This window comes from Anastrepha obliqua, chromosome 1 (genome assembly GCF_027943255.1).
Source record: "Anastrepha obliqua isolate idAnaObli1 chromosome 1, idAnaObli1_1.0, whole genome shotgun sequence".
NCBI classification, from domain to species: domain Eukaryota; kingdom Metazoa; phylum Arthropoda; class Insecta; order Diptera; family Tephritidae; genus Anastrepha; species Anastrepha obliqua.
In genome coordinates, this window is record NC_072892.1 from 28,425,868 (window position 1) to 28,497,956 (window position 72,089).

General features: G+C 35.4%; 2 protein-coding genes across 7 annotated transcripts; both read right to left on the bottom strand.

The window, feature by feature from the left end:
• Positions 1-6,572: 6,572 nt before the first annotated feature.
• On the bottom strand, positions 6,573-35,118 carry LOC129252976 (uncharacterized). Of its 6 annotated transcripts, none has more exons than XM_054891185.1 (3): positions 35,010-35,118; positions 32,911-33,825; positions 6,573-8,397 (listed from the first exon to the last, which is right to left on the bottom strand). In XM_054891185.1, the coding sequence occupies exons 2-3, from the start codon at positions 33,713-33,715 to the stop codon at positions 7,226-7,228; spliced, it is 1,977 nt and encodes a 658-aa protein (XP_054747160.1). In that variant the 5' UTR covers positions 33,716-33,825; positions 35,010-35,118; the 3' UTR covers positions 6,573-7,225. The 6 variants fall into 6 exon arrangements, with proteins under 6 accessions (XP_054747160.1, XP_054747161.1, XP_054747159.1 ...); XM_054891186.1 differs by having other exon boundaries at positions 32,911-33,762; positions 34,247-35,118; XM_054891184.1 differs by having other exon boundaries at positions 32,911-33,762; positions 34,126-35,118.
• A 13,751-nt stretch (positions 35,119-48,869) lies between these two features.
• Positions 48,870-49,486, bottom strand: LOC129253249 (drosulfakinins). The gene has a single exon (XM_054891546.1). It carries the CDS (start codon positions 49,461-49,463, stop codon positions 49,041-49,043), a length of 423 nt encoding a protein of 140 aa, XP_054747521.1. The 5' UTR covers positions 49,464-49,486; the 3' UTR covers positions 48,870-49,040.
• Positions 49,487-72,089: the final 22,603 nt, after the last annotated feature.

The following is a 72,089-nucleotide window of genomic DNA, read 5'->3' on the forward strand; positions in this document are numbered from 1 at the left end:
AATCGAAGAAGGTGCTGATGGCTATACCGGAAATGGACTATTTGGCATGTTTCGGGGACTGGAAAAATCGTTGGCATAAGTGTATTTCATCGAGAGGGGATTGTTTTGAAGGGGATGAAGTTGATTTAGAAGAATAAATAAAGATTTTTCATTTTACAACCAAATTCACCTTACTTTTTGCCCACAGGTAAAAAAAGAAAATATTAATCCTGGCAATCCTAATAAGGATAATGGAAAACTTTTGTCAAATTATTGCATTGTCATCGGTCCTTGATAGGTGTGCAAAATTCCAAGTCGATCAGATTTTTAGAAGCCAGTGAAAATTAAGCTCAAAGATTCCGTTACATACATACATACATACATGCATACATACACACATACATACATACATACATACATACATACATACATACATACATACATACAACCCGACCTAATAAAAGTGTGTTAAAAAAGAAACAAATACCAAACTTAAACATTTTCGCATTTTGGGTATAAAAAAGCACTAAATTTATTGCGAAGAGCAAATGGTTGGCAACACTGCACAACTCAGCTAATGCGACGTCATACACTCTCTGATGGCCGAAATCTTGTGTCTATCATTCTTGCATCGTGACCGGCGAGTGTGAAAGCTTTTCTACTATTCCTTTTAGTTTGCTTGAGCTACTCGGAGATACGAACTAGAATGCACCACGTCATACATTCCATCAAGCAAGCAAGCGTACCTTCGCATAAAAACCTTCGTAAATAAAAACAAAACTATGGAATTTGGTTCACTCATTTTTCTCATCGAAACAATTTCGTAATTTTTTTCTAACCGTTCATGTGTGACAAAAATACTCCATAAACAGTATTCACTCTTCATATTGCTCTATAACTAGTGACTGAAGAAAGAGTAAAAAACGAAAATTTTGCTTTTGCTTTTGGCTTTGCAAAAGTGCTTATATATGTGCTTATATTATATATAGTCATAATTCTGCTAATTGGGAAATTGCGATAACTCAAAATATTTCCGTGGTTCCTTCGATTACGAGTTATTGCGATTCCATACATATTCCATGTACATGTGTATGTACATATATACAAGGTGGCGCAAAATTAATGACCCTGCCGGAAGATTTATAATTTTTGCAAATTTGCTAGTCGTGCGTGAACCATATTTCACATTTGTGAACTAAAGATCAAAATAAAGATTTATTTTTTTTATTTATAATAGTAAAAAAGTAAAATTGGATGATTAATTTTGCACCACCTTGCACATACATAAACATACTTGAACAAAAAATTTACGCATCTTGTGATTAAGGTTCTATAAAAACTTCTTATGACTTTACGGTTAATTTCTTCATGTGCTATTTCGAAAACCCCTTATCTCCAGTACAATAAACGCAGACTCAGAAAGTCCTGAGGACTCCATGCCATTTAATTTCCAAACCCTTAGCCGTGTTTACCGGTCATTGGACGATCGGCACACACACGCGCGGAAAAGCTAGGTTTACCATTTAACCCTCATAGCAGAAGCTGTGGGGACCTTTCAGGGAAGGAGACTATTGATCATTTTTTCTGTAAATGTTCATATTTGGCAGCCAGGCAATTACGGTCACTAGATGCTTTTTCCTTCGACAGCCTTCTCCGTTACACCAGCAGCTCGGGCAGGCTGCAGATATCTGCTTGTTGGTGGTCTCATAATGGTGTCGAAACGGCAGTACTTCAACCATTTCACCTACCTACCTACGATTATATAATCCACTTAACTGCATATCTTGGAGGAAGTGCGTATTTTGTTGTTGTTTGAATGTTTGCAGCTTGGAATAGAAGCAATTTATTTCGGTTTTGAAGCATACCTTATTTATTTTAAATTCTTACTCCTCACCATAATTTTAAATGCCATAAATTTTAAATTAGTTTATGTTATTATTCCAGTGGTGGGCACTGAAGTGGAGAGGGGTTGGGCGCGTTTAACATTTGGTTGACCCCAGATTAAAAGTGTACAAACACATTTTTCTATTGGCGCTCGTCCTTCGATAGGCCAATGTAATTCTCAGTTCATGAAAAAGTTCTATTGTAAAATGCACACCATACTTACGGCCCTAACATTTGTTTAGATTCTGCTAGAATTTCTACGATTTTTTATTTGTGTTTTTTTCGCAATTTCCTTTACATACATTTGGTCTTAAATTAATAATTTGTCATGGAAATTAAGAGTTTTAATAATAACATTCGGCACATGAAAAATTTATTAAAGTATGTGTACATGTATGTAACAGTAAATATTATATAAACCTAATAAGGCACACAATTGTAATTGTTTTAAAAAGGATAAGAAAATAAGTAATAAAAATTATAAACATTTGGGCAATTCACAAGGCGTCTAACGTTGTGTGCGTTCTGAAATCATTTCATTTCACGATATTTGTCGAACACTTTGTTGTTGTTTCGTGAAGAAAATCAAACATGTCGATGCAACTGTGCATATCTATGGTGTTAAAAAATTATACCTCCACAACACCTTGTGAATTGCTCGATTATTTTGCATGTATTTAGGAAAGTACCTAAAAATACATAACGCACATATACATACATATGTATTGAATCTACTCAAATTTTATTGACCAGCATCGTAATTTTCTTAATTCTATTCATATTTTTTATATGCATTCAGAAACTTAACATTAGCTGCATACATTTACAGACCAGTCGCAAAAGAGCATTCGGTATATCGTACATACATATATTGAAGCGCATTGGGTAAGTAATAACATAGAGAGAACCACAATCTCGCGTAAAAATTATTTTGTATGTGGGATGCCTGTACTGGCACTCAAATATGTTGTGCGTCTCCCTTTTTGTAAAGCAGAAGTATGAAAAGAAGAGGATATACGCTATTTTGTTACTTACTCAATGATGCAAAGCAACAAGGCAAATAAGCTGGGGGAATTGATATAAGCGGTGTGAGTTGAGAGCGCTTTAACGACACGCACACTAATTTGTGGTGTTGTTGTAAATAGGTTCTGTTAAAATACTTTGAACATTTCAGTTAAATACCAAATAATTATTTTATATTTCTTGAGTAAATAAATTAATATATTTAGTTAAGATTCCGAAGTAATTCTTTTTTCGTTTGGTTTTTGTTGGTAAATTTCACTAATTAAATCACGCCTTTCAAACTCGGTAGCAAATGATAACGCAGCTATTGAAAAATTTGCAATTTACAAGTACACTTATGTTCATTTTTAGATAGATATGTATAAGAATGCTCGTATAAATATGTACAAACATACATATATATAAATGTCTATTTCCGACGATACCCACATAAATATAAATATATTTTTATTTATAAGCATATCGGCATTTTCGATTAAAAATTCATTTGAAGTTTAGCTTAAAATATTGAATTTACACATAAATACGATTACATGTCTATTTAAATATATTCCTTTGCGCTTATATGAAGTTTCTGCTTGCACAAATTATTTATACAAATTGTTAGAAATTTTTTTATATAATTTCCCAAAACAAATTAATTATAGTAACAGTTTGGACCGGCTTCATTGCATTAATTTCGAACAACGTATTGAACACAGGTAGTGACAGTAGAGCAGTTGACTGGATTTCTTTCAGATAATTTGGTCTCTAAATAGCAAAAATAGTCAATCGATAAATTTGAAAATCAAGAGACCGAACGCTACAACAAAGTATACTCATTCGTTGTTTTGCTAGAGATTTGTGTAAAACTTAAAACCTTAAAATTCTGCAAAGTAAATCGGCACACTTTTTCCAACGACATTCCAAGAGGCCAAGCTCCGTAGTAGGCTAGGTAGACGGTGCCATTGATTCGGCTTAACGACTTAATCCGGAATTATCTCAGGAATTAACGGATTGACAACTCGACTTAATTCTCATAATTTAAGTAGATTAGGGGATTAGCGATGACAAAACTGCCGAAACATGACAGTTAACATTAACATTGCGAATATTTTTCATTCTTTTTCATTCTTAAACCTTTAAAGAGAAGAACAAGAAAAACTTGCATCCAGGTAGTTTGCACGAACACGTTCGAAATTGCATTAATTGTTTTGATATTTCGGAGCATTTTAAGAAATTGCAATTTAAGTTTTTTTTTAATATCAGGGCAGTTTAGTATAAAGGAATGCCAAACAGATTAATGGCAAACATCGGTGGTCCAAGGCTAATCATGGCGGCCACAAACTCAATTCTCCGAAACGGCAGCGAAGTATGTGGGGATGCACTAAATTGCAAAGTGTAGCGCAAAACACTGGAGGTTGTGCAACAAACAGCGGCACTACAGTCTTTGTGATCAGCGGCGAGATAGGCGCCAACCTCATGGCCCGGGAACGGAGGGCTGCGTGGGACCCCAAGAAAAAACACGTCATCACTAGCATCGCGGAACCGAGCCGATGGGAATCTGAACCGAGTGGTAGATGGGCGGCCAGCTCATTCCATTAATAGGCAAATAGGTCCAAAAAACTTTGTAGTAGTGAATTACTTCTTAACTCAGTTCCTCTTGAGCCATGGATACTTCGAAGATACCTATGTATACTGCATGGACAAGATAAGCGATTCCAAGTGCATATACTGAGAAACGCCGAGCGATGGCGTTTAACACAAGTTTTTTAGCTATAACAGATGACTCGCGGAAAGAGATACATCGAGAAAAAAGATAGACCTCGGCACAGTGCAACAAAGCGAAGCCGCACAAATAGTGACACAAGAAGGTGAGCCTATAGCATGAAAGCTGGTTACAAATACGGTGGACTCAGATGTGGTGAATAGAATTGGTTCTTTATGGATGCCGTTCTTAGCCCTCCCGAAGTAATGCAAAAAGCAGTCCCGGGAAGGGTGTCTCCCCGGAAGGAGAGGAGGAATCGTTTTAGTGGCCACACGATGGCTAAGTAGGCGACGCCTGCTGTTGATTAGATTAGGTTGAAGCGGTTACCCATTGTGGGACACACTCAGGATCATAGCCATTGTGATGCAGCGTAGCGAGCTTATCCTTAGCTCTCCTTAAAACAGTATGTACTTTTTAAAAATTTTTAAAGATCGCTAATTTCCACCGTACTGAGGAAATCTTCCAATTCATTAAAGAATTCTCTATCTAAAATGGTAAATCCACGTCTGGCTATAGACGGGCAATGACATAAAAGATGCGGGATCGTCTCTTTTTCATCAGGACAAACTCTGCAGAAGTCATTTGTTTACACACCCATCCCCTGGGCGTGTCTGCTGATTAGGTCGTGCGCAAGCATTTTGAACCCTACCTCACGCACCAAAAAAAAAAAACGAAGTCTACTGGAACCAGATGAAGACTGCAAGCGGGCTCATCAATCTGGCTTAAGTAAATGCTCACAGGGAGTGAAGCTTGATGCATTCGAGGCTCAGATCCTTCACCACTGAACCTGCTGTGATGTACGGAAGAATTGTGGCCGATACTTTTTATTAAAAAGTCTACCTGTTCAATATGCCTTGCCGTTCACTTTTTATTAATACGTATAAATTTGAAAATATACTTGACTTTGTAAAATTCCACCCTATATACAATACTCTGACTATGTATGTATTATGCTGTAGGAGCTCAGTTAGTCTGGACTTAATTTACGTAACTTAACTTAACATAAATTAAACTTTCGCCCAACCTCTTAGAAATCTGCGTTAACGGTTAGTCGAGGAAGCGGGCTTGCCATATCTTTGATTTTATAATTCTTAAAATAAATGTATGTACAAATTTTGGAAACAATATTTTGGAAAATAATTTTTGCGAATGGAAACAAATGTAATATGTTGTAGTTAGACACAAAAACAAGACATTGACGTGTTGAGTTATATTTGCCAATTTCTTAAGGGGGTAGTATGGTTAATTCGGTGTAAAATATTTTTCGAAATTTTTTTTGTCGAAACAGTTGATTTATTCAAAATTTTAAAATTACTTCATTATAAAGTCATATTTAAAGAATATTGTGTGAAATTTTCATTGATTTTTATGAAGAAATGAGTTGGTGGCAGCGAATCTTCGCGGACGTCTCATAAAAAAGTTTTATTGCGGTGTCCCTCAGAACTCATTACTGGATCAACTAAAATCAAAAAACCAAATTGATTTCATCAGCTAATAAAGTTTCGCAGGTAACAACGTCGAATTTTTTTTTTTTTCAAATTTTTTAAAGCGCTTTGAAGTCAAAACACCGATTTTTCATAAAAAAAACTTGAAAACTTTGTTGTTTTAAAATATGACAAAATTAAAAAAAAAAAAACTCGACCTCATTACCTCGTGAATAAAGTAAAGAAACAAAAAAACCAAATTTGAAAAGAATCGGTGTGAATTCGGTAGATATGAATCTACAGTGGACACCGACCGTAAAAAAGGCAAGTGTGAGAAAAACGCGTTTAAAGATTTTCGGCAGCGTGAAATCCGGTTGGAGAGGTAGATACTTAATCCTTTGTGTCTTTGTCAATTTTACTCTAATGCACTTCAAACTTTCACACAATAATCTTAAGATGTTATAGAATAATTTAAAAAAAAAAAATGAAAAAAAATACCATACTACCCCCTTAAGTTAAGTTAAGTTCAGATAACTTAAGTCAATTCTACACTAACTGAGTTCTAAGGGTTTCAATCCCGTTGAACAACTGCAACCCAGCGGTGGTTTTAGTAAAAATAAATAGTGCATATTTAAGCGGCTCAACTATTTGGGAAATGTTTTATGTGTCCATATGTATATTTTTCTAAAATATTAATATTTTGCTTAATTGATAATCTTTGTTCCTTTAAATAGTTTTACAGCGTTAGAAACTCTTAATTTAAAGGAAAAGCATTGAGAGGCTAATAAGAGAGCAAATTACTAACGCATACAAAAGAAGAACCCGCCGACGTTTTTACTCCGGTATCTCTTTGGTTTTACCTTCTTTATTATTATTATTATTTTTACAGCTGTATGAATAGGCGCATTTGTAATTCAGTATTTGTTGTAGGTCCCAAACCGTGTTCCTCTTTTTTTTCCTTTTTTGCAAATTAATATACAGATCGGATATGTAAATGTCCGCACATAACTTAGCCTAGTAATAATTACATATTTACGCTACAAAATTATATTTGCCATCCTACCGTAATTATTAAAATGATACTACATACACATGCTTTAAAACATATTTATATGACCTCTTTTGAATAGAAATGCACAATAATGCCATTGCATTCCATCAAATTGATTTATCTTCGAGCCTTGCCAAAGTTGCCCGGACCCATGTTGTTGCCGTATACCGCAGTTGTAACTCCGTTTCCGTAAATCGCTTGAGGCGGCTGAATGCCAGCTCCACCGCCATTGTTTGCGTGCATGTGTTTTCGATCCATTTCCCTTTCTTCGCTAGCACTCAAGTCAAGTCCTGCTACCATTTGGGCAATTTCGCGTTCCTTCTTCATGTCAGGTGGATTAAACTGTAGACTAGCTAATGAGCCATGACTACGGCTGCGGTGCTCTTGGCGTATAGAATAACTGAAGGCTCTTTCGTTTAGATGACCTTTTCGTCGGTAGATGCCTGTACCGCCTGGTGATTCTGTGCCCGAATTGAGTGCGTCATCGAGTCCATTGCCCATGGACACTGCCAACTTGCGATTCGACATCGCTAGTGGACGCGGTTCGCCGATTAGGGATTGCGCCATAGCAGGTTGCGATTGCGGCGATGCACCCATGGGCTGATGGAATGCATAAACAGGTGGCACAATGGGTAATCCAACAGGTATGCCACTGCTCTTTTTATCCTTCTTTTTCTTTGTGGTGCGCGTGGATTGCAGCGTTGCATATTGTTGTGGCATTATGACGGGCATTTGCATGGGCATGCCCATATGTGGTGGATGCATCATTTGTGGCGGAGGTGGCATGCCAGGGTAATGATTGTGCGCAGGTGGGCCCAGAGGACCACCATGGAAACCTCGATGACTGATTGTGTGATAGTTTCGTGAGCCTTGTGGCGATGGATATGCTCCAGATCCAACTACTGGACCATAAATGCCATTTCCTGGAACACCAGCATAAACTCCGTGCCGCTGCAATGTTACTGGATGAATGGGCTTCGGACGTATTAGTGTCCCGGAGAGGCTTTGGCTACCAGGCGTTTTTGATGCTCCCTTATCTTTACGTTTTTTATAAGCTTCCTCTCGCATCGGTGGAGGAGGTACATCGATGGGTGTGCTTATTTGACGAGCTCTCACAGGTCGTCCCAAAGTGGATGTGTTGCCCGAAAACACTTCATATGGACTTTCTACTGCTATAGCATCAAGTTGATCTTGCGAACCATTCCAGACTTTGTGGTTCTCATCTCCATTGTATATAGAAGTCTCGCCGTCATCCACGGTTACATTCAAATCGGCGCTACTTCCATAAACTGTTGAATAAATCAAAAAGAGAAGAAAAATCTTGCTTTAGAAAATATAATTTAAAAGGGGTTTATGTGTACATATAAATAAATAAAGAAAAATGCAACTTATTTGATACGAAAAGCTCTATCAATCCTGCACAGCTATCCTTTAAATAAATAATTGGCACCTACACCGTTTCTGGGTGTTTGGCCAAAATCCTCCTATTTGTGGTGTACCTACAGTTTTAAGCCGACTCCGAACGCCAAATGGTTTTTGGTTTTAGGAGCTTTTTCATGACATAAATACACTCGGAGGTTTGCCGTTGCCTGCCGAGGAGCGACCGTTATTAGAAAAAAATGTTTCTATCATTTTGGTGTTTCATGCACGGAGATTCGAAACAACGCACGGATGGTAGTCTCCCACCAACCCAATAAAATGGTAATACAGAGCAGAAACGCTGTTGGAATGCATTCTTTCATTATAATCGGGTAGATAATTTCATCGTATTTATTTTTTGATATCCGCTGCTGCTCTAAGGCAAATTGTGATTTCTTGTTGGAACCAAATGTCGTGTCGATGCTTAGCAGTTTAATTTTTGGAAACAAAAACCTAGTCAGCATGGCTCGATAGCGCTCACCATTCACCGTACCAGCAGCTCCTTTCCCATTTCGAAATAAATAAGGACGGATGTTGCCACCAATGTTAATTTTCCCAATCCGAAAGCGTTGTTAGGCGTTAAATGATTCAAGATGAATTGCCAAATCTAACTAAACAGAAGTGTCAACACCATCTGTCATTCTTAGGTGTGAAACCATAGTTGGGAAAAATTTAGTATAATGTCACCTGCTTTGAAAAAAAAGGTTTAAATGGGGGGAGAGGAGTGTATCCCCATCTTAAAACTGAAAACCGTACCCTCCGGAGGCTTAAAGTGTTTAAGTAACTTAATGTTAAAGTTGTGTAGATTAGCAAAAAGTTGGTGTTGCCATACACCTGAAATAAAAACGAAGTTCGTATGCAGAGATGTTCAGTGGAGGGTTGATTGTAAATCTGCAGTATTTTTTGCTGTAATTTAAAATTGAGAAACATTTTTGAAAATATAAACATACAAAAAAAGTGTTGCAGTAGGAAATTTAAAATAATTGTCTGGATTATATTATGCCCGTATTTAACTTCTATGAGTTAAACAAAACAATGATATTAAAGGTATCGCAAAAAATAATAAAGTAATTAAAAACCGAAAAGTATGGTTTATAAGTATATTGTATTGCTTCGATCAGTTTTATTATACAAACGGGTCCTCATGCTTTTTATAAACAGATTTTCTCCACAAAAATTCCTTTATCATTGGTTGTAGTTGTCTTTGTTAAGAAACTCGTTTCGTTTCAAAAAAATAATCCTCATCAATCCAACTCCGGCTACGCAATACACAGTATTTTTGCGTAGAACTCTTTCCGTGTTAAAAACATTGAACCCAAAATTAAAACGTCATATACGTGTGTGCAGTAAGGAGGCACAATAACCCCCATCCCCGTCATTAATACTAAACTGAAATACTTAATTTTTGTTCATATTTTTGTTTTTATTTGTAGACATCCAGCAACACTATACTGTTGTCATTTCAATCTTCTTTTTATTCGCGCTTAAAATTGGAAATTGATTATATGGATAAATACATTTGCATTAAATTTTAATGAAAATAATTCGAATACAAGTATAAAAATAAGTAAAAACACGCGTGTGAGTGTATACTTAGTGAATTTTAGTGAAGTGTAAAAAAATATATAGTGTAATGTGCCAAACTGAAGTCTCCGAGGGCACTTTGAAAGCAAATAATTACGAAACTATTATTTCCCGAATAAATGGGAGTTATAAAGATTGTTACTTAACATCTCTACCAAATTTCATTAATTAAGACATTATAGTTTACCAAAAATTGCCCAAGTTACATTATTGCGAATCCCAGCCCCATAGCTATCGACATCGATAGTTCTCATGCAGATAAAAAAACCCTCGATATATTCCATGCAAAATTTTCTTTTTAAGGTATTATAGGTTTTCAATAGATTGGTGCCATTCACCCTCTGCTTCTTGTAATTTATATCAATTTTTGTGTTTTTTCAGCTAATTATTTTACATTTATATTCAACATAATTTTGCCGATGCCGGTCCTCGTTGCTCATACGCCCGGGCTGCTCGAAAACACGGGAACAAAGTCTAGAGCTGTGGTGTGTTTGCGTACCTGTTTGTTTAAGTTTAAGAGAATTAAATCTAGATAGATAAGTGCACGACATTATCGGATGATAAATTTGAATTCATCAATCACTTAGGTATGCCAATTTTGGTCTTACTGTGTAAACAAAACAAAGGCCTAGCGCACATTCACACACATTTCAAAGGAAGTCTGCGCACTTGCCTCACCGCACATATACACGCACTTATCTATTTACATGCTGTAGCTGCGCGGTAGATATTTCCTTTTCGTCACCATTCACTTTCGCATCCAAAAATCATAACAAAGAGAGCAAGAATAAAATATAATAACGAATTTATTTATCTCGTTAGAAGAAGAGAGCAAAACAAAACAAATAAGAATTACATATATGTATCAGTATTTGTATGGATATGTAATGGTACGTATGAATATATGTTTGTATATTTGCAGTTTTCGTATATCTTTGATTCTCCACCTTCCCGTTTGAGTAAAGCTTTTACACTTTGCATGCGCAGTGATGCGGTCAATATGAACATTTTAATAACTTCCCACGCAAACATTTCAGGAATGAATAGACTGATTTTTTATTTGTTTATTTGGAGCCAATGTACTTATCGAGCTCACCCATTTAATACTTATATATATTTCACCTCTGTAGCTATTGAAGATGAGGAAGTTTATTCAGGTGAACAGGCAAATAAAGACGTCTTAATTAAAAAGTGAAGAAGGCTAAATTCAGTCCGGACCAAACTTTATATACCCGTGCACATTTTAGTAAAATGCAATTTTTGTTGGCTGTTAATATTTCGAATCAAATAAACTCATAGACAAGGAAAGTTGTAGGTTTTAAGATCACAAAGACAGAGGGAATTTTGGTCTTAACATATAAAAAGTGTACGTGATTTTCATCTGATCCCAGTAATACAGGGTGCATACAATACTTGAGGACAAGCATACTTATATATTATATATATATATAACGGATATAACTTCCCTAAACCATCATTAATAGCGAGTTATCCAATTTTAAACAAAATTAAACACCCTGAAACGCCTGCGATGAATTTTTGACACAGAAATGACAATTGGCTATGTTCCAATTTTACAGAGGTTCTTGTTATGCACACGAAGTTGCAGGCCACTGTTGTGGTTTAAGGTATTGTGTACTGTGTTGTGTATTAGGGTGGAATGGCTTGCCCTTTGTTGCTCACAATACCAATACCTGGTCTCATACTCCACGATAATGACGTCGGGTAATGATATCGATAGCATGTGCTCCAAAGTGAACAACTACCTCACCGACCTTTCTCGCTTTTTCACTGCGAGGTGTCTTCAACTTTCCCCCACTAAGTTCACAGTGACATTCTTTATCACCTGGACAAAGGAGGTCAAACTGCCCCTTAAGGTAAAAGTCGATGGCACACCAATTCCGACAATAAACAATCCCAATATTTTGGGTGGAAGCTTCGACAGTTTGTCAAAGCCCTTCTCTGCGCACACAACCGCAATTACCAGGCATGTCAAAAAACTGCCATTCGGACAGCGACGGGTTGCCTCTTGATGTCCCCAATACAACACCTGCACGGCGAGGCCAGTATGCTACCTGTTAAGGAGCATAAGAAACTGTTCAGCAGACATCTGCTAGAGCCAGAACCGCCTCCCAGGCACGTCAGACACAGACATCTACTGGACCAGACAGTGTTTAGGCAGACATTAAACGACATTCACCGGGAGACTATTACCTCCTTCATAAGCTCCCGTCCAATGAGTGCCGTAATCGGAGTCCAAACCCCCACCCATAGCAGATGAAGAGCTCCAGTTTCTCCGTGAGACCCGCGTAACACTGGCACAATTACGTTCTAGATATTGTAGCAGGTTAAACTCCTACTTATCCAGAATTGACCCCGACATACCAAACGAATGTCCGGCATGTGAAGGCACCCCTCACGATACTAGCCACCTTTTCACATGCTCTTTAAAACCTACTCATCTAACACCCCTCTCCCTCTGGACCCAACCTGTCGAAACAGCTAGTTTCCTGGGCCTACCTTTAGATGAGCCAGACGAAGACGACCGGTAATATACTCTACACTGACGGGGCCTCTATTACTGCTACAACAACAACAACAACCACTCTTATTTTATCGAAGATATCGAGTGAATTTTGCTGCGTATATCGAGGTTCTAGAGACAGTAGTGAAACCCTGGATCGATAGTGTATACGGTGACAGTTCATACATTTTTCAGCAAGACTCTGCTCCTTCACTGGCGACACAAGATTCGATGGCTGAAAATTTCCATGACCACATAACACCGGACTTATAGCCGTCTAACTCCCCAGACCAGGCGACTAGATTACTACTAAAGCGTGAAACAAATAATCACCTTCATAACACCATTTCTTCTCTGAATTATTATCTTGTTGGCCTTTATCTTTCGACTACTACAAATTTTACGCAGGCATCTTGGCTAACGTGCCTATAAAATACAAACAAAAATAAGCCAAATGACCATCATTTGCGTAGCATTTTTGCTGTTTGAGCTCACTTGGATTTATTATAATAATATAGTTAGATTTATTAGGAAAAGTAGTCAAAAACTGGACTCATCGAATGGCTTTGAATTATCATTTAAAGCTCTTCAGTTCTTAAAGGGTTAGGGGTAGTCAGAATTTTCAAAAAATTGGAATTTTGCATTTTATAAAGTATAATCTCTTAAAAATATTGTGTGAAAATTTGAAGTGAATCTGCCAAATACTTTTCGAGTTATTGAACAATTAACAAACGGTGCTCGGGCGCTCCTGAGCATTCGAGAGCAAGTGCCCGGCAGCAGCTGCAGATGCTGCACGTAAGAATGCTACATAGGCAACAGCAAATCCATATTTTGGAAGCTGCTATGATGGCTGAAGAACCACATATTATATGGCCCAGGAATAGATGGCACAGAGTAAGTAATTAAATAATTCGTATAACTCTACATAAATCGATAGCAAAACTTTAAATGCGTTTTTCTCAAAACTATGTACTTTGAACTGGTGATCAATGCAACTTAAAAACCGTTTGGTAGATTTCAATAAAATGTATACTACTTTTGAAAAACGTAAAAAACTCGTGCCTGAACGAAGGGCTTTTTTCAAAATTTCGATTTTTTTTTAACAATTAATTGTCGGTTTTTTTCTAGAAAATCTGAAAATTATTTCCTGAGGCCGCCATATTGATAATTTTGAAAAAAAAAGCTGCGATCAAGCTTAAGATTATCTATTAATAAAACTAATGCAATTGTCTGATTGATTTTAGATGAAACTCCAAGGACTTGTAATGACCATCGCAAGGGACTTCTGGGGAAACGGGCTCCACACAAACAGCGATGACTTTTACAATTATTAATTTTTTTGTTTTTGAAACTTTGCGTAAGTCAAGTCGAAATATAATGTATTAATGCTATGTTTTTATTTTGTAAAATAAACCAATTGACTAGCAAACAAAATTATTGAAAATCATAATTTTTTCGGGCCTCTGACTACCCCTAACCCAAGTTTCATTCAAATATGTACTTACATATATATTAATTTTTGTTCGAGTTATCGTGCGCTCAAGCGGGCGGCCGATCGACAGCCAGACATGGCTCAACCGACTCCGCTCTCATAATTTTTAGCATTTTGGTAAGTTCATACACATAAGTCTCTATCTGTCTCTATTCCTTCATGCTGTTACAAACAACCGTTATTTGCGCAAAAGTATAGTAGTCTGTGCACAAGTGCGCGCAGGTAGGTATAAATATTAGTATGTAGATGCATAAATACCAAATGTGAATACTAAATACGAATGTTAATCAAAATGTATGTATGTAATGTGTGTAGATATGTCCAAACGTACAAAAGAAAGTTGGAATGATTTTAACAATAATTGTCCACATTCAGCATGAGGCCTCGCACATCACAAGTCACACGTTCAAATTTTTTTGCGGAGCCATTAACATACTTTACATACCCGTATACTGGTAGGAAATCGTATAAATTTACTTCTCATTGACACTTATTTCAATATATTCATACATACATATTGTTGGTGGAAGATGGCTACAGTTGATGATGTTGATAAAATTTGTGGATTACTTTCGGATGATTTTGATAATCGAAATAAAAGGCAAAAGAGAAGAAAAATTGAAAATAAATTTATTTCGAAAAAGCAAAATACAGTAGAAAAAGGGTTGAGTCGTTTGAGTCATTGAGGGTTGAATTGAGTCATTGAGTACTCTGTAGAGTGATGAATACATAATTTATTTTGCACATTAATATTTGAATAAAAACATTTTATAACAGCGTCATAATCTGTCACAGCCTTTGACAAAGCGAGGGAATGAGCTCACGTGCACATTATATTTGTTTTTATTATTATATATTAATTAAATACATTTTAAAGCGATAATTTGCATTTGAAATTAAAGAAATTTTGATCTTGGTTTGTTTTGTTTACACCCGTTTGCTCAGTACCCCACTGTTTCTGCGCTTCTGCAGCGTCAAACATCGTTTAAGCCAGCATTGTTTTGCTCTGCTCAATCCAAGCATTTACTAAATGCTGATATTGCCCCCTCCGATCCAATTTTATTCGTATTTAGCGTCACGTCGTTAGTTCCTTCACCGACTGTTTCGTCGTCTTCATTACAGTATTTTAGGTTTAAAGCTGTGGGTTCGAAATGAGGTTCAACAATCCATTGCTCAATTTCAGATTGGGAGACTTGCTGCAATAGTTCTACTTCTCGAAGCAAAGTTGCAATGAATTGAATATTGAATGCATCATCAGTTATCTGTAACCGTAACCTCGAAAGAGGAATGATACAGTCACAATCCCAGTCAGACGCTTTTTCAAAAATTTTTAGAAACGATGACTGAATTGCAATTACAGTGAGAGAGAGCATCCCACGTACGAGCTAAAAAGCATATTGCATTTTTCACGTCGATATTTTGCGGTGACTCATCGATAGGCTCTCCACGAGCAACAATGTGACTTAAGAGGGTTTTTTTGTAGATCAATTTAGTAAGCCTTATAACGTTTTGATCCATGGACTGTATTAGAGCCGTACAGTTGGGATTTGATTTGACCATCTTAGCTCTTTAGCTTGCCTTCTATGGGATGTCATGGATCAGTAAGAAGAAGTGCGAAGGAGTTCTTTAAAAAAAAAATAAATAATTAGCGCGTACACTTCTGTTAGGTGTTTGGCCGAGCTCCTCCTCCTATTTGTGGTGTGCGTCTTGATGTTGTTCCACAAATGGAGGGACCTACAGTTTCAAGCCGATTCCGAACGGCAGATATTTTTATGAGGAGCTTTTTCATGGCAGAAATACACTCGGAGGTTTGCCATTGCCTGCCGAGGGGCGACCGCTATTAGAAAAATGTTTTTATTAATTTTGCTTTCACCGAGATTCGAACTAACGACCTCTCTGTGAATTCCGAATGGTAATCACGCACCAACCCGTTCGGCTACGGCGGCCGGAGTTCTTTTACCTATTTATTTAAGCAATTTCTGATTAAAACAGTATTCTTTGTTTTGAGAAAAAACGAACGTAAGAGTACCTCTGGAACAAATGTTCTGTGAAACCATTTTTCAAACGAAGCTAAGGTCATCCAAGCACTTTTATGTCCTTTGTAGAAACAGGTACAGTGCACTCGCGGTAACTCGAATAGCCGCTAACTCGAACACATTTTTTCCCCTATTGACTTCTTTGTAACTCGAACAATAAAAAAGCGCTATAACTCGAACAAAAAAACAAATTTATTTGTACACACATTCTTTTCAAACATGTACATTTTGTACATAGATACATATGTAATAGTATATGTATATAAATTATATGTATACTAGTGTATTGTCCATATGAATATTTCGGCGTTAATATCCCGTTAGTTTTCTGGGAACAAAATCTTGCATTGACCAAATTGCTTTAAATTTGTCATTTGTAGTGTATCAGTGCACGTGAGTAATGGATCGTAAAAGGTTGAAGTGTTTAACATTAAAAGAGAGGGCTGAAGTCCTTAACAAAATTAAACGTGGACGTAGTGTTACTTCTCTAGCGAAGGAATATGGGGTAGCCAAGTCCACCATAAGTCTTATAAAAAAGAAAGATAAGGCAATTTATGGTTTGCACTAACGCTACCGGCAACCATAAGCTTAAACTTCTCGTTATTGACAAAGTAAGAAATCCTCGTGTTTTCAAAAATTTTAACTGTCCGGTGGAGTACAAAAATTCCAAATCAGCCTGGATGACTTCGGCGATTTTCAAAGACTGGTTTCATAATTCGTTCGTGCCGCAGGTAAAATCCAGATTCATTAAAACAATTTTTTTAACCAAGTTAAATGACTTTAATATTTAGGTAAGAAAATATTTGAAAGATGGGGGACTACCGGAGAAGGCTCTTCTTCTAATTGATAATGCCCAATCACATCCCAACGAAATCGAATTAAAGTCCGAGGATGGTTTAATTTTAACTATGTTTATGCCGCCGAATGCGACACCATTGATCCAGCCAATGGACCAAAATGTAATTCGTATAACGAAACTATACTACAGAAATTTTCTACTGGCTTCCATTTTCAACAATCGATCGAAAAATCGATATCGATGACTGTTTTTTTAACATAGCACACTCAATTGATAAGTCGAACAAATTCGATAAATCGAACAGCGCCTGTTTTAATTAGTTCGAGTTATCGCGAGTGCACTGTATATCAGTAAAATTTTGTAATGAACGCGGATTCGCCGATTTCCCAATAACCATTATTTTTACTTTATGATTTCCAGCAGCAGTTTTACAAGCAAGAACGTTATTCTCTCCTTACTGATTTTATGCCCTGGAGTCAGGCCCGACGAGAGGGGGGAGGATCGGGGACTTTTTACCCCGGGCCCGGAGTTCTCAGAGGGGCCCGGACTCGAGTGTAATTCCGAATTATATGAAGTAGACATAATTGGAAAGGGCCCGCATTTGCAATTTTCCCCCGGGGCCTGGGTATGCTCTCTACGGCCCTGCCTGGAGTCGAGATCTCTTTCCATATATTCATGCATAGAGTTTTATTAGGTAAGAGCTTCCACAAATATATATATCTGCTCTTTTGTAAAACTCCAATCCATAATTGTTTTATAAAATTTATCTAAAAATGGGTTGATGGAGTCACTCTGATTTTTAAATTTTTCTCCGCAAATTTTTAGCCCTCGTATTCTGTGCCTCTTTTTAAAGTTTGCGACCAGCCATTGCTAGCACCTCTAGGCTTTTCCTGATTTTTGGCATGTATTAACTTGGCTTTCTCTTTTAGCATATCACTTGTAATCGGTGGGTTATTGGCCCTTTAATCCGCGAACCAATTGACCAACGCCTTTTCCATTTTTGGACACTCGGAAATCTTAAAAGTTTTCCTTTCAGCTGGACCGGATTCAGATTGCGTAACAGACTTCCTTATAATCTGTTAAATTGTTTTAAGTTTAGTTTTTGTTACTCTATGCACGTGAAAGTTTTAGCTAATGCATTAATGAAAATTCTCGCATTTAATTTGTTCAGAATGTCCGCTTTTTCTTTTCTTGTAAGCAGCGTAAATTTTCTTTTTGTCATAACGAGGCCATACTACGGAAAAATTAGCGCAAGACTGTGATTTCGTCAGCAAATAAATTAGGCGACAGTTCTCCTTAATTCATTCAGCTGATTTAATTAAAAAAATTTCATTACCAGATTGACATCTATGATACTTTCCCGAGCTCTGTTCTAAAAAAAATACAACGTAAAAGTAGCAAAAGAGAAATACAAAAAAATGTCTGCAAATATCGAGTTTCTACTGTAGTAGAATTCAATAAAACTTACCTACAAGGTTATCTGGCATAGAGCTAATAAAAAACTAACCTCAGCAATGAATTTCTACTACCAAAAATTCCTTGTGTAAGCGTTTTCTGGAATAAGTCTTAAAAACTTAACCTAATTAAGCAATAAGTGGCGTACCAGGATTTAATCAAGGGCATCCTCGTTTGAGCTAAATTCGAAAAAATCCTTTAACTCAGTGCCATTATTGGCATCTAAAACCATCACTAGCAACTGGTTTCACTCAATAGCGAGCCAATTGGTTTTATTTTTGCGCATAGTGCAATGAATCGCATTCTTAAAAGTGAAACTTATATGTAGTAGTTGGAATGAATTAAAATTTTACGAAATCTTCAGCTGAAACTTTTGGTTAATGACCATCAAAAAATTAAATATATTTGGGAAGATCTGTACACTTTTATATTTCCCTGAAGGTGCGGTAAAATATGTAAGTGTGTGTGCGTGTTTATGCTCGCACATGTGTATGTAGGTATGTGAAGACATTTGTGAGGGCTTTTGAGTTTAGTTGATTTACATGACAATTAACATACAAACGTTTATATGTTTTTGATTTTCGTTACTACTTTTCTCCTCAGACATAACAACGGCAATGCTTTCATCCAAAAACAAACAAAAAGCGTTGGTATGCACCGTCAATATTTAAATAAGTGGAAAGTGAAGATAAAATGTTGATACTTTTTTACGTTACGTTTGTTTGCATGCACTGCCGCCATGGAGAAAAACCTGAACTAGTGAACAAGTGAAACTACTGGCTTAGAACTACCACTGGCAAGTCGGATGCTGCAATTTTATGATTTTCGTATACAATTAAATTAATTAAATATTAAATTAAATGAAACTTTAATAAATTAGCTAAGTAAATGAAATAATTGAACTTATTAGAATACGCACACACGCACATGCATGCATACACATATTTTGATACTCTTATTTACACTCACCCGTTTCGCATTGCTTACCTTTCGCCTATGTACGCCAGTTCGTTCACTTCGTTTCTACATCTATGTACTTACCTCTCTTGCTACTTCTATTTACCTATTCTATCTGCTTACTTACCTACTCCACCTCACCATTTACTGTTCTTTCGTTTCCCCTAATCTTCTTATTCTTTGAATTAAGCCACTAGTTTTGAGCAGTAATCTAAGAATATGAAATAATAATAAAAATACTTGAATTGTTACCATCATCATGAGCTGGTGACGATTTCTTGAGTTCACAACCCGCGCAAAAACAATAATTTTATTTCGCGGCAAGCAGTGACAAGTTTCCACTACTCTTTCGCCAGTTGCGGACTATTTCTCATTATTTTGTCTTCACAGTGGAATTCTTCATTTCTCATTACGGAATTCATTAAATGTAGAGTTGTGTATAACCATTTGAGTTATAACCTGGTAAACAATCATTTAAAAATATTATATGAATAAAACAGTAAAGCAGGCTAAATTTGGCCCGGATGTGTCTCATTTACCAGCGCACATTTAAAAAAATTTAATTTGGGCTGGCTGTTAATTTTTAAAATCGCACAAACTCATAGCTAATGATTTAACTCTCTTGTAACATCAGAAATCTCAGATGCAGAAGGACTTGTCTTCACTAGGTGTGTCCAACTGGCGCCGTTAGCACGAGAAAGAAACGATGCACTTTTCTAAATTCGGCCAAAAGCGCTAAGCGGTTATCGCGCCAATCAAGAAGAAGAAGAAAACCATTAGAAAGACGGATGGAAATTCAGTCTTAACACATAAAAATCATGAATTATAAAATTATGAATGCCACAAGAACTGGATGTGGGATTTCCTGTGGCCTGCAGAGACGGCTTCAACTACGATATTTGCTACTATCACATACTTTTTCCGACATGGCAATGCAACTGCAATTGGTACAGGAAGCCGCCGCTAAAGTTGGGATGCTTTTCAACATCTCTAAAACCAAAGTGATGTGTACGCCTCGATTCCTGATCGATGGTACCCAGCTGGAAGAAGTGTAATCTTTTTCTCTTAGTGTCAGGTAGCTTGAGCGAAGACATCATAAAACGCATTAGGAAAGCTCTAGAAACATTTGGCTTCCTACACATTTCGCAACGCACAAAGCTGTGGATCTTTGATTACATTGCCAAATCATTTTTACTCTATGACACTGAAACGAGGAATGCAAAAGCGGGCAATATAAATGCACTGCAAGTTTTCACTAATCGATGCACTCGCAAATTCCTGTGGAGAATTACTCAGCAAACCTCTATACTCCTAAAGATTTATAGAAGAAACGGTCACGTCATTCATAGACAATGTGATGACTTCACAAGAGCCCCTTTGAGTGAAATACTCAAGGCAGCCGTAGACAAAGAAGGCCATCAAACAATTGAAGACCATTGTTGGATTTGGAATTAACTTAGAACCGTAAATTTAACCTTGAATGAAGGTAAGAGAACAGATCTGAATGAAAGGAATTTATTGTGGCCCTTTGTTCTTCGTTGGAACCATAAGAAATAATAAGAATAAAAATAAATAAAAATCGGGCATGGCTTTTATCAACGCGGTTTGAGCGCACGGACGAAAATACATGTTTATATCGACTCCTCTCATCATGAGCATTTTGGTATATTCATACACATAAAGCTATATCTATCTCGATTCCTTTATGGTGTTACATACAACCGTTATGTGACCAATGCTTCACCAAGGCAGGCTTTCCCCCACATATAAAATTATTGGAATTTTGTGCAGGTTCGGAACTACCGAGAAAGAGATGCGGAGTGTTCTAGACCCCATTTGTCGAATTTCAAAACATTTCCTTACCAATATTAGCTGTGTTTTATAAGGTGGGGAAAAATTAATCATGCAATTTTGTTTTTGAATAACTTTTTTACATTTTTGAAGTGAAAACTTCTTTAGAATCGTTGGGAGTGATTTGAGAAAAAGTGAAACGAAAAAAGCGACACTCTTGGCTACGAAGCGTTATATTATATGTTGATATAAACGTAGCGACGAACTAAATAACTTTAAGGCCAGCGCCGACAGCATGGCGCGGTAGCTAAGCGACTAGCAATGTGAGCTTCCGATCCAAAATCCTTGGTTCGAATCACAAGAAAAAAATTTTTTTTATACAGTTAATTTATTTTATTTTATGATATGTTTATGAGGAGCTTTTTTTCATGGCAGAAATACACTCGGTGTTTTGCCATTGCCTGCTGAGGGGTGAGCGCTATTAGAAAAATAGTTTTCCTTAATTTTGGTGTTTTCACCGAGATTCGAACTCACGTTCTCTCTGTGAATTCTGAATAGTAGTCACGCACCAACCCATTCGGCTACGGCGTTTGTTTAATTTTACTGATGCAAAAATGAGGAAAAATATATGAATAAAGTTTGCTTACTGTTTACACATTTTCCAAAGGTGACGGAGAACCAAAAAAAAAGTCGATTTTCAAACAAATACGAGTGCATATGTGTAATTGTGTTAGAGTTTCGGTCACGCAGGTTTTGCTGGGGACGCTCATAATAGCAACCGCGTGTGTATTTTTATATTCGTAAATATTTTCATTTTTAAATATTTACCGCAATTATGCCGAAAATAATGCAGAAAAGTGTCGTGAATATCGACAGAAAAAAAAATCAATAAATAGCATCACGGAATTCATTCACGAAAATTTAATAAAGTATACACCAGAAGTATCGCGGATACTTAGAAAAGATTACGATAAAGTTCCAATGATTTTAAGTGGCGATTTTAACGTAAATTTTGCATTGGACACAGCGGTTCCTTCAATTGACTTTCTCAATACAACATTCAATTTAAAAATGTGTAACAATCGCACTGAATCGACAACACGATCAAAAACAACAATTGACGCGGTATTTCAAAGATATGTTGACAACATCGAAACCAAAGCATTTGTATCATATTTTATCTATCATAAACCACTCGTATCATTTGTTGAAATTTAAAACATTGAGGATGAATAATAATAAAATGAAGAAAATAAAATATGAACTTTATAGCAATATTATAATGAACCTATAATTATCCCGCCCCTATTGCTGCTTTCGTCTCATTCTCTCTCAGTTTGTTTTACGGAAGGTTTCACTTCTATCGCGTCTAACCGTTAGACTGGTATTTTTTTTTTTTACTTTCGGAGTGACGGAAATATTTATTTTGACCTTTACGCGCTCCACTTCTTGTCTGTTTGTTTGATTCAAAAGTGCCAAATATAATTGCGACCATTTGCAAAAATTATAAATCTTCCGATCATACTCAGCATCATTCATGGCGTTACAATGGTGGGGTTCGTCAAAGCTTCCTTCACAATTCACCTCAAAAGCGGGCGATCTTGAACATTTGCTTCGTAATTACGAATTCCCAAATCTTTGAGCTCATTTTTCACTGCGACTACCCATCAGTCTGCTTTTGGCTTTCACGCACATTGGCTTCCCTGTTATGGATTTCTTCACGGTACAGTCAGCAGGCGTACGGGTAACGTGGTTTAGCTACTTATCGTTGCGCTTTAACAAATCGCACAGCTGTCTCGTTCTGAGTAAGATCGTTTAATTCCAAGTTATAACGAATTCTATAAGTACAGTAATTCAGTCAATGGAGAAACCATTAGTTATACTTCCGCATAATCAACTGACATATTTGTTTATACTTTGAAATAGTCATTTGTTGCTTAGCAACCGTTAAATATGCTTCAGAAAGTGTGAAATACTTCTTCAACTGTGAATCAAGCCATGATTTGTGAGGTAAGTTAAAAAATAAAATCGAAAGCTTTTGGCGCGTAGTCATAGAGAAATTTAAAAAAAAGTTTTAACGATAAGAATTGTGTTTTATAATAAGGACTATTTTAACTCCGCCATGATCAACTTAAAATGCATTTTATCACAAAACAGAATTTTAATTTTAAATTGAGGAAAATATGACTTTAATATGGTAAAATAAAGCTCTAAGTAGTTGTTTTGTAGTCAAAGTTGTGAAAAATGAAAAGTACTATAATTGGCATGATCTTATTAAACAAAAATAAATACAAATGATTTAAAATGATTCATAATTTAAGTATTTAACGAGTTTTTGCGAAGTGCCTAACAAAAACGACAGCATACAACGAACGCCGCACACACGCATTCACACATACCGACACATACTTCCGCAAATATACACCTGACACAGGGTACACTGATTAAACTACTCAAATTTCTTTATAGTGCCGAGTAAATGTTTGCTTTTCATATGAAGAGCTCTGTTAGCTCTCATTTTAGCTAGAAACTAGTTTTAACAGGTCTATGATTGAATAAATGAATGAGTAAATGAAATTTTAAAAATTTATTTTAAGTTAGAATTCGGTTTTAACTAAAATGTGTTTAAACGTTAGACTTTGAACGCGGCCTTTTATTTTTGTATGGCTTGACAAAATCATGTTTTTGCTCTTCTATAAGAGTGGACAACTTTTGAGCGCTATGTTAGGTGCGATGAAAAGCATAATCCTTTAATGATGGACGCTGTACAATTTATTTCATTCATTCATTTTTAGAACAAAATGAAACATTTTAGTGACAATTTTGCTTTTTTTACTATATCAAAATTAGCTAGGTTTGTTTCAACTCTGCCACATGCTAATGCAGATGCCGAAAGAATTTTTTCTATAGTTACGGATATTCGTACGAAAAATATAAAAAAGCTAAGTCAAGAAAATTTAATTTTGATTTACATAATCTGCTCTGTTTTGCAAGACGAAAATGTAATTTGTTGAATTTTTTAGTACGAAAAAAATTACAGCTACGAAACTCTGCGCCCAGCATTAATTTTCCTTTTTTTAACTATGATGTACAATGTAAATCTTTTTTTTTTGGTGTTATTTCGGTGGTCTTAACGAAATAAACTAATGTAATCTGGAATAGCGACTTTTACTTATGCCAGTCTTTTTTAATACAGAACTGTTGTTATTTATGTATGTAAATTAATTGGAGTTTACTCATCACTTATTTATAAGTACATTTGACAACTGCTTATTCAGCAGGTGCTTTGTCAAGCCAGTAAGCTGCGAAAAATACTTATTACTTCGTACAAACATACAGACTTAATAAAGTCCAATATTAAAGTTAAATGGAATGTATTGCTTTTTTTGTTGTTTATATGTACAAATCTACACATAAAGGGTGTTTTTTTTAGAGGTTAGGTTTTCAAGTTGGCACTACTTTTTTCGTAGATGGTCTTTTTGACAGCTGTCACTTGATTTATGCTCAGTTTGGTTTGCCATTTCATAATGAATAGACTTACACCTGAACAACGTTTGCAAATCGTGCAAATTTATTACGAAAATAATGGTTCGGTTCGCGCGACGCATCGAAGAAAATTTTGTTCAGCGATGAAGCTCACTTTTGGTTGAATGGGTATGTCAATAAGCAAAATTGTCGCATTTGGAGTGAACATAATCCACACGTCATTGCTGAGACGCCGTTACATCCTCAAAAAGTCACTGTTTGGTGTGCTCTATGGGCAGAGGGAATCATTGGTCCATATTTCTTTAAAAATGAAGCCGGCCATAATGTTACAGTCAATGGAGAGCGCTATAGAGCCATGATTAATGACTTTTTCGTGCCTGAATTGGACGATGTTGATGTGGACGACCTTTGGTTCCAACAAGACGGCGCTACATGGCATACAGCCAACGCAACAATCGATTTATTGAAGGAAACTTTTGGTGAGCGCATTATCTCGCGCCGTGGACCTGTGGCGTGGCCTCCAAGATCGTGCGATATAACACCGCTGGACTATTTCTTGTGGGGCTATGTGAAGTCGCTTGTCTACGCAGATAAGACCGAGACGATTGACGTCTTGGAAGAGAATATTCGGCGCGTTATTGCTGACATATGGCCCCAATTGCTGCAAAAAGTGGTCGAAAATTGGGCCTCTCGGCTGGAATTTATTCGAGCCAGTCGCGGCGGCCACTTGCCCGAAATCATTTTTAAAGCATAATGGCAAACCCTTATCTTTATAATAAAGCTAAATTCTTGGCCATAACATTAAATTATATACGTTTTATTTCATTTTGAAAACCTAACCTCTAAAAAAAACACCCTTTACAACACACGGGCACACATGCAGCTAGATCGTCACCTCAGATAAGATATTTGGGTGTAATAATTGACGACTGACTCAGTTTTGGGCCACATACGGAATATATGTATTACCCAGAAAGCATCAAGAATGTACGGCACGCTCTTTAGAACGCTCCGAACGGGCCGACGCGGGCTATTAATTTGCATCATCACATCAACTCTGGTGTATGCGTATTGAAGGTCATTTTTGAGCACTGAGGGTGATAAGCGCTTACAAAATCACCTCGGTCAAAGCTGCATTGGCGATTGCTTCGATATATTGGCGGAAGAACGAGTGAGGGTGTAGGTGCAAAAAGAGTACGATCCCATTGGCATATCAGGGATTATAGATAAAGAGAAGGCTACATCCTCACTAAAATGGCAGGAGCGTTGGAAAAACTCGACAAAAGGAAAGTGGAACTGTACACTAATCCCAAACATTGGAAGATGGTTACGTCGAAGCTATGGGGCTTAACTTCCAGCTAACACAATTCTTGACAGGCCATGGTTGCTACCAGAAATACCTACCGCGCTTCAGGATACGTGAGCCGCCTTTATATAAATTACGAACACCCTATAAAATTCCTTTTAGAATGCATTCAAATCTATTTTGACTCAGATGTTTTAAAACATGTAAAAATTTAGATTCTTTCAGATTTTACTATTCATATTCACAATAAGGCTCTCTTCCGATAGTCAAGCTGCGATTAAGGCTCTGTTGCAGCTTCGGGCAGCTTCGGGCCAACTCCTGTAAGAAGGAGATCAAACATCTCCAATGTGCAGGAAACATTTCTCTTATCTGGGTTCCAGAGCATAAGAACATAGATGAAAATGAAATTGCCGATGAGCTTGCCAGAAAAAGGGTCCGCAGAACCGGTTTCAGTTATGCCCATCTCAGACGTTTGTTAAAGGGAAGCTGCACAACTTCTTAAAAAATCGCAGGACAGGTGAAGTTCTGTTTAATCGCTATCACCCTATCTCAAAAACACTTTGTCCTCAGTACGGCAGAAGCAGAAGCTGAGGATCACACGCCATTCAATTTCCTAACTAATGGCGGTGTGGATTCGGCAGAGAAAGAGACTATTGAATACTTTATTTGCAAATGCCTGGGTCTGACTGCTAGGCGCTAGAGGTTCCTTAGTGTGCCTATCGGGAATAGCCTTTACGAAAATTACGTGAGGGTTTTCTTATCCCCAACAATTTTGTTTGTTGATAAATCCATTCACTCGCTACTGATATCTAGGCGGCATTTTTGAAAGACCCTTTATTTGTTATGAGTTGAAATTTATGTGATTATGAAACTTATGCACCTTTTCCGCTTTCTTATTAGTAAAAATACGGATTTTTAAAAAGTCATTGGTTATTTAGTGCTTTGACCTTTGAAAATGTCAGCTTCGGTTTCGGTTTGGTTTCGGTAGTGTCGAAATTGGGTGAAGTCCGATTCGGTTCAGTCTTAAAAGTCGATGTTCGGTCGTTCTCTAGTTTTCTTCAAAAACTCAAAAGGAAGTGAAAACAATTGGTAATCAACAATAATATGTCGATGTTCAAACATATGTACGAATGTATGTGCATAGTTATGTGCTCCTGCAATTGGCCGCATTGTATAAGTTGAAACATTGTCGTAAGTCAAAACACTGTCACATATTTTGCACTGCTATTATGCGGTGCTAATGGAAGACAATCGAGGCAGATACGAGGTGTGTCAATGTTTGGATGTCGATATGCATATATGGCTTATTTTATAACAACGGAGTATGACGTAAGATCAAGCGAAATTAATATACTCGTACGATCAAATTTTTAGCGAGTTGAATCGTCTCTGAAATCATCACTAGTTGTTTTAATTGTTATTGCCTTAATTTAGTCTTCTGTACTAAAAATTTGGGGAATCGTAGGGATAATGAGAAGAAATATGTCGTAGGACTCCCAGAATTTTTAATATAGAATTTTTCAAGGTAGAATTTCGAAAAAACGTGACTTCAGAATAAAAAAATGTTTCAAGTAGGATTTTACAATACGGAATTTTAACACACAGTATTTGGAATACAGAATATTGTCCCATAAAAATGTTGTACTCAACAAATTAAATTTGTTATATTCGTAGTCAATTTTCTGCACATCGAACCTGCCGTGTTTTATATAATTATAAATAAATTTAAACTTAGAATAAATTCAAAATCAGCACTAATTTGAATTGTTTGTATTTTTTCCATTGTTAGCTCTATTACGCAGGTTTTGGGTAATGAAATAATTTATTGTATTTTTTTTTTCATAGGAGTTCGAAAATAACTTCAAAGCAGTAACATCTCCGGGGGCTATTGTATACTTTTATCAGCAGAACTTAGAGAAGTATAAAGAATATAAATTCATTTTGACAGGAGAAATGTTAGCTAACAAAAATTATAAAAAAAATTATCTGTAAGCATATGACTGAACTTTTTGTAAACAAAACAAACTATCTTTCATGAAACTAGGTATTTTGTGCACTTCTGCTCTTGCGCCAGTTTGAAATTTGCAGTTTATAGACAGAAACGATAAAATGGAAAATTTATCAAAAACAAACCAGAATTTATAATTTATATTTATGGTACTTTTTTCGACAAAACAAACATTTTTAAAAAATCTCTGCTGATATCGCTTCTTGTACCGGTTTTCGATGGTAAATTTTGCGTTCGTTTTTTTCCTTTTTGATGGCAAATTTTTTTTAGTAGAGAATTTTCACTTACGCTCTTGATTTGGATTGATGGCTGGTGATGGCTAATTTTTCTATTAAACTCAACTATTATTAGATACAAATTTTAGTGAATTTTATGGGCAAACATTTTAATAAGCGTAGCGAAAAGTGGAATTTTTTTTTTGTTGAGCGGAGATTTTTCAAAAAGGTTTGTACAATCACTGATTTCAGCAGCCAAACGCTGATGTACACTTACGTTCGCATTTACTAAACGGATAGGCTTTACTAAATCCACGTATGGAAAAAAATGTCAAAAAAATGTAACCGGCTAAAGAATTTATAGCTTGGTTTTATAAATTGTGCAAAGGTGAGAGAAAATATTATGTTATGAGCATTTATTTATTTTTTTTAGTATATTGCACACTACAACAAGAACCATATAAAGCAAACTTTCGAACTTTGTATAAATTTTGTAAAAATTCGTAAAATTTTCATCGAAATTTAAAACTTCTTAGTAAGAATTTTTAGAGAAATTTCAGGTATGCAGTTTTTTAGATCGTTGAGTTTTGGTATAATAAATTGCAAGTCTTAAGTGGTTCAAAAATCACGTTGATTTTTGAAGTTTTTTTCTGCTGACGGCGTTGGATGTTTCCATATAAAAAAAGTGGAATAGGCGTTAAATGGAGAAAATGCACAAGATCGCGTCCGAAAAAAATTCCCAAAAATCAGTGTGATTTTTGATCGACTTGAAACTTGTACTTTATTCACCAAAAGTCAATGATTTATAAAACTGCTTAACCGAAATTCATCTAAAAACTTTGAAATTTTTATAAAAATTTGCCAAATTTTTACAAAGTTTAAAACTTGGATTTATATGTTTATTGCAGTAGTATAAACTAAATTGTTATAAAAAAGTAATTGAAGTTACAAAACAAATAAATAAATAGTCAAAACTTATCAAAATATGGTGCACACTTTATTTTGATGCTGGTTTATATCTTATATTTTTATGCGTGCATGCAGTAAATAATTAAAAATAATTTTAAAAAAATTTATATTTTAATGTTAAAAGAATAGCTCATCGGTATTTTCACATTGCCAACGGTAACACCAATCGATATTAAGCTGACCTACAAGAATTGCTCACTAGCCACACTCAATGGAGGAGCAGATAGATAATTCCAATTTGGCAATTTTTTCCAACAGAAAATGTGGGCTTTGATAAGCGCGAAATAGACTACGAAAACTGCTTGCCAATCAAAATTCACACCTTCTTTTTCATTTCCCCATAAACCACACAAGCGTGACTACTTAGTTTACTTCCGGTAAGCGATGAGTGCAGGCAACGGGTGTGCCAATCGCTGATTTTCTTTCGTAAGATTTTCACTTTAGGCAAACATTTCAAAGGAATTTTCGCTAATTAAAGCCTCTTTGGATGTTATTAACTTTCGGATTGATACAATTTCGATTTGTGGTGCCTGAAGTTGCGAATTTATTAAAATATAAGTAAAAGCTCTTAAATGACTTGCTAAAAGAATTGCAAAATGTTGCCTTCAAGTTACAATTTATCAAACTGCATCATAAGGAGCATTAGTAGAATTAAAGACCTTGGAGTAATTTTCGAAAATAAAGTTTAATGAGCAGTACAATTGTATAATGCCGACGTCCTACTCTGTTTTTGCAAGACGTAATACCTCTAAATTTCTCTTCAGGTCATTTATGAGGCCACACTTTGAATATACTCCTTTTATACGAAGATCGACCAATCAACTTGCCACCAATAGGATTGAACGTGTTCAAAAAATGTGTTTCGCTTTTCGCTCTTTAAATATTAATCATCCTCTACGATTATCTGTTTTTTGATCATTGCTCATAAACCTTAAATCTCTTGAAAGTCGAATTCTAAGCATTTATTTTACTTATAAAATCATCAATAGGGGAACTGATTGTGCGTATTTGTTGGAACCCGCTAGTCGATTCCATATGAAATGGTGCAAGTATCATATTTTGCTCATTAGTGTACATTTTTCTGAAAATTAGTTTACTTGTAGGCTTTAATAATAAAAAGGAGTAAACTGAAAAAAATCTGAAAACAATTTAATAGTTTTTAAATTTATTCCACGTTGAAAGTTTTGGAATAGAGTTCTTTCAAGTGAAATATCTTTGGTGTTTTTTTTTAATTTTAACATTTTTTTTTTAATTTTTTAGAGCAAAACATACCTTTATTATAATAAAAATTTTGCTTTTTAGAAATGACTAAAGCAATTTTTTGCACAAAAATTTTGAACAAAAAATTATAAAATTTCCAGAAAAAAAAATTTTTTAAAATTTTGAACAAAAAAAAAAAATAAAAAAAAATCCAGAAAATTTAGTTTCAAAAGGTATTTTTTATAACAGCGGAAAATATCTCAATTTGATCATTTTTTTTTTTAATTTTTTGGGATAAAATATTCTTTTTAAAGCATCTCTTTTTTATCAGAAATTACTAAAAAAAATTTCATAAAAACAATTTAATGGTATTGAGATTCATTCCACGTTGAAAGTTTTGAAATGGAGTATATTCAAGTGAAATAAATTAGGCTCCTCTTCTCACTTTTATGATTTTTAGTTTTTAGTATAAAATTTTCCTTTTAAAAAATCTCTTGTTTTTCAGAAATTACTAAAAACAAATTTTCATAAAAAACAAAAAAAAAATTCAAAATAAAAAAAAAAATATATTTATAAAAATTTTAAAACGAACCGAAAAAAAATTACCAAAGTGAAATATGGAAATTGTTTTTCTAATTTTTGAGGATAAAATATATTTAAAAAAATTATTTCTATCCCAGAAAATACTAAAAAAAATATTTTACAAAAATTTTGAACAAAAAAAAAATAGCTTTCGGAAATTTTTGTTTCAAATTATTTCTAAGAAATTCTTAAAAATATGTTTCACAAAAATTGTGAACAAAACGGAAATGAAAAATTCAAATTTTTTTTCAAAAAAATTCAAAAACATTTTCTTTTTCAGAAATGATTAAAAAAATGTTTCACAAAACTTTAAAACAAACAATAAAATAAAAATCAAAAAATTTCGTTCCAAAAGGTATATTTATTTGGTCCTAAAAAAGGTAATTTTTTTTTTTTTATGTTAAAACGAACCGACATTATTTCACTTCAATAAACTCTATTCAGAGATTCAATGTTATACCAACGTGATTGACATAATTTGTGTTAAGTATTGAAGGCGGACTTATTTAGTCAAAGCAAATTTGTCAAAAGCTTGTTTACACTAACTTAACCCATAAATGATCTTTGCCACAAGTAAGTAAAAAAAAAAACATAAGTAAAAGTCTTTACAAGCTTTAAATACATAAGTTTTTTTTAGACTTAAGTTTCTTGTTCAAAAGCTTATGCAAATTAATTCTACATTTAAAAAAAAACTTTTTTTTTATTTCCTTCAATAAGATTGGCTTTTCGCTAATAGATATGCCCCATAATTATAAAAGTAGTCTACGCCAAAATTAAAAAATAAAAAAATAGCTTAACAGTTATTTCTCACCACATCATTTTAAACAAAATTTAATCAACGTAACTTCTATGATATCGTCAAAAATTAACCATTAGATGGTGGTTGTGGAATTCATTTGGGGTAAATTTGATAGAGGTCTAAGTAAAAAATTTTAAAAAATTATATAATCAAATAATAACAGAGACGACATCATTATGGATCGATAGAAAAGTGTGGAAGAAGAAGTACATTTTCGATAAAACGAATATGGCAGTCGGATTTTATTTCAACAAAATCACTAGAAGAGTCAACAACAAGAAGAGTTAAAAAATATTGCGGCCGAATCTGTCTCGTGGCTGCAAATACCATGGATGCGATTCGTGAAAAATGAACCTTCAAAAATGTTCCACAAATTTCCTTTAGATGATTCTAAATTCGAAGTTTTTAATCTTTCACCTAAAAAATAAGACCAAAAATATATGGAAGTGATGAAAACTTGATCAAACTGCAAAGTGATCGCCAAAAAATAATAACAAAATAGTTTTGCTTCAAGCGAGCGTCAAACGGCCTATCAAACATGAAAATGCCCCCAAACCACTACTCAAATGATTTCAACAAACAGAAACTGTTGACTGGTTTCACACGCCGCTTGCTTAGGGTAAAAACTAAAAGTTGATACCATTTCATACCATATCGGTAGTCGGTTCTAAGCTACCGGAACGAGCCGGATTTATATTCGGCAAAGGATTGCTACTCCAGCAGTATTCGCCGTACATGTACGGGGCATATTTATGCTGCAACAACCATTTTTGAAGAAGGCAAAAAAATTTTAAGAAAAAATCGGCCAAAGTTCGGCTGTTTTTTGTTTAGGCGAAGGCGAACCGCAAGCGAATTGAAATTTGTGGCTGAACCCATAGACCTAATTTTTCTTCGTTCCCTAATTTTTTCTTGAAAATGTTTGGTTCGGTTCGGCATTTAAAATCGATGCTCAGTCAATTTCAAGAAAAAAACAATCCATTATTTGACTTACAATTTGAAGAAAAAATACTTGCAAATTTGAATAAGTTTGAGCCGCTGCAGGTCTTACGCACACTTGAAGTGTTTCGTTTCATATTCTATTCGAAAGATTTAGGCAACAAACTTCCTCCTGGCACATAACATGCATTACAACAGCAGCAAGTACATAAAATTCTAAATTATCAAAATGTTTATAACTTACAATTCTTCACAGATGTGTACCCTTCAGCGGCACTACTATTGCTTCCTCCACCATTCAGGCTGATGCCACTGGTGCCATTAAAAGTATGACCATTGGATTGCCTGCCAACACTGTTCAGGGTGGTGGTACTACCGGCGCGTGAACGCCACCCACCTTGGCTTGAGGAGGCGCCTATATGATGATGATTGCCATTGGACAAGCCGATGCCAGTTAGGTCTCCATTTGATTTGCTACCAACGGCACTTTTGAGCGTGCCATAGGCACTGCTGCCAGCACCGCCACCAGAACTACCTGTCTCCAATTGACGGGCATACGAATTGTCGGCATATGCGTGAAAACAACATCTGACTAGAGCATTTGCGGCAGCTTCCCGTTTACAAATAAACACGTGACACTCAAGCACTTTGATGCCAGTCGTACGTCGTAGTATAGCGGCAAATATTGGTGGATGGTGCGCGCGGGGCATTCGAGCGAACGGTGAGTCAAGTGGTAGAAATTTCGGTTCGGTCTTAGAATTTCCGCGTTCTGGTATTAGAACTTGACGTACAGCAGCGCAATAGTGCAGTGATTCAATGGGGAAAAATCGCGTAATTTGTTTTAAATTCTCATCAACGTTTTCAAGTAGAATTCCATTTGACCAAACACTTAACCATGAATCAATGCCTTTAGCGCCGATGGCACCTTCCGAAGGATACAGACTGCGTAGTGGCTCTTGAATACCTTGTAGCCCATCCTTGCTCTGGCGCGGCACAGCACTGCCCAAATAAAGTACGCGACACCGACATATAGGCGTAGAGTCACCCATTTTTTTGTGTGCTAAAATATTTGTATGCGCGGAAAAAAGTTAGCTGCCTAATTATTTAGTGGGATTAAATACACTTTTAGTCACAGTTTCAAGCACAGTTTCAAGTGACACTTGACGAAAGGCAATAGGCATAAAAAGAAAGCTTTTATGAGTACGCATGTAAGGCAGAGAGATTAGTGGCAGCAAAATTTATGCATGCACATACACATATGAGACACAAGTGAATTGAGTATACCGAAGTTTTGTCAAGCAAAGCCGTTAACAAAGTTGATTTTCTGGTTTTGATGGGTTTCTAAGTGGTTCTTGAATCCAGCTATAATATTTTACTCCATCTTAAACTTCAATTCGTTTGTTTTACATATTTTCACCAAATTATTTTTAAGCACAATCATAAATATAAAACTACTTACAACAATTGCGATCATGCAAGATATGCATTCTTAATATTTCTTCTCATTTACACACACACACACCTTTGTCAATATGTATGCAAAGATACTTGTGTACGTGTAAAACTGTTAATTTCCGTACTTATTAATAAGCATACCCGCAACACTGAACATTGCAGACACCCTACAGTACTACTTTGTTGTAGATCCAGATTCTTATATTATATTTACACTTTTTCAAAATATACACGCACACGTATACACAAATTGGTTTTATTATTGCTGTTGATCTCTTTATTTTTGGCACTTGAAATTTAAAGGTTAAAAGAATGCAGCTCAAGTATTCTGGCTAATGGAATTTGACGGTAGAATTACTGACTTCCACACTGAAGCGTCGTGCGCCCATTGATTCTTTGCTTAGATATGCCTATGTATGTATGTACATATATTTACAGCTTTGTCATGCTTTCGTGGTGCGGATATGTGGTAAGTGTAATATCTTGTTTTTTATTGTCGTGGCAAAATAAATATGGCGGCGTTCAAGAATTTCCTCTTTTTTGCAAATACCAATGTAGACAAGTACGCACAACAATACATATGTACGTATGTATGTAGGTATATATGTATGTATGTATGCACTACTTGCACGGATACACAAAGAAGCTGCAATCGGTGTTGTAAAACAAAATCGTCGTTTTTTTTTGTTATTTTTTTATGTTTTTAATATTTTAATAACGTCAATTCGGCTGATCGTTAGATGTTTTTTCTTCGATTTTAATCCGCAAAGTGAAAATATGCGAATAGTTTTCAAAAATACGACGATCCGAATGTATGAAAATACTGAATTCAATGGATTAGATCACAACGGAATGCCATGAAATTCGCAGTTTATCCAGACAACATACTAAAGTATACTGTGTGTGTATTTGTGCATGAATGTAATGAAACGAAAAAATCCGACGATTAAACGAAGAAGCGCAAAACCCGTTAATTGCGTAAACGTTGTTCACTCTACGATAGTATACTTGAGAATAATGTAGGTAACCATTGCCGACCATGACCAAAGTACCGACTACGTGGTATTTTTCTCTTCGTTTTCGTCTTCGTCTTCGCCTTCGTTCGTATCTGGAGTCACAGATCAGTACTTGTTTTATTACTACATACCTTTGTTGAGAATATGTGCTGGTATAGAGTTATGTTGTATGTTACAATGAGTGTATTGGTTTTAACTTGTGGTGAGTTTTTCGGTTATACTATTATTGGGATGGCATGGCTACGTATAGTATATGGGGCTATAGGTGTTTGTGAGAGAATGAGAGAATACTTGAAGTGGTTTAGATGTGAAAAATTTCAAATATTTTGGAAGCAGCAATTCACCGCACCTCGTTTTCTTACCTGTTGATTACAAACAGGTATAGGGTACTTGCAAAGGTACACACAAATTTAAGAGCACATATTGTATTAAAGGAAACAATATACTTTTTCACTTAATATGAATAAGATTACTAGACCTTTAGGAATGGGCATTAGCAGGGAGAAATGTGGTACATGTGTGTGTACATATGTATGTATATGCATGCACACACACTTGCTACAAATCGAACATTTTTACACGTTAAACATGCAGAAGGCTGCATACGATTTACCTTAAAGCAAGCAAGGAGATATTAGCAAGGAGAAATGTTATACATGCATATGTACATGCATACATACATACATATACGCATACTTGATGTGGACTGACATGTTAAACATGCAGAAGGTTACATACGATTTACCTTAAAGCAAGCAAAGCACATGGGGCGGAGTTCGTTTTATGTTACATGTCGATTTTGTTTAGCCAACAATTTGGTGTGTATGACATTTGGCAAGTGCTATTTAACATTCGCAGACAGTGGTCAATGGAATGTTATTATGGAGCACCCAACGCCGCAACAACTTGTTGAAACTACTAAAATAATTTCGCCAAAATAAATATAATAAAATAATTGTGCGAAACCTTTAATAAGCGAATTTTTATAATAATAACTGCAAAATATGTGAGAGGTTCTGAGCATTATTTTGGTTATATGTAAGGTCGGCTCTCTAAGCGATTTCGTTGAAAACAACTTGGGGGAGGCAATGGTCTAGAAATTTCAAAAAATCGATTTTTTATTTTTTAGATATTTCAAAAGTGTAGTATCTTGAGAATATACTGAGAAATTTTCTTGTGGAAATTCCCAATATTATAGCTTCTACAGCCCATTAACTAGGCAGAGAGCAGTCCGCGCGCTCCTGTGCGTCAAACTCATTTATCTCGAAACGATTTCGTTTGGCCTGGTGTTGTCAAAAAAAAAAAAAAACTATTCAACCGAATCGTCTGGAATTTTAATAATATCAATGGCTATCGCCCGTGCTAGAATCATATTATTATTTCAACTATTTCGTATTTTTTGATTGAACAACTAAAAACGAACTCGATTTTTAGAGTGTCAAATTCAAAACTGCGCCATTTTGTCAATTTTTTTTATTTCTTTATTCTGGTACGGGTGCGGTATTAGATTAATAATTTTTTTTGGTTTCTCAAATTAACAGTAGAGCCAAAAAAAAAGTTTCAGATAAATAGAAGAGCCAAAATGGTCAACACCGTCTAGGTCCAAAATTAAAATTAAATGTTTTTTCATTTTTGTATATAAAAGAAGTTAAATAAAAAGCCTAAAAAATTTAAACATCGTTTTTCATTTTTTTATTGTAAAAAAAAATCCGGAAAATACCCTAAATGTTCGAATTCTAGACCACCAGGACCCCTTAACTCGTAAGCAACTAGACTCAGTTTTTATGTACTAGTTAACTATGTTCTTCAGTGAAACAAAGTTTCAACGCATAATTCAACTTAAACTCAGATTAAATGATTCAGCAGTTACACTAGCGCCCAAAAATTGGCCCCTAGTTCTTCCACGTACATATACATACGAATTTTACCTTTTGTGGATAGTCTTTATGCACACTCGCAAATAGTTATTTAACCCTTTGGGTATACTTGATGTCTGGGACAAACAAGTCTGCACCAGCTTGTCCTAGGAGAGGATCACGTGTTTTATTTTTATTAATTTATTTTTGTTTTGCAATTCTAATTACCTGAAGTCATCTTAATTCTACATTTGTCACTGATATATTAAAAATAAATGAATATTAATTTTACATACAGTACGGTTCTCTTGATTAAAGGCAATATTTTTTATGGAATAAAATGGAATAATATTTTGATGCAAGTTTATTTCCGAGCAAAGTACAGCCTTCACTTGAATTATCAGTAAGGTTGCTTTTATAAACATTTTCTTCCATAAAAATTATTGCCTCTAATCAAATGAACCGGACTGTACTACTCCAAGCAACCAAAAAATATTTTCTCAAATAAATCCGTACCAAAGCGGCTAACCTGCTTTTTTCTGCATGAATTCGGTTTTGTTTATTTTTTCTTGTACGCACCGAGTTTCTTCACAAACTCTTTTATTTGCCAAATGTCCACGAAATAGTTCAATGATGCCAAATACTTACATACACTTACACTGGTGGGAAAAATAATAGAAATATTGCAGTTTTAGCATTTTCTTTTTATTTCTTATTTTTTTCAAAATTACTTTTAATTATGAAGGCATTCAAGATTAAATATTGAAGAAAAATTAACATAAACAACTTAAAAAGTTAGTATTCATTTATGGTAGTTGGAAAATATAATAGAAATAAACAAATAGTGCAGAATAGTATATACTTCGTCTTGCAGGAAAAGCAAAACAACCGCAAAAATTTATTAATATTCCACTTTTATATTATATTACTTCCAAGCAGCTCCTACGTATGGAATTGACGAACTTAGCAAAAGTTTCACCCTCTCTCTCTCTCTCTCCAAAGTTCTGGCTTGCTTCGCGCTCCAACCTTTCTTTAGTATTCCCTATAGATGCTCTATAGGTTAAGGTCTGGTGACTGTGAAGGCCACTGAAAAACCTTGACGCTATTCTGACTCATCCATGCCTTAACAACCGCTGTCGTGCATAAACTCCCACTTTATAGGCGTCTCCTCCCTAGCAAACGGAAGCATGGCTGTATTTAAAATATTTATATAGCCCGTAGCGCACATGTTGCCATCAATCAAAAAATTGGACCTACACCGAATGCTGAAAAGCAGCCTCATAACATTATTGATCCACCAACATGTTTGACTGTTCGGTGAATTTAGGATCGAACGCTGTTTTTTTTGCCCTGCCGTAACATTTTCCATTGGATCCGAACATATTTATCTTGATTTCATGTGATCGTAGGATATTTAACTAGTGTTCGCGATGCAAATAACGTAACGCAAAGGAAAGTCTTTGGTTGATGCTCTTTTTTTGAAAGTAATGGTACTTCTGTTGGATTTTTCGCCGGCAAAACTTCGCTCTCTTAATCTATATCTGATTGTGCGTGCGGTTTGTCACTTCTAACTGCATATTTCTTTTTATCCCATCTGAAGAGCTGAATGGAACCTTTTTGATTTGTCGTCTGGTCAATTTGTGTTGGCGAACTGTGGTTTTCCGCTTTCTGCCTCACGTTTCTTTTTTTGTTTTTTACATGTGCGAGGACAGCTGGGAACACCTTTTTCTTGGAGCACTTCATGATTACGGCAATTTGGTCCATGGTTTTTCTTTGTATAAGTATTTTATCAATTCCAGCTCCGAATCAGTTGAATGGTACCCTCGGCCCATTTTGATAAGTATTTGCCTGTATGTATTTTTTTATTAATTTAAATGCATAAAATGACTTGCTTGCATATGAAATGAAAATTGCAAAGTTACTTTGATTTGCTCCTATTTTTGTTCATAAAAACACGCGTATGTCATGGTTCAATGTTCAAAAAACAATTAGAAGCTGGAGTGGCAATAAAAGCAATTTGTCAATATAAGCAGCATTAAGGGGTTATATAAAGTTATAAGGGCGAAAAAAGCGAAATTTCCTGAATTTTTTCAGAGAAAACTTTTAAATTTAGTGATCTAAAAATTCGTACACATATTATGTTATCTTTTAACTGTATTTTAAGACTTAGTATTAGTAAAAATATTTATTTGGAAAGGAGCTACAGCTGATCTCCGGGAGCTGTTCTCAAAAAAGACGTTTTGCGGTGACCACTATATCTCTGAACTGCATCCTCTGAATTTAAAAACCCAAATAGATTTCGTTAAAGTAATGTCAAATCTAGTAATTAATCAAAAGAATAAGCAAAATAAATTTTTTTGACAAAATGGCAGTTTTCAAAAAAAAACAATCGATTTTTGACCAAAATTTCGGCCTTAAATTGTTTATAAAAAAAAATATTTAAGAAGCTCGTGTTAAAATTTGAGACTAATCGGTTTAGCCGTTTTCGAATAATGTTGGTCACCGACTTTGAAACCACCTTTTGGAGAAAAATGCGTTTAAAGTTTGCCTTGTACGAGTACTTTCAAGCACTCTGAAACGCCTTTTCAAATTTGCGTGGAACTTCGAAAATATTCACCGGAACGATATTAATTTTTCTGTGTGTATTCTTAAATATTATATATGTACATTAAGAAATAAAAAAATCGATTTTTTTTTGAAAATTCTTAGCGTATATAACTCTTGTTTCTTTTATTTTTTCCACCAGTGTACATTCCTATCTAATAAGTGACTTGTTATTTTACTCGCAAGGTGCTAAGTGGTTGACAAATAGAAGCAGTTAATATTGCGCAATTTAAAAAATAATAAGTTTTATTAACAACTTTTTATTTTTGTTTTCTAAACATAACCGAAGCCATCCATTGCTCAAAACACAATTTTGATATCGGCCAATGAAGTTCTTTTTATATTCCATTTTTTGTGTGAAAAAAACCCGGCACACACTACTTTTAATAATAATAAACCGTAACAAGAAAGAAAATACAGGACTACTTTTTTTCGAGCTTTTTTTTGTATATTTTATAACTATTTGCTCTTCAGCCCATTATTTCGAAAAATGGAAGAGAGCTAAAAGAGACTGGAAAACTCCGTTAACATCAGTACACTGGGGGATTTCCTGCAACGGGTTTGCATTTCTTGCACTTTTTCACCTGTCGTCCAAAGTCGTAAGTTTATAACTAGAGCCACAAACTACCTTGAAATAAATAAATGTGCACGAGCTGATCCAAATGTGAAGGGCTGTATGAGATTCGTTTCAAAAAATATAACCTTAAAATTTCAAGTTCATATAATAGCTATGAAATTTATATGGTATTTGAATATCTATCGCATGACTTGCTCAACTTGTAAGGTTTAACACCCTAAAATCATTCAGTGTGAAGGAAGGCAGGTGCAAAATCAAGAAGTGCGCTCTGAAACGACTCAATGTACTTGCATGCATAACTGCGTACTTGGGTATATGCACATACACAACATACTTATATATTTATATAATTGTAGTCATGAGAGTACTGCATGCTTATGTAACATTGACGTATACTTTTTTAGTAATTGAAAAATATTAATACGCTCAATGGCTGTTTGCTACTGGCATAGAACCAAGAATGATAGACTCCGAGATTGCGGCATCCCTGAGAGTATTTCTGGTTGTGTGTGTGGCAATTGGCAAAAAAGAGAGTGAACTCCGTAGTTCGATAAATTCGCACTTTAATAATCATAAAAATTAAAAACAATCCAACAATAAAATGAAAACAAATACCCAATTATAACGTCAGGAAATTTCTGTATTATATCCATCGTGTGATTTGGTGGTATGTGACTACCGTTCGGAAGTGCATAGGTATGAAACTTCAGTAACGAAACACCAATTGATAGGACGAGTTTTTTTTTAATGGCGGCCGCTCTTTATACAGAACCATCTGCGATTCGGAGTTGGCTTAAAACCGTAGGTCCCCGCATTTGTGGAAAACACCAAGACCCACATCACAAATGTGAGGAGTAGGTCGGCCAACGTAGGTATGTAGTTCATTTTATAATTAATATAATAATTAATATGAATTTCTTTCAAAGATGGGTCGTGCGCAGTATTGTACAGTTGAGGACCGAAGGTTTGCTGTGAATCTTCGAAAGCAAAAAAAACATCAGTGGGTCACTTCGCCGGTCCAACAGGTTTGTTGTAAATGCCCTTAAACACAAAAATTCCTAAGAATGAAGTGGTGGCAAAAAGAAAAATGATTTGTATAGTATCAGCGAGCACTGCACCGGTGCATTTTTATGCCAGATAATGACCCAAAACACTCCTCAATGTTAGTACGGGAATTGTTTTTCAAAATAATAAAGTTATGGAATGGCCAAGACAGTCGCCCGACCTATGTTCCATTGAAAACCTTTGGGGAGGTTTAAAGAAGCGAATCGGGAAACGTTCAAAAATATGAAGGATTTACGGCAAAAAATCAAAGAACTATAGTATTCCATTCCCACAAAAACCTGCCGTAGGATTATAAATTGTATGCGAAATCGAACTTAAAAGTCATCGACAATCAATGGTGGATACAGTGGTTATTGATTCAATTTCGATAATTTAAATTAAATAAATTTTTTAATTTTTTACGTCCATATTTCTTGCAGGGTGTGTGTGCATATGTATGTATGTTGAGTCAGTTTCTAATAATCTGTTAAGCTTCACCGTATTCGACCAAGTTGTTCTGAAGTGATGCCTGTAGAAAATATCGCGACCAGACACATCAGTTTAATAAATAAAAAAAGTCGTCCTCGATGCCCAAGGACAATATTACCCAGTTCAGTTCTGATTAATACAATTATGTGACACGATATCCAAAACTTAACCGTTTTCAAAATATCGATTTTAAAAATTATTGAAACAGTACTTTATTTTGGTTGTACTCGTTCATCCACTTTCCAAATGTTAGTTCAAGGGGTCGATTTTATTATGTCTTTAGTTAAAGAGTAAACCAATTAATATTCAATTAATAAAATTTGAACCAAACGTTAACATTTAAAAACGGCTGCTTGACAAAGCTTTGAATTTATGGGTATTCACCGTTTCCTACTCTCCATCATTAAAAAAATGTTTGTATGAAAACTATTCTGATTGGAGCCAATAATGGTCCTAAGGCATCTAGCGCGACTTTCTCGGTAGCCCTGTATTTAAACAAAATGAATGAAATAATTGTTTATTAAGTGCATACTAAACTTATTTACGCCACGCTCTTGGTAAACCACCCCACAGCAACACAAGAATGTCCCTGGATTGGAGTTCTCAGGATTGGAGGAAACGCAAGCCGCGACCGGCCAAAGGGCATCTGAAAAAGATCCATTCTGCATGACTTACCCACATGAACTTTTAACTCCTTTAAACAGTAAACGTATCCTTCTTTCTGCAGACCTAGAGACGACTATTCTAAACAAGGGGTGAGGCTCAGCGCACTAGACAGAGCTAGTTTAGCATTTATCGCTTTTTCACTGCGACGAATCTCCAACTTTCCCCCCACTAAATTCACGGCGACTCACTTTACCATCTGGATGAGGGGGGGTTCAAATTGCAGCTAAACGTGAAAGTCGATGACTCACCAATACCAATCGTTACTTACTTACTGTTAACAATCCCAAAATCTTGGATGTCACCTTCTACAGTTTGCTCTTTTTCATTTCATTTTCAATTTTAAAAATAATTAACAAATGCGGATTTTTCACTTTCAAAACAAATTAGCAAATTATTTAAAACATCACTATTTAGTCGCTTGAATCAATAACGTTTTTTAGATATATGTATGATACATATGTACATATTTCAGTATTTAAACTAAAATGAATTATAGTGCTTATACGTTTTACGAATTAAATTTCCTTAATATTTTGGGTTTTGTTCAATATTTCGTTTTATTGTTAACAATTTTGTTTTAAAAATTTATGTTCATAGTTTAATATAGTATATTAAAACAGAGAGAGTAGTTTATGAGGTTTTTGTACAATGCAATATTTAATATTTATTATTATTATTATTAATATTTAAAACTTTTGAATTAAGCCTCTATTCGGGAATTAAGAGGCCAGCTCTGCGCGGTTCATCTAAGCGTAGGGATTTATAATAGGAATTTACAACAAGCATAAGTGATCAGCTTGGCGCTGTTCGCCTTACAGTCATAGCAACACATGCACTTTAATTTTCAATCGAGTTCACGTCTCATGCCTTCCTCAACAGATTTGATGGCTAAGCTCAAACAGCCTTGTTTCATGACTTCGATTGCCGCATCACACAGTAATTTCTCTTTCATATAATAGAGGCTTTGAATTGATCTGGATACAATGCTGTCGCTGTTGTCAGTGCCTGGGTGCAGCAAATATTTGGTGAATTAATATTCGATACTTAGTTTATGACAATTATTAATGCAGCAATACTTACATTTATCGTTCCAAAATGACTATTTTGTTTCAGCTGTTTCAATTGTACTGCTTGTAGTACGGTAGGTTTAAGAATCTCATGGCTACATCTGTTACTAGCTGTACTCTCAGATTTCCAACATCAGGAATACCTATGAGGAAGGGGAATTTTGATGAGCAAATCACCTCACCGAGGGTGATTTATCAAATACTACTCCAGCAATGATGAGAGCCTTCGCCAAATTGCAACTGCAAAGAAAGCGTATTTATTTTGTTTATCTTAGATATGTGGGTGTACATGTAAGACTTTTAGGAGCATTCTTTTTAATTTGACATGGTGAGCTTTAAGGAATTTGCATGAGTACAATCCCAATCGCATTCAAATATTCGCAATAAAAAGTCCCTTTACACTTACAGCATAGGTCAATACGTTACAGAACGCAGTATACAAAAAAAATCAGTTTAAATTTATAATAATTTGTAAGATCATTTATAGAATCAAATTAAATATTATTCTGTAAAGTTTCTACCTAAGTCCTGACTTTCTCAGTCGTTAAGCAAAAATGTGCACCTGCAAAAGTATCCGAGCTGTATTTGTCACCATTATGTTCTCCGATTATGTCTAACAGCAACCAGCCACGTATTGACATATGGATATTTCTACAATCTTAAAGTTTAATGTCCAGGCGCTCTAAACTACAAATATTCGGCTCATGCGTGAAGTTCGTATTATTGTACAGAAGCGAAACATCAGAGACTACAATCTCTCATCAACAAATGCCTCCGTATCATCTGCAGAATATTCTGCCCAAACACCATCAGTACCTACGCACTGTGGAGTTTAACGAACGAGGAACCCATCCTTGGGCAAATCAAACGCAGAAAGTGGCGATGGATAGGTTACACGTTGAGAAAACCGCCAGATAGTATCACGAGAATGACACTGGACTCGAACCCGCAAGGGGAGCAGTCGACCAAAAAACACTTGGAGAAGGTCGATGTTGTGTGAACTAGCAGATGCCGACATCTCATGGGACGGTGAAAAAACAACAGCACAGAACCGTGTACGACGGAAGAGTCTTGTCGAGGCCCTTTGCTCCCGAGAGGATTAAACAAGAAAACAAATTTAATGATTCTCCTTTTTTTATAGTGTCAAACAGCTGACAAATAAAGTTTACACAAATATTTCACAGGTGCGTTCGTACTGTAGACAAGTACTCGTACAAATACACCAGTAGTCAAATTGTTTTCGTTTTGCATAAAATACTTTTAATTAAAGTAGGGTTTTATTTATGTCTTTTAGTGATTCAAATTGAAGCAAAGTGCAAAAGCTTTCGCAATCATAAGGTTCATCGGATAATTGTTGCACAGTTTCTGAATTGAGATCGAAACACAGGGTTACACAAGCGAAGGATAAATATCTTGAAACAAAAGTTTGTACAATTTTTCAGAAAAACAATACAGAACAGAACCGTAACCGATTATAATTTGTAAATAAATACTTTTGTATGCCATTGTTATGCTTTACAATAAGGCTGTCTAATCTATTTAGTATTGATATAAAATATTATTTCTATGCTTCGACTTTATAGTCTTCAACATTGAAAATAAAACTTCACCGCAATGTGCGGTTGCAAGTATAAATTCGAATTTGTACGTTTCATTTGCTGTGAATGAATTGTTTGCACATTCACCAACCAGCGCTCCGGTAACAACGCACTGAAAGCTCTTGATGGTATAAACACAGTGGCGACGTCACGTAACGGCAGTAAAATGTGTTGTCGCAGCTGTCGACTTAACGACAGCTTCTTAAATACTTTCAAAGCGGCAGCGACATAACGAACAGCTTTTTCAGAGTGATTTTTAGGAGTAGAAAAGATCCAGAAAATAAACTGACCGAATTTAAAAGACCATAATTACTTTATACTTTTCTTGTATTAAAAAATGTTCGATTTTTTAGTGGCAGCACTACATACATATGCTCTTCGCTGCCGGTCATATTAGAAATCGATTTAATTTGACGACATCGACAATTGAAGTCCTGTCGCCAAATTTTCGTACTGTCGTCTACATAATTGCGTTCATAAGAAATTATGTATTTTATAATTGACAGTTACTGCCTGTCGTCTGCCATTCTGATACTCGTTCCATTGCGTGGACCAAGTAAGTATTGCTTATTAAATATAAATCAAATTTGATAACATTGAAGAATGGAAAATAAGACATTAAGTTTAAATACTTCGCAGACTTTTATTTGGAATAAAAAGTTGTAAAAAAAATTCATCATAGTTTTGTTCTGATAACTTCGCGTTTATTTATTCAAAATGGTCTGGCCTCGATACACTGTTTTGCGCGATCTAAAAGCTTTTCGAAAGAATGTTTCATGTCATTGACCGGAATATCCTTCAGGATGTCGGTACAAGCCTTTTGGATGGCCTTTACGGACGCAAAACGTTTTTCTTTCGTTGGCCAAATGCAATTTTCCGATGCGATTTCTTAACAAAAAACCAGTCACAAGAGTGGATCGATGAGATTGTGCAATATCATGCAATAAGCGCCAGCTTCAGGGCGAATTCGACGAATCCGATGCAGCAAACGCTTCAAAACGCCAAGATAGAAAATAGCATAGACGGTTTGGCCCGTTGGTACGAACTTCTTGTAGACAATTCCCTGGGAATCGTAAAAACAAATGAGCATCGACTTCACTTTTGACTTCTGCCAACGCGATTTTTTGCCTGGTGGCTGGTCTGGGGCTTCCATTCGGCGCTTTGACGCTTAATTTTAGATTCATGTTTGAAACATCACGTTTTACGTATTACCAGCTCCAACGTTGTAGAGGAAGTTCTCGTCTCTTCTCGCCTCTTTAATGAGGTCTTTCGAATGTTGAATTCCGAGCTATTTTTGGTCCATAGTTAATTTGTGCGCAATGAAGCGAGCACAGATCCTTCGTAAGCCCAAATGATCAGTTAAAATGCAATAAATCGATGTTTTGGAGATATTCAACTCCGATTTCATGAATTTCAACGATGATTTCGATTTATTTTTGATAAGTTTACAAACAGTTTCGACGGAGTTTTCGGTGGGCGGCCCGTACGTTCATAGTCATTTATGTCCTCACAACCATCTCACAAACGTGTAAACCATTAATGAACTCTGGCACGAGATAGACAATCATCGCCATAAACTTTTTTCAACAATTCAAATGTTTCGGTAAACGTTTCACCGATCTTAAAACAAAATTCGATATGAGCTCTTTATTCGAAACTAATTTTTGTACCGATGACACAAACAAACTGACACTTTAGGCGCAATAACTTCGCTTCCACTGAACCAAATGTCACCAAGCTTTCACTGGAAGTCAGCTAGGGATGTAACTTCCAAAAATCTTTTCAAAAGGGGTTTTCGAGGCATTTAAACAAAAAAATCAAAATAAAAAGCGTTTTACTAATAACAAAAGTTTATTTCCATAACTATTACAAAGAAGACAAATGCGGAGTTTATTTTTTTCTCATTACTTTTAATTATTTTTATTAGTCGGATACACTTCTAGAATCTGGCTGCCGTACTCTGTGCCACTCGCTGCCATTAACCTAGCGAACGATATTTTCTTTTTGTTCTGAGATAGTCTCTGGGTTTGTTTCATAGACTCTACTTTTGAGATACTTCCACTGAGAGAAGTCCATAGGTATAAGGGGCGACCTGGGTGGCCAGGATATGCCACCGAAACGGTTTATCAGTTTGTTATTGCCATGGCCTTTCCGGTCGTGTGCGGCGCTGCGCCATCTTGCTGAAACTATGTGTGTGTGCTGAAGGAAGTATGCTATCTTATTATTGGCAGAAAATATTCGATCAGTATGCGCCAATAAGCGACACTGTCCACAGAAATTGCTTTCCTTCTATTGTATATTAAATTATTAAATATATTAAAATTTGTTGAACGACTCTTGTGCTTTCTCTGGCACTGATAGACATTGATTCAATTTTTAGCATCTATAGCTTAATAAATTTTGCCATATTAACTAAATGCGCCTTCTATAATTCGATGGTCCCAAGAGTCGAGGTTTTGAGATATTCTACGAGCCAATACGCTGCAAATATGCGCATAAATAAGCTCTTCGAAAAATAAAGAGGCTTACCGATTTTCTAAGACTAACTAAAGGGTTTTCCAACAGCAGGTGTTATTTTGAATGGGATTGCGCTATCGAGAGATGATTTCAAGAGGACGGCGCTACGTGCCACACAAGCAGCAACGAAAACATTGACCTTTTACGGGAAAAGTTTCCGGACCATGTTATCTCTCTGATCACAATTGGCCACCGAGATCTTGTGATTTAACACCTTGTGACTTTTTCTTTGGGGCCACGTGCAAGAAAAGGTCCACGCCAACAGCCCAGGGTCGATTCAAGACCTCAAAGATGGAATTCGTGAGGCTAGCGAGGACATAGGGCAGCCGCTTTGCCATTCGTTTATGGAAAATTTCATGAAAAAGATATTGTCCTGTAAGCGTGGTCGTGCTGGTCATTTGCCTGATGTTATTTTCTACTATTAACGGCATACCTTCCTCTTTATGATGAAATAAACATCCGATCACTTATATTAAAAAACAGAAAATAGAATATCAAAATAACACCTCTTATTGGAAAACCCTTTGATATGCATTCATAACTGTCTGGCTAGAAGCTTGACTATTGAAAAGCAAAGATTTTTGCTTTTTCGCAAACTACTTAGATTAAAAGCATAAATATCTAAATTTTATGTGTTCACAAAGAAGAGAGATAGAAAGAGAAAACGAATCTATCCTCATTTCCCACAGTTATTAAAAATTGCTCTGTCCAATAATTGTCAAAAAACAAATTCAGAAAACAATCGCATCGAAAGCATTACTTTTCCTAACTCTCTCTCTCTCTCTTAGCCTCACAGTCTGTTGTGGACCATAGCTTCATCAACAATCCTCCTCCAATTCAGTCTCTCTCTCTTGCCTCATTTCTCCAATTACGAACTTTCAACGCTTTTAAGTTTACTTGCCCTAACTACTATTAATTAAAGCACACCCCCGTTGCAAAATTATAAGCACACCCCTGTTTTTATACAAAATATACGTCATACTTCAACAAAAATAACACAGCGCAAAGTTTCAAATTTTGTCAAAAATTTTAAAATTTTTTCAAAATATCAACCACTTTTTACCCACAAAAGAAGAACTTTTTCATATAGCCCATTGGATTTTATGATAACAAAGTTCAAATATGAAGTTAGTACAAAATACCGTTAATTTTTGACAATTTTCCCCACTAAGCTGTCACCTTCTCTGCCATATAAAGTATAGGTATGCTCGAATGTTTTTTCAAAACCAAACAGTAAATATTTAAATTTAATGATTTAATCAACTAATATTTTCTTCTTAGAGCCTTGAACATAAAAATAAGCAAACCCCTCTATCAACTGCTTTAAACGTACATTTTATCTGTACGAGTATTTTATTTATTATCTGTATACATTTGCTCACTAGAGATATTTTTATATTTACAATCAATCACCGATTTTTTATTTTATACTAATTCTTATAGTCAATTCGTCAACATTTCACAGAAATTTTATTAAGTTCATGCTTAAGTGCTTCTACCAAATCGCATGTGCCCATAATCATCAAATTGTTCCTCACCTCCTCGTTTGCCGAATCGCATATGGCCATAGTCGTCAAAGCGTTTGGGACGACTGCTGTCCTCGTTTTCTATCAACAAATCCATTTCGATAGGTATTTTAGAACGGGATATTTGCAGCATCTTTGGACCGATACCATACATGGGCCGCATGCTGCGATGATTTCCGAATAGGCTTCTACCGTTGATGTCACCAAAGGATTTGGGCGGTATTCCACCAGAGGGCCCACTATCCCTATTCGAACTTACATCGTGTAATTCAGACTTAAATGCATCTAAGTTATTAGCTGAAGTAGATTTTAATAACACGCAGACAAGGAAAGTAAAAGTCACTAATTCTGCCGCTCTCGACCTGCTTTGGATTTTAGACATTTTAGCTGCTTTCCCAAAGGAGCCGTTTTTCTAAATGTCTTAAATAGCCGATGGCAATTCACCTTTTATAGTTGGCGGCGCATACAAAAATTGACAATATTTGTTCTTCCCAACACCTTTTTTAATATTCATTTGCAGGCTGCCAACAATCACCTCCACTTTGCATTTATTATTTATGAAAATTCAATTACAGTTACTCTTCGTAATTTGACATATTATTGACAGGCGTTTGCATGCTTCTGAGCAAAGCGGGGCTCATCTTAATATTCAATATTGAAATGTTGAAAATACACAAGTCATAGTGTATACACGCACATCCACACCCACTCTGAGGCTGATATGCAGTAAAGGCATCATCAACTAATACAGATTTAAGTGAAGTATAAAATTGTATGTAATTGTGTTTAGATATATAAACAAAGTAGTAGTCCCATAATACTTTTTCATGTGAAATGTTTGAGAAAAAACTATTTAGTTTGTGTTTAAGGGGACAGATATACCTGTAAACGGCCTTATTTTCCCTGATTTTCATTAAAATTATTTAAAATGAAGAAGTCAATATATTTTTTCAAAATTGGCATATGGTTTATTTATACATTAAAATAATATAACACTTTTTTTTACTTTAATCATTTAAATTGGATGTACACTCAATTTTTCCAGGAAGGGCGCAGCGGAGCTTCTCAATCGGCGGGCATTGTAGCATCGGCGTCAGTGACCTGAACACAAAAAACCAAACATTTTTTTGTTTATTAATGTCATAATTTCTATATGAATTAATAACAAATGGAGGAAAAAAAATTCGCGGAACAAAATGCTTAAAACAAAAAAAAATTAATTTTGGGGCGAATTTTCCTACTATTTTTGCCTCGAAAAAATTATTTTTTCGAAAACTTGAAACACATAGAAAGTAATATCATAAAAAAGATGTGTACAAAATTTCAGGGAGATCGGCCAATAACTTTTCGAGTTATCGCCAATTCGCTAATATAGTTTTGAGAAAACGCGTCTAAAGTCGGCAGCGTAACTAGTAACGTAACTCTCCCAGCGCTCGAACGCAAAGAATAGAGTCGTCACGGTTGACGATCTATAATATAAGAAATAATTAAATTTACGCTCTAACAAATTTTTGACATATTCTTAAAGGATTATATTAACATTTTATGAAAAAAAATTCGAAATTTTACAGGTATCTGTCCCCTTAAATCATGAAAACCGATTACTGCAGTGCTTTGATTTAATGATTTTACACTGTATAATGAGAAATATTTCCTCGGGTGCGAAAACTTTTTCAGAGATTTCTCAATTTGGACGAAAATTAGGTTTGTTCATGAAGCAAATAATTTGTAACAGACTATCAAGTTTTGGTGTTCCTGTATCTAACAACTTGCAAAGTAGGGGAAAGAGAGAGAGAGCAAAATACCATTTCATTTTGAGGGGAAGTTGCAAGTTTTTACTGGATAAATTTTTATTTGTAAGAGTTTGCAAGTGAGAAAAACAACTGAACGCAAAGCAAAAATTAAAATGAATTAAAATTTGCGAATTGAGTAAAAGTCCTACATTTAAATCAAAATGGTGAATGTAAGTAAATGTATTTTAGATGAAATTTGTTGTTTATTTGAAGTCATATATTAGAAAGGAATCGGTCAATGATGTAGAGGTACGCACTTCTGAACCACAGCCTCCAGTCACCGTTGCATTGCAGGCATTTTTTCTGTTCTATGCTTGCAAGGAAGATTTGAAGAAAGCTGTGATTGCTACAAAAATACAATTGCTAACGGAATGTGCTTCACCTGATAGCCATGATGAAGTGGAACAAATTATTTTGGACAGAATAAAATCATGTGATGCTAAGCTCGTTATTTTGCATTTATTTGTTTTGATTTTTTTTTTAATTTACTACGAGGTAGCTCAAGTGGAATTTTTTTTTTAATTTTTTTGGTTTTTCCCGCCAACAATTCAATCAGCTGTTCGTAAAATTTACAAATTGTTACTGGTTTTGCGTTCATATAATTTTTTTGATATTTTTCCCTTTGAGAGCGAATTCTCGGAATTTAAGTTACTTTTTACATGAAGAAATCTATTGTCATAACTCTACCATTTTTAACCAGTATGTCAGGCGGGCGTTTTGGAAATATATCTTCATCTTCTGCCTTACAAAGCTTCGGAGTTCATTCCAACCACTTGCACTTATACGACAAATGCTTCACAAACCTCTACTAAAAAAAAAAAATCATAAATAATTGGCGCGTACACCCTTTTTGGGTGTTTGGCCGAGCTCCTCCTCCTATTTGTGGCGTGCGTCTTGATATTGCTCCACAAATGGACTCCGAACGGCAAATATTTTTTATAAGGAGCTTTTTCATGGCAGACCTCACTAACCTCTACTGGTAACCGGTTATTTCCGGATTTCATTCTATCAACGCAACCACACTTTTGCGCCAACGTCATTTCGTAATCCAATAAATTTTTTCAGCGCTTTGTTTGATGACCATCCGACTTCATCATGAAATTTAAACAATCCAATAGACGTTGTAACTTCACCAACACGGAGAATCTGGTTTGTCTACTAAAATGCCTAAGAAGATGGGCCCTAGAAGCTTTACTTAGAAAGCTGATGATATCAAGCAACCTCCTATTTACAACTGTAATGTTGCCGTATTTTATCGGATATAGTACAATGAACGGCGGCCGCCGTAGCCGAATGGGTTGGTGCGTGACTACTATTCGGGAGTGCGTTGGGTCGAATCTCCGTGCATGAAACAGCGAAATGATAGAAACATTTTTTCTAATAGCGATTGTTCCGCGACAGGCAAAGACAAACCTCCGGGTATATTTCTGCCATGAAAAGGCTCCTCATAAAAACTATTTACCGTTCGGAGTCGGCTTAAAACTGTAGGTCTCTCAATTTGCGGAACAACATCAAGACGCACTCCACAAATAGGAGAAAGAGCGCGGTCAAACACGTAACAGAAGTATACGCACCAATTATTTATTTTTATTTTTAGATTTAAGGAGACAAAATATTTGGACATTTATGTGATCAGCGCTCATTTTTAACAAATAATTAAAGTAGTTTTTTATTCCTCGCTTCGTGATGGAATAGACAATTTCAGCATTTTTGATGAGCTTTTGTCTTTCTTTTTTCTTTTGTCGCCAATAAAACATTCCTCTTCAACTCTTGAACAACTTTCGGTGTCGCTCAATTCAAAAAGTTTGATTTTCTTTTTTTTGACTTGGAAAATTTTAAAACCCCCTTTGCAGTTTACAAACTAGTATTTATAAACTCTGAAACAAAAATTGTTTTACTTTTATTTTCAAGAAGCTACTATAAATATAAGCATCAATTGCTGGAAATGTTGACAAAACTTTGGTTGAATCTGTTATTCTCAATGGAATTCTGTACTCACAGTGTCGCTAACGATAAAATTGCAGGTACGCGGAAATGTAAACAAAGTAAACAATTGAATGCACTTCGCTTTTACTCCGTAACTGTACACATTCAAAGGCAATGGATTTGTAGGTGACAGCAGTGTAAATACTTTAGTTGTTATAACCTGTTTCTTCATCTTCTTCTTAATTGGCGCGATAACCGCTTACGCGATTTTGGCCGAGTTTAACAAAGCGCGCCAATCGTTTCTTTCTCGTGCTAACCGGCGCCAGTTGGACACACCAAGTGAAGCCAAGTCCTTCTCCACCTGATCTTTCCAATGCAGAGGAGGCCTTCCTCTTCCTCTGCTACCACCAGCTGGTACCGCATCGAATACTTTCAGAGCCGGAGCGTTTGTATCCACTCGGACGACATGACTCAGTCAGTGTAGCCGCTGGATCTTTATGTCTGCGCTTTGTCTATGACGTCGTAAAGCTCATACAGCTCATCGTTCCATCGCCTGCGATATTCGCCGTTGCCAGCGCGCAAAGGTCTACAAATCTTGAGCAGAATCTTTCTCTCAAACACTCCAAGCGTCGCTTAATCGGATGTTGTCATCGTCCACGCTTCTGCGCCATACGTTAGGACGGGCATGATGAGAGCCCTTGTTGAATGTTAGTTTTGTTCGTCGAGTGTGGACTTTACTACTTACACATAAATTGTTTGCTAAAGCAAAATTCGATAAATTGGGCTCTCCCAAAATTGTTGGGCTTTTCGTAGTGCTTGCTTATAAAATGTTTTCAATTACTTTATTGCTCTTAGTGTTCCTTTCCTGTACTTTAAAATGGTCAATGGCAGTATCAAGAGGAATATTAGAACAAATTTCAATCACCGTAAGAGTTTTAATGAATTTGATATACTACATACAAAAGGGTGATGAGATTGGAGGCACTTTTTCCCATAGGAGTTTTTTTTTTTTTTGACAAATCACGCCCGACTACTGTCAAACTAAATACATAACTTCATTCATTGACATTTCATCATGGAAAGACTTACGACTCAACAACGTTGCAATTATATTACGAGAATCGACCAACTTACGCACCATTCGGCAAACCATCGGCAAAATTGAGAATAATTTAACATTATTGTATGATTAGACCACCTACAGTCCGAAGTGAAGAGAATATTGTGGCTGTCAATTAGAGTTTTTCCGAAGGACCAGATTTGATTCGGTGCCGATCTGAACAACTGGGCCGATGTTATGGCAATACTTGGACGATTTTACGCAAAGATCTTGGCTTGGCAGTGTATAAAATACAGCTAGTTCAAGAGTTGAAGCCGGTTAATCTTCCAAAGCATCATAATTTCAGTCGTTGGGCTCTTGAAAAACTCTCCGAAAATCTGCATTTTGGGTCCCGAATTTTGTTCAGTGATGAGGCTCATTTTTGGCTTAATGGCTACGTCAATAAGTAAAATTGCCGTATTTGGGCGGAAGGGTAATCCTAAGCCATTCAATAACAGCCATTAAATCAAATAAAGGCAACCGTTTGTTGTGACCTATGGGCTGGAGGAATCATCGACCCATATTTCTTCAAAGATGAGGCTGGCGCCAATGTAACAGTGAATGTCGAAAACTATCGTGCAATGATAAACGACTTTTTGATGCCAGAAATTGAAGCCGGTCATCTCCACAACATTTGGTTCCAACAACATGGCGCTACTGGCCAGGCAACCCGTGAAGCAATGAATTTTCTGCATCGTCGTTTGTCGTGAGCAATTTATCTCTCATCTCGGACTAGTGGATTGGCCACCAAGATCGTGTGATATCACACCTTTGGACTTTTATTTGCGAGGATATGTAAAGTCTAAATGCTTTGTGGATGAACCAGCTTTGATTGAGGCATTGGAGGACAACATTACTAAAGTTATTCACGAGACACCAACCGAAGTCATCCAACGAGTCATTCAGAATTGGTGTTTATGGATGGTCGAATTATGGCGCAGTTGCGACCAACATGTGATAGGGATTATCTTTAAAAAAATAAATATCATGAATGGTTCTACACAAAAATAATAAAGTTTGCCCAATCAACTGGAATTTTCGTTGTTTTATTTCAATTTCCGATACTTCAAAATTGATCACACTTTACATAGGACATTTTGAGATACACGCCCATTTAAAAATTTTTTTTTATCAAGCTTACGCCCTGTTTACAGTTACGATCAAATTTTTTATATTTTGTTATATGATATAATTGCCGTTAGATTCATGCATATATCATATACACACACACACATAAATATATCTTGAATTTTACTCAAGTCATCGCTTGCCCTAATTCTTCTAAATCTGTAAATATGTACGTACATGCATTTGTCTAGTCTACAGTGGTCGGCCAGCATAACGAACATTCGGAATAACGAATTTTTGATTTAACGAAACATCAAAATCATCTCACTGCTGTTTCTTCAATACGAACGTTAATGAATTTTGGTATTATCGTTGTTTAGTTTTTCGTTCTAAATTTGGCGCTCGTTGCAAAAACAGTTTTCGCTAAGCGAAGGGTTGTTAAATTATTGTTGTTCGTCTGCGTAAAATAGTTATTATTATTTTTTTTTTTAATATCAAATTACCACTGACCTCCTTGGATTTGACTGATTACCTCATCTCAATTGTGACATTCAATATGAATTTCGCCACTCCCTTTTCATCTCACTAAAAAGCTTCGGCACTGCAATCCTGCAAATGGTTCAAAAAAGGGATTGTGGTGTTGGAGGAACAGGTAAGTACTCTCACAGATTTATAATTGAAGAAGCTGTGCGTCTTCTTAATACTTACAGCATCTTCCAGGCGGAAGTATTGTCAATAGGAGAAGTTTTGGGCTTCGTTTAGGCTACTAATCGCAGACTTCTCTTTAATTCAGCCCCTACATTCGACTGCAGCCACCTTTAAAGTGGTGGAACAAAACAGAAATATCCTTACTACCTTGAGCGAAAACTGTAACGTTACCATAATCTGGGTCCCGGAACGTCGGAACATTAAAGGATATGAAAAAGCAGACGAACTGACAAGGGAGTCATTTCCCATGAGTAAACTATTCTTGCAGAATCTGTACTCACACCACTGGGTATAATCAAGAATGCAATCTCCTCAAAATACCTACGAATCGCGGGTCGTAGATGAAGGGATAAGATGGCATGCAAAGATAATAGAACATTATGACCCTCACAAGCAAACGTCAACATGGATAAATATGAAATGAACGAATGTTTGCAGACTCACTGCAGTGATAACCAAAATGGGTATCCCTCACAATATATTTTTATATTGTCATTGTTGTAATCAACCAGAGAAAAAGAAAATATTTTTCCTCTGCGAATGCCCTGCCTTATGGAAGTCGAGGACGTTGGTAGCGAGGTTGTGACAACGAAATGCTGCGGAAGCGCTAATAAAATTCTTAGAGAATCACCACTTAAACCAACCATTGACCTTGAATTAAACGTCAGTTAAAATTAGCTTTCGGTGTGACCGGTTCTACTTTGTTTAGTGGAGAAAGTGCAGAAGCATTTATCTTTGGAAAATAATTTGACGATTTCGGACAGTCCTAACAAGTGAAATTTAGTTAAGGTTATCTCGGTGAAATATGGAAATCGAAACGTTCTACAAATTAAATTTAAAATCAAGGAATACGTTAAAAAAAAATCTTCAAACCAATTTTGTTGTCGTTGGAATCAAGATAAAAGTTCTTTACGAGCTTAATACTTTGAGTTATTAATTATATATTATATAAGTTCTTATCGTTCCGGTCCATTTCGATTTCCAGCTGCCTTCTGCGGGTATGCACTGATCGTTCGCTACATCTCTTGTCTTGTGGCTTCCATGTAATGGCTCTTCTAGTGATTTCGCTGGGTAGTTTGGTGGCGTATGGCCTATCCAATTTCCACTTTATTTTTATATTGATCGGGTGCTGTTGTGTCAAGTGCCACATCATTTGTTGTCATTTGTTATTGTATTGGGCTAGAAGATTTTGATGATTTGGCGAAGGCACTTATTGACAAACATTTGTACTTTCTGTATGTCTGTTGGTGCGGCATTCCACGTTTCGCATCCGTACAACAGTGTTAATTTTACGTTCGATTCGAAGATTTTCAGTTGTGTATGGGGGGAAATGACGCGTGAGTTCCATACTGGGCTTAGAGCGCCGAAAGCTTGTCTAGCTTTTGCAAGCCGATTATTTTGCGTTTTATAATTGAATTGAGTTTTATAAAGAGTTATTATAGATAGAGAAAAATTGTCCTTTTACGAATTTATCGTTTGTACGAATTGGGCGCTCACTAAGATTCCTTCTATCGGGCGTCCACTGTATTTGCGAGCTGCTACTCAGCCTATTAAAATCCGGTATGGATGTGCTACATATTTCTTGGCACTAAAGTGATGCCAACAAAACGAACAGAACACAAACGGCAGAATATACGTCCAATGCAGTTTGCTAAATTACTGTTAAGAGAAGCAAGAAGAATGGAGAAAATTGCTTCTAACGTACATTTTCGCGATTAAAAAATTCGATTACGAGCGTTCATGCAAGAGTATGCAGTACTGAGCATATGAAAATCATACATCGGCATGTGCGTATGTATGTATGTATGTATGTAAGTTGGTCATTAGAAGTAACCTGTGCAGGTGAACCGGTTTTGATCTGGTCACAGCGACCGTTTATTGCAGTAAAATATTGAATGCAGCTACGTTACCATGGATTAATAAAAATGTGTTGGATATTGATACGAATCACCTTAATTGGAACATATTTTTATGTATGATAGGGTATATATTTACATTTAAAATATTAGGTGAAGTAAAAAGTTCTGAATGTTTTGCGCTAGATTTGTTTAATGTCAACTTGTGTACATTGCACTGGCCCATCCGACTTGCAAATCGATCGAAGCGAGGTACACTGAGGTATTTTATGTAGATTTTGGGGATTAGGAGCCAACGTTCACGATGACTTTTCACCCTTGGTTTTCTGCACATTTAAAAAGTCTTCGAGAATCTTCGCGCTTTTATACGATGAACTTTTGTTTGCGGCTTTTCTTGGGGGTTTTTGGTGAAGAAGAAGTAGATTATATATTTTGAGTAAAATTTTAAGCTTAAATAAAAAATATATATATTTATTGCTTTTATTTGTTTGTTACATTTATGTGTCGATATTTGAATCTCAATTAGATAAATAAAAAATTACAAAAAAAAAGAAGAAATTAACCACATTTTGGTTTTGTATGATATGAAAAAAACATTCAAATGCTTCTAATTGCAGTAGCGGTTTACTTTTTTATGAATACTTAACCAATAAAATTACTTTTACGTAACTAACAGCTTTTGGAAATTAATCACCATTTTTAGCTCCAATTACCCACTGCAGTGCACTTACGGCGCTAGGTAACTATTTTAGTAAGCAAACGCAAGGTATTGCACTGATTCACTGTACATATGTAAGTGAATATAACTCGAAAAGTTACTGAAATCTCATTATGACACTTGTAAGAAAATTACCAAAAAATTTTTTCCCAATAAATATAAACAATAAAATATAAATTTGTTCCTAAATATTTCTTTAAGTTTATTTTATGCTAAAAAAAATTTTAATTTAAATATTTAAATCAAAAAACATTATTAAAAAGTTTAAAATTAATTTTCTTAGTTTTACAATATAATTTTTTTTATTAAAAATTAAATTAATTATTAAAATTAAATTTTAAAAAATCTTACCAATGCATATTTAAATTTTTTAGCATAAAATAAACTTAAAAAAACGTTAAAAACAAAAATATAATAATTTTGAGACATAAAAAAAATGTATATCTCCGCTTTTTTAACATTTTTACAAAAAAATAAAGTTATTTAAATTTTAATTAAAAAAACATTAAGTTTAAAAAAATTTAAATTAAACGTTTACAAAAAAATTAAAAATTAAATTAAAATTTTTTAATTCGATTTTTTTTAATTTAATTTTTTTTTAACTTAAAATTGTAAATTTTAATTAAGTTTTTAATTTTTGTGTTTAGTTTTTGTGTTTTTAGTTTTTGTATGTTTCAAATTTTTTGTATGTTTATTTTATGCTAAAAAAAAAAATTAAACACGTAACCAGTGGCCGGTGACCACCATAATTTAGACACCATTTAAAGGAAGAAAACCCATCTACAGTCATCTAGTGCTGCTGATATAGTGGAGGAGGAAAGCTGGATCTAGGCTGGAGAACTGCTTCAGGCTATCTCCGAAAGGTACACTAAGGAACCGGAAGCGCCTAGCCGCCAAACCCGGGCATTCGCAAAGAAAGTATGCAACAGCCTCTTTCTCTGCAGGATCTCCGCAGCTTTTGCAATTGGAGTTGTATGGAAGTCCAAGCTTCTCTGCATGCTTCTCTCTCTATGAACTAGTGACCGGTGACCACCGCCATGAGTTTGGAAATTAATAGCAGCTTGATTATCGGAAAATATATTTATTTCTTCCTCCCCACAGCGATTCCTAAGCATGTTGCATGCCTTCAAAGAAGACCTGTACTTGAAGAACATTACTAGATTTCGGCTGTTTTAAGAAGTCTGAAATATTGGATGATTTAGAGAAAGCAGAAGTTCATAGAACACTGGCGGCAGTCCGTATTTCTTTCGAAATGAGGAAGGAGCTGCCGTGTAGGGGTATCTAAGGGACTGAAACTGAGTGCCGGATAACTTAGCTGTCCGTCTTAAATTCTGAGTCAGGAGCTTCAAAATGATGGCAATCAACTTAGGGAGCACCCAATTTGTGTAGATCATCAATAACTTGCAGATTTTTCGTTATGTAGAAGAAAGTAGAAGGTAAAAAAGCCATACATATCTACACTAAGGCTTACTGTGGCAGAAAGGCAAACGTACATTCTAAAGAATTTGGTGAATTGTTAAATTCAGCAGCACTTTTTCGGGTAAGAGGCGATGGCTAGACAACCAAAGAACTTTGGTGCACTTTGGCTGCGAACCTGCCGCAGTGCCGACTAGAATTACAGTGAGGCATGCCGAAGAATCAATTAGGCCCGAATTAGGCAGGCCTTACTGAGGTACGCCTCACTATTACCTTACCAGGCCCATGTTAGGCAAGGCAAAGATTGACATGCCAGAACAATACCAAATTTGGTTGTGGTCACGAAAACCTGTGGCAGTTTGGCTGCCTTATGAGGCGCAAATTTGGAATGCGGTCTGCCTTATTTGCGCCTAATCACCGCCTTACCAACATTTCTAGTCGGGGTTGCGAACTGGTAAATAGTGCAAAAACCGTCCGGGGTTATCTATGCGCACAACTTGGTCTTGCTTGCTCTCAAGTTGCTAATGTAGCATATAAATTATTTTGTTTACAAAAACAATTTTTGTTTCACTTTAACCGAAAATTAAGTTGTGCTTACAAATAGTGTTCCGTTTTAAACAAAATTTCGTTATAAACGAATTTGCTTCAGTGGTTGGCATGCATTTTATAAGGGAACAGAATAAGAATGCTTTTTATAAAGTTGCTGCTATGCTGCTAACTAGCCCCTAACTAGTAACATTTTACACGTATAGCAACGATGGAATAAATTTTCAAAATTGTGCGCCCTCCTTCGTAAGCATTTGGATCATTCCTTCATAAAAATCCGTCTTTTAAATATAATAAAATGTGCAAACCGTACGTTTTTCCGTCCACATCTAAAATATCTCACTATAGAAAAAAAACAAGTTTACTGGCGTTCCTGTTAATAGACTAACAATAACTGTGTATTCTTACTGAAGTGGGTCATCGCCATTCAATCCAATCCTGTTGCTATTGAGGTCATTGAAGCTGCAGCCAAAACCAGATGGTATAGAAAATATTCTAGCATTAAGCACTTGGCTGTAAGCCTATGTGTGAGTATGTTGTGTGCAAGTACCTACACACATATTTACTTGTATTAAACTACACATTATTGCCTTTAGATAAAGCCATGTAACACAAACGGGGAGTTAAATAATGGCATCTCAGCGAAATTCATGTGTGTGTACGAGCACAGCACAGCAAAGAAGGAGCTAACCATGAGATGCCTTTTTAAATGTATGTACATACGTACTTACTAGAGTTGCCAAACTTTAGTACGAATATTCTGGGTCTTCGTGCTTAAATATTAAAGTGCAATAAAGATTGAGAATAAAGTATTATTACATTGAAGCTCGACTTAGTCCTTAATCAGCGCAACCAAAATGTTTATAAATGAAGAAAACGCCACAAAATCAGTGTAAGTCCTAATCTACCGAAGGATACCCATAAATTGTGAAACATAAGTTGTTGCAAGTGTTTTGTGGCATGAAATTGTATAAGACAATGTATCTTGAATACCTCAACTGCTAGTCTACAATCGATCGTTGGGAACTTAAGAAGATAGCTGGCGATTTTCGCATTGTTCGTATGAGCTAGGCAAGACGTTAGCAATCCCGCACGAAGTGAATGAATTCCATAAAGAATTCGGCTCTAATTCATTGTCCATTTCAATTCAGAAGTATCTCTGAGAGGTGCTAATTTATATATATACAATTGGCGCTTTCCCCCTTTTTTGGTGTGCGTTTTGGTGTTTTTCCACAAATGGAGGAACCTATATTCCATTTGATTCCGCCTCCAAACGGCAGATACTATTTTATGAGCAGCCTTTTATCGGCAGAAATGCACTGGAAGGCGTGCCATTGTTTGCCGAGGGGCGACCGATTCCAGGAAAGGTTGCCACTTGCAAGAAAATTACCAAAAACATTTTTTCCAACATTTGTTTTTAGCATAAAATAATCTTCAAAAAAAAAAAATTAAAAACGAAAATATATATTAATAATTTGGAGACATAAAAAACATATCCCCACTTCTTTCAACGTTTTTACAAAAAAATTAATTCAAATTTAAATTTTTTTTTAATTAAAAATTAAATTAAAAGGAAAGGTTGCCAGTAGGTACGAGCTCTTTAGGAATGGGAGTCGTTATTTGGAATTATATTATGGAATATTTGTTTTGCGGTTCTTTATGGGATTTACAATCTCAAATATAGATGCTTTTCTTATACTCGTGGCGAACAAATATTTCGTTTTCTTTATTCAGATAGTCAATGAAGCTATAATTAGTTTGAACCTGGCGTCTCTGCTGTAAAATTTATGTCTTTCTTTTGAATGATTTCTATTTATCTTTACGTTTGTATTGTATTTCAGTTTGCTTCTACAAGGTGGCGTAAAATTAATCATCAATTATGCTTTTAAATAATTTTTTTACTAAATAAAAAATTAGATACTTTGAGTGATGGAAATTTTTATTTTGACTTTTACACGCCCCATTGCTTGTCTGTTTGTGTACTGCAGCTGTTTATGTTAGTTCACAAGTGTCAAATATGATTCACGTACGACGCCGTTTACAAAAATGATGTCATCTTCCTATATATACATATATTATATATATAATTGGCACATACACCCTTTTAGGATGTTTGGCCGAGCTTCTCCTCCTATTTATGGCGTGCTTCTTGATGGTGTTGTACAAATGGAGGGACCTACAGTTTCAAGTCGACTCAGAACGGCAGATATTTTTTATGAGAAACTTTTTCATGGCCCTCTTTATCTTCCGATAGGCTGATTGATTTTGCGCCACCGTATATATATGTGTCCTGTGAATTTCCACTATCGCTTGATTAGCGATTTTTATAATTGTGGCTGCTTTCTTATTTTTGTTAACAACATATCTTTACTTATATTAATTCTTTGACTTCGCACACACATGTTTACATGATGGAAATTTATTATTTTTTAATTCTATGGGTCTTTAGTCAGTTAAATGTTGTCACATCTCATTAAAGTTGTAGTTAATACTTCTATATTTAATTATTGTATGATTAAAAATTGGTAATAACTAGTTGTCTGAAGCTACTTGTATTTACTTTAATGGTACTGGCCTTTAAGGTCTTCTGACCTTCTTAATCAGCATCGAACTCTTCGCCCAGATTGATTATAGTTTCCACTCTATTTATAAATTATAGCAATTGTAGTGAATTTTTGAAAACTTTCTCAAGAGTTGGTTATATCTAGAGGTGATGATAACCGCGCCTACTCTCCCTCATCAGGCAATATTTGTTGGTGTTAGATAGCTCCACGGAGTTGTCGGCTTAGATCGATTAGAGTGAATTAGGGTAGAGCGACGACGATTTGTAGTAAAAGCATATTTTTGTAATTTTCAATAAAAACTTAACAACTTGTTAAACCTTTTATAGCGGGTATTGCTCTTTAAATTTTTGACTTGTAATCATTTATAACCCCAAGGGGTAATAGAAAGTCCCATAAGTCTTCTTCACGCGGGCGAAACAGAGAAAAATGTCAAATCATTCAGTGCCGTAAGGGAATTTAACAACATGCAGTAAGATTTGACACACGTAAAATTTCAAAAAAACCGTTAAGATGTATATGATATTTTATATAAAATGTTTATTTTATCGTTAGGTGAGTATGTGTCACAAAACATGAAACAAAATATAGAAAAAGATTTATTGAACGTCGAGACCTAAAAAATTTCATTCATCTATTCTATTTTAAATTCTATCTTTTCTTGGTGTGTAAATGTCCGAAGATGCATTTGTGTGGTATCTGAAAGATTTGCTCCCAACTCGGTGGGCAGTGATCGCTTGATGTTTTCTACTACAGGTTCGGAAAAACTACATTTATCGTTTTGTCTTCTAAAATATTTGATTGTGTATGGCAAATGACTCTCCCTTATAACAGCTGCTACCAATCCAAGTTTGGGGCGAAAGTTTTGGATGGCGAGGTAATAGTTGAATACCCGATATATATATGTGAATATATATGTATATAGGGCTTACTTCCAGTATTGGATATTTGGCCAAGGTTCTTTTCCTATTTATGGTGCGCGTCTTCATGTGGTTCCACGAATGGAGGTCCCTCCAGATTTATACCGACTCCCAACGGCAGATAATTTTTTATGACAGAAATATATCCGGATTCTTTCATGGCAGAAATATATCCGGAGGTTTGTCTTTGCCTGTCGCGGAGCAATCGCTATTAGAAAAAAAAATCTATCATTTGGAGTTCCATGCTCGAGGTTTCAAGCCCGGCCACTACCGAATGGTAGTCACGCGCAACTATTCGGCTACGGCGGCCGTCTCGATAACAAATTTATTATTTTTAATATATAATATGTATAATATAATAAAGGGTCTTTCAAAAGTGACGCCTAGATGTAAATAGTGAATAATTCCTAGACGGCAGATTTTTTATGTCACAAGGGTCCGTAGGGTTACCGGCGGTGGTGGAGTCGTGTTAAACATATATAGTTAGTTCGTGATGCATGTCTTGGCGAGTTGTAATAAACAGTTTAAACTTTTGTCTGCAATATTCGTCAGAGATGAAAATTGTAGCGATCTCAGTCAGCTGTAACGAGTTTTGCTCAGAGCAAGGCAGTGGCAAAGGAGGTGTTCTAATGTACCACTTTCTTCTTCGCATAAATTATACGCATCGTTATGAACTAATCCCATTTAAGCTGCGTGATATGGCGTGAGACAATGTCGGTCAGTCCTTCAACCAATATTTTACATTCCTTCCTTGGCAGTGATAAAATAAAGTTAATTGTTTTCGTGTTGCAAACTCGTAGCATTATTTTTGCAATCCTGTGGGAGGTCAAGGCTTCCCATATAGACTGCGCTCTTAGAGTTAGTTCCTTGTCTATTTTCGTCTGCAAAACTGAGAGTGAGGGATATATGATATTTATGTGTTTGACGTACTCAATCTAGACAGCGGGTGCCTGTCTTAGCAAGCTCGTCAACTCTCATTTCCCTCTATTCCCTTGTGCGCTAGTACTGGGTACCATACCTGTGAGCTGTCTGTCCGAGCTAGTCATCACAGTCATTATTGCTTTAATAGCAGCTTGACTATCGACGAAGCTGTCTGTGCGAGTGTCGAGGGGAGTAAATTCCAATGCTAATTCAGTGGTGGACATTTAAATTAGTAATTTTTCACATATAATTTTTAAGAGCCGTATTTTGAATGAAAATAGTGAGAATTGAAATAATCTAAATTTTTACTTGTTTTATTTTAAAACAACATCAGGGCGCGTCTTTTGAAATATCCTTTATACATTTTTTCAGAGCTTACTCATAACAGGTCCGTTGTTTGTATATATTTACTTAAAAAAAAATCTTTCCTAATTTGGTCTTTCTTTTTACTCACTTTTAAGTATGAGATTTTATGAGGTATTTCAATTTTTACTAAATTGGAAAGAGGAAAAAAGAAATTCTTTTAATGATAAGGAATAATATTTCGCATATTCCGGCATACGACCTTTAAGGCCATTGACGTAAGCCAAATTTGTGAACTGTAAATATAAATAAAAAGGTTATTCTATTCTATTCTACTCACTAAATTTTGTGAAAAAAGCCTTAAATTATATTGAACAAATGGCATAGTACGAGTATCAATTGTGGACTTGACTTTTGACTTCTGACACAAAATTAACCACCACCCTAGGAAACCGAAATCATAGAGCAATTAAAGAATTTGGAAATGCTGGTCAGTTTAATCCATTAGCACAGTAATTATGTGTATGTATGCGATTATGATTGCTGCGCACCGCTATTAAAAATACTGTAATTATTTGATGGTGTTAATGTGTCTAAACAGTTTTTAATGCTGCTTACGCTGTTTTGTTACTATTCTTTGCTGCTGTTGTGTATCGAAAATGTAAATGTAACTGAGTGCGGGGGCGCATTTAACCCGAATAGCAGTGACCCGAAACGTGAAATTCCATTTAGCAAGCCAAGCAAGCGAAAGTACTCCACAACCTTTGTTTATTACCGTTACTGCTGGCCTAAACACAACCACATATTATTATTATACATATTTATGTACGATTCGGAGAATTCTCTTGTTTTTAATAATTATCTAAGTATGTCCCTGCATTGGCGGCTGCCGCACAGTTACGCGACGCCATAAAGCGGCGGCCGAAAATGGGTACATTTCGCTATAGACACTTCATTTAATATAGAGAAAAGAAATCAAAAATATGCTGAAAAGTGGACAACTACCGCGCCACCTACGCTAGTGGGTGGAAATATTATAAGTACTCCGACTTTAATGAAAGAGTGGAAATATGCAATTTAATGGATTGGGGGTAGTCAGAATTTTCAAAACATTGGTTTTTTTGCATTTTCTTAAAGTATAATGTCTTAAAAATATTGTGTGAAAATTTTAAGTGAATTCGACAAATACTTTTCGAGCTATTCAACTATTAGCAAAGGGCGCTCGGCGCAAAGCTTTAAATGCGTTTTTCTCAAAACTATGTTTTTTGAACTGGTGATCAAAAACTGGTAACTTAAAAACCGCTTGGTAGATTTCAATAAAATTTATACTGCTCTTCAAAACCATAAACAACTCGTGCTTGATCGAAGGTTTTTTTTTTCAAAAATTTAAATTTTTTTTAAACAATTAATTGTCAGTTTTTTCTCGAAAATCTGCAAAATATTTTCTGAAGCCGCCATATCGTTAATTTTGAAAAAAAAATTCTATCAGGCTCAAGATTATCTATTAATAAAACTTATTACTCTTGTCCGATTGATTTTAGATGAATCTCCAAGGACTTGTGATGATCACAGCAAGGGACTTCTGGAGAAACGGGCGATAACTTTTACAAGTATTAATTTTTTTTTCGACATTTTGCTTAAGTCAATGTAAAATCAAGCAATTGACTAGCAAAATAAAATGATTGAAAATCCTCATTTTTTCGGGCCTCTGACTACACCTAACCCCTTAATAGAGATCGAACTTCAGACATGCCCACCGCCAATACAAATGTTTGAGAATCACTGATAAATAACTTACTGGTTTTAAAAAAAGATTCATGTGTACCCTTATTTGGCATAGCAATACCGGCTGTTCAATGGTGACTCTCTTTCTGATTCACAGAGTACGGCGAATAACAAATATATTTTTTTTAATTATTAGAATATTTGAGATTAAGCATTTTCATTGTCAAAATGGTTGAAAAAAATAATTAAAATTAAAAAAAATTAATAATTCAGTTCATTTAAATAAATAAAATAATAAAAATATTATAATAATATCCGTTTTAATTTATATTCTGAGTTGTAAGAGCGTCCACAAATGGCAGGAATAAAGTAAAGCAATGGAATTGGGCATACATAACTATTAATTATGATTAAAAATATATTTGCTTTAAGGTGCGTGCATGTGTGTGTATATAGAATGCATAAACTAATTCTATTTTGCCTATCGCAGTCTCTTCTCTTTCTTCTGTGTCGAATGTTGTGTGAAACCAAGCGCAGTTCTTGCGTTCAAATGCGAACTTCACACGACGGCATTGTATCCATCGGTTTTTGGATGCTAGCGCCAATACGCAAACTTTTTTGCCATCTACGTTCACACTTTCTCCATTCTTTTATTTTTTAAAGTTGATTGTAGTTTCTACTTGGTTTGGTCGAACTAAATTATTCGCGAATTCGGAAGTGGTACTACAAAAAAAATGAATAACGGGCGCTATTGCATGCCGCTGCAGCGGAAATTTGGGGAAATAATTAACATGCTTTTGATATCTTAAATAATGTTAAAGAATAGATTGGCATGACTAGATGATTAAAAAAATTTAACTTTTTTCAGTTTTTCTTTTATTTATCTTAACGTAACAATAATAAGCAATAAGTGTGCTCTTAACTAGAAATGAAATAAACTTATAACTAAATTCTAAGCAACTATATTTACGTTAGTTGAAAAGTCATGCAGAGCCGAATAATTGACTACTGCCACTGCCAAGGACATCGCCTGCATGAAAATTTAGCCAAGTATAAACCACCTCCAATTGAGAAATTAAAAAAGTTAGATTAAAGTGCATGAAAAGTTAGCTGCGTTGTCGGCCGGGTCACTTCAACTTCACCTACCCGCAAGCGCGCATAGAGCCGTTCTCGCCTACACAACAAACTGGGCACCTTGCCAATAAAATGTGTTATACTTTTTAAACCGGAAACGCGTGTGTTGCTAAAACCAGTCTATGAATGAATAAATAACATTAGGGCGCTCTTTTTATTTTAATACGACGATTAAACACGAAAGCCTTGCGTGTTGTTGCTGTCAGTTGGCGCCTTTCAGTCAATTACTGACGGCTGGTAGCAGAGTAAACTCTGGTATTAAACTCTTGTATTATTTGATATTTATTCAGTATTTTATTTGATAATTAGGCATTATAAATGAAAAATATTATTAAATTGAAGTTACTGTTAAATGCAACTAAAAGGTTCCTCTTCTAATACCATCTTGTATTACGTATTATGGACCTAACAGAGTGTGGATACTGGCATTAAAAGCACTGAAAAGGCTGAATATTATACCGACAGTGAAATTTGGCAAACTTTCAGTGATGGTTTTGGGATGCATGTCCAACAAGGGAATGAGTGATTTGGTGTTTATAGAAGATAAGATGGATGCAAGACAATATTTGAATACAGTAGGTTCTGTTTTTATGCGGCTTTTTTTTATGCGGTTTTGAAATAGTGCGGTTTTTTTTTTAAATTACAAAATGCATGTCGACCTATCGGGAATTGTACATATAAACAAGATTCTAAACCAGCTAAGCAAAAACTCATCACAGATTACATCAGAAATGCTAACCCTACAAGTATGGAACCGCCTGCATAACTATCTAGATCAGACGTGTACATTTCCTCAAGTGACGAAAGTGATTTTACGCCAAATCCTAAACGAACGCGCAACATGTGTGTATTGTCTGATTTTATTTCTGACTTAAATTTATTTTTCGATTCTGACGTTTCTTAAATAAAGATATAATTTTCAAAAATACAATATTTTGTTTATGCGATTTTATTTAATTATTTCAGATTCATGCGGTCTATGGAACGTATCTATAGTTATAATATGGGACTAGTGCCCTTTTTTATGCGATTTTATTACATTATTTCAGATTTATGCGGTTTTAGCATTTGAAACGTATCTATAGTTTTACTATAGAACTAGTAGCTTTTTTTATGCTGTTTTTTATTATGCTGTTTCTTGCGGAACGTATCTACCGCATAAAAACAGAACCTACTGTATTATGCAATGCCATTTGACAAATAGTACAACAAAATTTGGCTACATTGTAGACAACAAACCTCAGCTTAGATTCTATTTGGACCACGATATAAATCATAAAGCTCATATGGTCAGAATATGGCTACTTTTTATTACAGTTAAGTATTGGATGCATCAGCCCAAAGCCCTGATATCAATCCAATAGAAAATTTGTGGGCATATTTAAAGAATAAATTGCAGAAAACTCTTAAAAGTTCGAGCAGAACTCAAAAACGTTATTTTCGAGGAATGGCACACGATACCCCAGTACTCTGACGTTCAAAAATGCATTCATTCTATGAGAAGTCTGAGACTGCAAGGTGTTATAGATGCTCGGGGTAGTCATGCAAAGTACTGATTTGGATTTTATTTTGTCAAACATATAACTCAAAAAAATTCTATTCCGATGAATTGACCCGACAACGTTCCACGAAAAACACCCCCACATTATTATTCAGCCTCTCCCGTGCTTTATGATTGATGATACCAATTTGGAGTAGAAATATTCACGTTTGGGCCGCCGCAAACGTCACGTTTGAGTCCGGAATATGCCCTCTAGCGTAAACTCAATTCGGCGTTGTCGTTGCGGTGCTGATACAAATGGCTCCTTCCGTGCCAGTCGACCATGAAGCTCTGCTTCTGCGTAGGGCAACTCTTGTTTTCGTTATTGGCTTTTTCATGTGAACGAAAACTTCTCGATGGTTGTCAGCTGCAATCTTCCAAGGGTCCTGTTTTGACAAGCTAACGATCATCCTACCAACCTGGCTAGTAGTCTTTCGCGCATTCTTTTTTCTGAAAATGCTTTTCGCTATTTTATACTCAGAAAATTTTTCCAAAGCATCAGAAACCAATGTTTTGAAATAGCACTGTAGCACTTTAACTAAAGTCAAGTGCTGTAGGAATATTCCAGATACTTTATTTTTTACTTACTTTTAAGCAAAGGCCGAATCGTTCTTAAGTATATTTCTTACAAAAATATCAGCGAAATATGACTATGAGCGAAATCGGGAATCAGCTGGTGGGCTGACGTCACTTGGGACGTGCTTAAAAAAATTTAATTTGTGTTAGTGACATACAAAAAAATCAACCAACGAAACATTCGTTGCCGTCTAAACAACAACTCATTGGACGAGTGCGTGCATATACATGAAATTATCGTGCAAATTAGGGCTGCCCATAAGATTGTGTTAATAATATACGGAAAAAAATCAACACAGTCTTCGCTCATGTTGCTTTGTTGGTATTGCACAACGACTGAGTGCACGAGTGTGGGAATACATGTGAAATGATCGTGCAGTATTCGGCTGAATCTCCTGTTGCAGCCGAAGCTCCCCTCACAATATTTTTTTTCACCATAGTTAAAGACCAAACCTGGTAAAACTATCATTCTTGCGTGCTTCTACTAAAACGCATTAAATCAATGCGAAGCCTTCAAGGGAAATAAATAAATCAAAGCATTTCAATGAATGTGGTTACAACAAAAATATATTCAAGGGCAAAAATTAGCGTACGACAGCATGCCTTATAAAGGATGCTCATATACGATTGCCAACGCATCGTTCTTAAGTATCTTTCTACGGCTGTATTTGCCACCATAATTTGCATACGCTAAAAATATCAAGCACTTAAAATCACAGAAATGGATATGAGTTCCTCCTGAATTGAAACAGGCAGATATGGCAAGCAGAGCTGATTGTTATCACATAATCGGATTAGCAAATAATGCAACTTTACTGCATTCCGAAAAAGTTTTTACGACGCTTTTAGACCACGAAACTATGAAGTGATGAATTTCGGTGTGACTTATTTGTATATGTAAGTATCTTTGCATACACATTCGTCAAAGATACTCGTAAGTAATAGCAGCAGGTACATTACCTCAGCACAAAGTGGGTCCAACGCTTAGCTTAATTGGTGTAATAAGTGAAAAACTAATAAAACACAAACACAAAATAAACTAACCAAAATATAATTGCATAATATTCAATAACAGTAATACCATTTAAAGTTATATGTATACTTATATATTTTTATATGTATATATAAAATATTATAAATGTTTTTTTTTTTTTGAAAAGTGCATGACCATACTTCGATAAAGGTTGGAAGAAGAGAGATAAAAGCGAGTATTGATGTTCATTGAACAAAACGTGGAGCACACACTTTCGCATACATACAGATATATGTGTATATGCATGTGTGTATGTATATATGTAAATTGATACCCACTTATTTGTTCACAATTAGTTCGATATGTACGTACTTGTAAAGCCGCATACATATTTACACTTACATATTTGCGAGCATTCACGGGCTGTAAAAATAGACTGAATTGAAAGGGCATGCGCACGTTAAGCGGCTTACTTTCACGCAATGGATAGATGCTATTTACAATGTTTTCATTAGTTTATAATAATAAAATTAATAATAATAAGAAATGACAACAAAAAAATAAAAATACATCTTCGCATTTACAAGGCACTGAAAACTCGCAATGGCTAAATTTTTGCGCAAGACAGAATGGTTTTAAGTTGATATACCATATTAATACAAAGTGGCGCAAAATTAATCAACCATTTTTGTAAACAGTAGCGTACGTGAGTCGTATAGTACGTGTTTTGTTTTGGTTTTGTACTTTCATTCAAATAAATTAAAAATCAAAATATTTGTATAAAAATGCATGATTCAATTATAGAAGGTTAGATAGGTAATGGCAAGGTCGTTTTAACACTATCTTACGTAGGGTTGCATGTACGAAGGATTGAGAAAGAGGGCAAAAAGTTGTCCCCTGCTTGCCTAAAGGTAACAAAAAAGTACGCAAAGTAGCTATTTAGTAGTGTAATCAATAATAAAAGAATTAAGTATATTATTGATTTAATCTACATTAAAACAAAACAACAGAAAAATTATTATTTTCTTTTAATGCATATGTCATATTTATTTAGAATTCTTTTGTTTTCTGTATGGGCTTAGTTACTTTTTAATAAATCGACCAGGATTATTTTATGATAAATGTTCTGAAATTTAGAGTGGTAATCATAGCTTTTTTATTGGAAAGTACCCCTCTTAAATTAAATGAATTACTAATAGGGCAAATTCATCATTAGATGACTGAA

Coding starts and splice junctions, on each gene's coding strand:
- LOC129252976 (XM_054891185.1), bottom strand. CDS start 33,715: ATGGGTGACTCTACGCCTATATGTCGGTGTCGCGTACTTTATTTGGGC. Junction 8,398..32,910: donor GTACACATCTGTGAAGAATT/GTAAGTTATAAA, acceptor TTTATTCAACAG/TTTATGGAAGTAGCGCCGAT.
- LOC129253249 (XM_054891546.1), bottom strand. CDS start 49,463: ATGTCTAAAATCCAAAGCAGGTCGAGAGCGGCAGAATTAGTGACTTTT.